General features: G+C 44.1%; 2 protein-coding genes across 2 annotated transcripts; both read left to right on the top strand.

Moving 5' to 3' along the window:
* Window positions 1-4,223: 4,223 nt before the first annotated feature.
* HPSE (heparanase) lies at window positions 4,224-32,033 on the top strand. Its single transcript, XM_044428487.1, has 12 exons — window positions 4,224-4,420; window positions 11,490-11,635; window positions 14,484-14,618; window positions 16,692-16,865; window positions 17,649-17,829; window positions 18,425-18,472; window positions 21,615-21,708; window positions 22,843-22,949; window positions 25,265-25,379; window positions 27,804-27,922; window positions 28,962-29,105; window positions 30,887-32,033. Exons 1-12 carry the CDS (start codon window positions 4,224-4,226, stop codon window positions 31,044-31,046), a joined length of 1,620 nt encoding a protein of 539 aa, XP_044284422.1. The 3' UTR covers window positions 31,047-32,033.
* Window positions 32,034-34,552: 2,519 nt separating this feature from the next.
* COQ2 (coenzyme Q2, polyprenyltransferase) lies at window positions 34,553-49,760 on the top strand. Its single transcript, XM_044429357.1, has 7 exons — window positions 34,553-34,849; window positions 39,188-39,354; window positions 40,503-40,624; window positions 42,856-42,941; window positions 46,021-46,154; window positions 48,906-49,094; window positions 49,444-49,760. Exons 1-7 carry the CDS (start codon window positions 34,591-34,593, stop codon window positions 49,591-49,593), a joined length of 1,107 nt encoding a protein of 368 aa, XP_044285292.1. The 5' UTR covers window positions 34,553-34,590; the 3' UTR covers window positions 49,594-49,760.
* The last annotated feature ends 11,188 nt before the right edge of the window (window positions 49,761-60,948 follow it).

Below are 60,948 nucleotides of genomic sequence, written 5' to 3'. Positions count from 1 at the left end.
CCCTAAAGCAGCAGATAAAACTAATTTCAACACAATTAACCAGCAAACTGAGGAGTTCTAAAAGAGCACCGTAGTCGTCAAGCAAAATGAAAAAAACAATAAACATTGTTATGTACTTCCTTGGTGGATTGTTGCCCCTTGAGTCATCCTCCTGCCTAACCAGCAATTACCAATAATTGAAAGAAGCATTGTGTAATTGTTTTATTTAGTTAGGTTTGTGATTGGTACCTTATGCAATTTGAGCCATCTCATGCCATGGGAACATAGTAGATTTTTATCTGACCGTTTTGAGACTGTCTTGAATGTTTGTTATGGTATCATAAACAGCGGAAGAGCTGTGATCCCAAACCTGAACCCAGTGGACAACCAGCTGCCTGTGGGAAGTCTGGAAGTAGGATCTGGGTGCAACAGGACCATTTCCACTCATATTCCCTGTGTATCCTGGTTTACAGATTCATGGCTTTTCTGAGATGTCTGAGACTCTGAATTGTCTGGGTGAAAAAAAAATTCAGAGTTTGAACCATGTGGGTTGCTACAGTAGGCAAACTGGGTCATAGAGAATTCTTAAGCAGAATTAGTCACAGAACTTTATTTTATCCCCACTTAAAAACCTTTTAAAATAGTTTTTTTTTAAAGAACCGCTTTGGCGTCCATTGACTACTAGCAAATACTTCATTGACATTGTCTTGGCTGCTTCTATTGTCATTTCATTGTTGCATTTTAAGAAGAAATCAAAGTGGTTCATCTGCCTCCTCTTCCATGCCTATTATATCTGCTCAGCTTCGAAGAATGTGGCAGGATTGGGTAGGCAATTATCCAAATGAAACCAACAAAGAACAATTTTCCTAGCATGTCATTCTTAATTTATTTTTATAGGAGCTGAATGGATTTTGGGTTTATAAAGCTCTCTTGAAAGAACATTCTGAAGTGACTGATCTAGGACTTTTCTACGAGGCATTTATTATGCTGTCAGGTTCTTCACTCACAAAAGTTTGTAGGGTCTCCATGTTTTGTAGCCATTTCACAGGGCCCTTTTTGTGTTAAGGTGTAATTTGTACCTGTTGTGGAATTGGCAGGAGGTTTAGAGTATTCAAAGCACCGAAATAATATTCAATTGATAATAAATGACAGAAAATCATTAACCCATGAGAGGGAATGAGCAATGAGAGGAAATCTTTTAAGACCTAATTAGTTTAGAAAGTTTGTAAACAAAACCAGCAGAGAGATAAGCACAGGCAACAGAGCTGCAATGCAAACTTACCTCCTTAAAACTATTCCCAGAGTGACAGAAACTTTATGAACTTTGTGGAAGGATCAGGGCTTAATATAAGCCAAACTTGAACTCTGGAGCCTGTTGTCCTTCCACCAGTTTCAGAGCACCATTTTTTCACTTATGTGAAAGAGTGTCTCTGTACTTCTGCAGAGGGCCCTTTGCTTTGAGATATCACAACTGACCCTCACAACTAAGTGGAATTAGTGGAATGAACTACCTAAAACAGAATGAAACAATTGCACCTCACTGTTCAAAAGAAAGAAAGAAAGAAAGAAAGAAAGAAAGAAAGAAAGAAAGAAAGAAAGAAAGAAAGAAAGAAAGAAAGAAAGAAAGAAAGCAAGCAAGCAAGCAAGCAAGCAAGCAAGCAAGCAAGCAAGCAAGCAAGCACAATGCATGTCTAAACTGGAAGGTTTCAGCTGCAGGTAGAGAAATAAAGTAATAATGTTTAGAATTCAGCACTCTGCTTTAGGCTTATACATGAGCTGGAATTAGGAGGAAGCAGTCAAATGACCACATTTGCTGACAACACCAAGTTATATTTAAACAAAAATAATTGAGTAAAACAAATATCGGTCCCTGGCAGTAACAATGGACTGAATGACAGCTAATAAACTGAGGCTCAATTCAGACAAGACCAAGATGTTAGGGGGTGGCTTTTCTGACTGGCTGGAAAAAGTTCAACCTGTTCTGGATGGGACTGCATTTCCTGCAAAGGCACAAATTTGCAACAGAGCAGTGACCCGGTTCTGTCACGTGAGGCTCAGGTGGCATCAATGTCATGGAGAGCCTTCTACCTGCTTTGGCTAGTGACTCAGCTGTCACTATCGACACAGGAATACCCTGGATTCAGTTACGTATGAGTTCATTATTTCTAGTTAGGCTACTGCAATGCATTCTGCATGGGACTGCCCTTGAAGACTGTCCAGAAGCTGCAGTTTGTGCAAAATGTGGCAGCCAGATTAATAACTGGGACCCAGATCCTGTAACACCAATTCTGGCCTGCTCACATTATCTGCCTGTATCCTTTTGAGCCCATTTCAAGGTGCCAGCTCTAATCTTTATAGCCTTTCACAGTTTGGGGCCATGCTACCTGAGTCTGTCCTGACCTGAACCTACCTGGACAGTGCAGTCAACACCTGAGGCCTTCCTTGAATGGTCTCCTCCAAGGGAGAGATTCTTCTTAGTGGTGGCCCCTGGTGTACACTGGTCTTGTCACCAAGACCTGCTTGATGCCAATTCTGTTACCTTTTCAATACCAGATTATCTCCACTCTTCTCCTATTGACTAGAAGGATGAGGTATTTGCCAGTTGTGTTCAACTGGTCTAGCTTGTACTGAAATTGGGTTAACTCTTTCTGTGTTTTTTTAATATTGAATATTGAAAAAATGAGCAAATATATTGAGTGTATATTGAAAAAATATTGATTTTTATTGTATGATCTGTATTTTTGTGAGTTGTCAACAGCCTATATAGCTTTGGCTATTGGACAATATGGAAGTAAGTGATCACAAGAAGGATATCTCGAAACCAAGAGAAGGGGCACCAACATAGCAAATGAAGTTCAATGTAAGTGAGGAATAAAGCAATGAATATTGGGGCAAAACTTCCCAAATTCAAGTATAAGCTGATGGGATTGGAACTAGCAGTGACCGACCAGAAAGGGTTCTTGAGGTTGTGGTGGAAGCTTGATGGAAATTTTGAACTTCTGTGAAAAAGGCAAACTCAATTTTAGGTTGAATTAAGAACAGAACTGAAAGTATAAACTGCTAAGATTATACTTGTCTTTTCATATGAATCCTGCCTACAGTTTTAGTCACTACACCTACAAAAAGATACTGCAGTGTTTGAAAAAAAAATGCAGAAAAGCAGTTCTAACAGGAAAGTTTGGCCTTGTTTAGCTTAGGAAAAAGGAAAGTAGAGAGATGATAAGAAGTATACTAAGTGATGTTTGGTGTGGAGAAAGTGGAGAGTGGGACATTTTCTCCCCCTCTCTTTATACAAGAACCCATGAAGATGATTGGTGGGGGATTCAGGATGGATAAAAGGAAAGACTTCACAGGAACATAGTTAAACCATGAAATTCCTTTCCACAGGAGAGAGGGACAGCCACCTATTTGGAGGGCTTTAAAGGGGGATTACGCAAATTAGGCTGTGCGTCTCAGATACTGGGCAGAAGGGTATTCTTTCACTCCTGTCCTGCTGAAAACCATACATTTGAAACAGAATAATAAAGTCAAACTCGTAAACAGGATAAAACCCAGCAGCAGTGCTTACATGTAAAAACACACTAAGGACACAATTCTATGCATATTTAGGCAGAAAAAAAGACCTACAGCTCGCTGCGTGTTCCAGCTGCCTGTTGTAAGCTGGTCTTGTCCCTAAGCTTGCATCAGATTGGTGCTCTAATGCCATTTTTACAACAGAAGTGCAAAAAAAGCCTGGCGAAATAGCTAGGACTTGCTTCCAAGACTGAAAAGACCAAAAAGGTTGGTGCCAGGTGAGCATCTCCGGGGAGATGATTCCTGGACGCAGGTGCCACCACCGAAAGGCCCCGTCCCTTGTAGCCGCCCGCCTGCTTTATTTGGCGGTGGGGACAGACCCCCCCCCCCCCGGGGGAAGATGCTAAGCCCCAAGCAGGTGCGGGAGGGTCCTTCGGGAGGCGGCCTTCCGTCCCTCCCGGCGGCGAGCGGCTGGGCGAGCAGCTCTCCCTCCGCGGCTCGCGCTCGCCCAGGTTCAAAGGCAGCCCCTGGGAGGAGCCGCGTGCCTGCGCGCCGCCCTCCCGGGCGACCAAAGCCGAGGGCGGCTCTTCGCCGCCCGCGGACGGGAGGCAGGGCAGAGCTGGGGACGATAAAGGCGCCCGCCCGCTGCCCCGCGCGCACAGGCGGCCGGGCGCGAGCGGGAGGCGCCCCGGAGCTCCGCAGCGCAGCGCAGGCGGGCGGGCGGGCGCGCGATGCTGCTGCCGGCGCTTCTCGTGGCGGCGCTGCTGCCGGCGCGCCCCCGTGCGGAGCAGCCTCCCGCGGCCGACGGGGCGGCGCTGAGCTTCCCGCCCCTGGCGGACCCGCCGGCGCGCGAGGTCAGCCCCTTCTTCCTCTCCGTCACCATCGATGCCAACCTGGCGACCAGTCCCCGGTTCATGGCCTTCCTGGGGTAGGTGCCGCTCGCTTGTATCTCCCGGCGTCGGGGGGGCCGCCGCGCCGGTGCCTTTAAGACGAGGCGGACGCTCAACCGGCAGAGCCTCCCCTCCGCCCCGTGCAACTCCAGCAATAAGCCGCACCATTCGAATGGCGACCTGCCGCGCCAGCTGGGAAAGGGGCAGAACCTCCCTCGGGGATGAGCGTGGAGGGGCAACAAGTTGCTGGCTTTGTCCTGCGTTTTTGACGGAGTACTTTAAACGTCGTTTTACTTCCTGCAGCTGAAAACTTTCCTCGTAGAAATGTGCTGTGCCCGTTTGCTCCATTTAAAGCAGTTCCAGTCTATTGTCGGCATTCGCGCAAAATTTGATTCCATTTAGGGCAGGTTGTGACATCTCAAAGGCAAAGTGCACTCTGCAGATGGTCAGAGAACATCGTACAGAAAGAAACATGATGCTCTGAAACTGGCCAGATGGGAAAGGGAAGGTCCCAGTTTTATTTTCTGGATTATATTAAGCCTGATCCGGCCACAATGGCCAAGAAAGTGTTGGCACTTTTTGGATAGTTTTCTGGTGATAAGATTGTATCACAACATTGTAGCCTGCTCTGCACCTCTGGTGTTGATTTACAAAATACATAAACCACGCTAGCTCTTCCCAGAATTCCTAACATTCATCAGTGATATTAAAAAAGAAAAAAAAAAAAACTCATGAGCTTGCACATTCTCCAAAGCCTGCAAAATCTATCCAGAAAGTATTGTGGAACTTTAAAAAGAAGGATGCTTTCCATGAACGTTGGTTGTTTTACCTTCATCTTTTCCTCTAAATATGCTTTCAGTGATGCCCACAAATGCCTCCTTAAAACTCGCCTTTCCCTTGGAACCTTTGAATTAATCCCGACTGTCTCCAAGGTGCATTCGGTGCTTCTGCATCAGCTCATCTCTTCTCTCTGCCTCTCCTCTCTTCCCTTTTGTCTTCCCCTCACTATCAAGTTTATACTGCAGGCTCCTTGCAGGCAAGAGACCTATCTTTTGTTTACTTATAACACTCCATAAAATACAATTTAGATGATTCCACCAATGATCACAGTAATCTTAAAATGATGGTTCTTTTTAATAAAGAGATCTGGATGAGAGAGTAGTGGGGATTTCCACTCTTCCAAGCACAGTTAAAGTAAGGCTAAAGAAAACTAAATTTATTTCCCTGCCTTCCCTGTCTACAAACAACAGGTCCAACAGACGATGCCCTCGCCCTTGCACTAGTTAGCAGGGTCTGCCTCTGGGACTGAAAAAGCCCAGGTGGGGGGAGATAACCCGCAGCACCCCTGGGAACCTGAACCTAATTGTGATTAGGGGCTGTGGCTCAGTGAGAGACCACCAGCTTTGCACACCTAACTGTCCTGGGTTCAGTCCTTAGCCTCCCTGAATTGGTCCAGAAGAATCCTGCAAAGGGATTGCTGCCAGTCCATGTCAGGGGTCTCCTTCAGGCTACAGCATGAACCTGTTAATTTTGTGTGAATTAAGATCATCTCATCTTTGGATAGCTATGTAAGGTCTCACTTTTGTGGGTGATTAATTATGTGGGGTATCTACAGTCCCCATTGAGGCAATCACCAAAATGCATGAGAAAGAGATGCTATTTCATTCATTAGCACGTTGTGAAAGCGTAGAAGGAAAAATACAGTGTTGCACTATAGTTCTCTCTGCAAAACCCAGTGGCAGACTAGGGGTGTTTTCTGATGGAGGGCTACCAGCGTTCGCGGTGAAAAGGTAGTGGAGTAGGAGGTTTGGAGGTCCAGGATTGGAGGGATAAGAAAATGACAAAGTGCAAAAAGCTGGAAACAGATGAGTGCTTCCGGATGAGGCTTTTATGGTGCAATTGCCCAGAATTTTATGGGCCCTCTTCCATCACCTTTCACACATAACCCTCCCGTGTTTTCCCACTGCTTCTTCTATCTTTTTCCTTAGCATAAGGAAAAACTATTATGGATAACAAGCAAGTGATTTTGAGTTTGCAGAAAACCCCCCTTTCTTTGAGCTACATATTTTTTTTTTTTTCAAAATGTTTTTCTTTTACCCCCCCCCCCCCCCCCCCGCTGTAGGATGACTGAGCAGGCATCCGCCAGATTAAGGGGACTGGCACTTCTACCCATCCGCCCAGCTAAGTATTTTGCTTCGCCATTTCCTGTGGTTGCCCCCTGGCGCTTTGGCTTGCCAGATAGGTCTCCCGGGAATCCCGCTTCCCATGCGGTCGGTCGAGTCAGCTGGCTGTACTTGCCAATACAGCCAGCCAGAACATCGCAACGGCAAGTGCATCCACATAGTGGTATTTCAGAAGAGGAACAAGAAGCAGATACTGCATGAGGAGGAGGATTCGGGATTCTTCGTGGCGTTTGCACTGGGCTCGTAGTGCGTTTGGCACGCACCTTCCATTTCAGGCCAAGCCGTGCTTTGGCACAGCGAGAGCCAGTGCGGTGCGGTGGACTGAGGCTCTGAAGATTTCGGCTCGAGCCTTCACTTGGCCATGTTGCTCACTGTGAGGGTTCGGGCCAGCCACAGACTCTCAGCCCAGCCTACCTCACAGGGCTGTTGTTGTGGGGATAAATTGAGAGGAAGGTGTAAACCTTCTTCAGTTTCCTGAAAGGAAAAAAAGGCAGAACGGTAATATAATAAATAATATGAGTCATGTTCTCTTGCCCCTCTTCTCTGTCCTGTTGTGAGCACTGTGTAATTAGAACCATCGGCTGTAATTGCCTTATAAAGTAGGACTGTAAAGCAGGGCTTGATCCTGACATGCAATCCTGAGTTGAAGGACATTTATTTATTTATTTAAAGCTTTTTTTATACCGTCCTATCATAAAAGTTCATTTCACATGCTAGCAAAGTGATGCTCAAAATCCTACAAGCTAGGCTTCAGCAGTATGTGGACCGAGAACTACCAGAAGTACAGGTAGGATTTCGAAGAGGGAGAGGAACTAGAGATCAAATTGCCGGCATACACTGTATCATGGAGAAAGCTAGGGAGTTCCAGAAAAACATCTACTTCTGCTTCATTGACTACGCTAAAGCCTTTGATTGTGTGGATCACAACAAATTGTGGCAAGTTCTTAAAGAGATGGGAGTACCTGACCATCTTATTTGTCTCTTGAGAAACCTATATGTGAGTCAAGAAGCAACAGTGAGAACTGGACATGGAACCACTGATTGGTTCAAAATTGAGAAAGCAGTTCGGCAAGGCTGTATACTGTCGCCCTGCCTATTTAACTTATATGCAGAGCACATCATGAAAAAGGCAGGGCTGGATGAATCACCAGTTGGAATTAAGATTGCTGGGAGAAATATCAACGGCCTCAGATATGCAGATGATACCACTCTCATGGCAAAAAGTGAAGAGGAAGTAAAGAGCCTCTTGATGCAGGTGAAGGAGGAGAGTGCAAAAGTTGGCTTGAAACTCAACATTAAGAAAACTAAGATCATGGCATCTGGTCCACTCACTTCCTGACAAATAGATGGGGAAGAAATGGAGGTAGTGACAGATTTTATTTTCCTGGGCTCCAAGATCACCGCAGACGGGGACTGCAACCAAGAAGTTAAAAGACGCTTGCTCCTGGGGAGGAAAGCTATAGCAAATCTAGACAGCATACTAAAAAGCAGAGACATCACCCTGCCAAAAAAAGTGCGTACAGTCAAGGCTATGGTTTTCCCAGTTGCAATGTATGGCTGTGAAAGCTGGACCATAAAGAAGGCTGAGCACCGAAGGATTGAGGCCTTTGAATTGTGGTGCTGGCGGAGACTCCTGCGAGTCCCTTGGACCGCAAGGCGATCAAACCGGTCAGTCCTAGAGGAGATCAACCCTGACTGCTCTTTAGAAGGCCAGATACTGAAGAAGAAACTCAAATACTTTGGCCACCTAATGAGAAGGAAGGACTCCCTGGAGAAGAGCCTGATGCTGGGAACAATTGGCAAAAGAAGAAGGGGACGGCAGAGGATGAGGTGGCTGGATGGAGTCACTGAAGCAGTTGGTGTGAGCTTGAGTGGACTCCAGGGGATGGTGGAGGACAGGAAGGTCTGGAGGAATGTTGTCCATGGGGTCGCGATGGGTCGGACACGACTTCGCGACTAACAACAACAATCACAAAAGTCTCAGGATGGTAATACAATGAAAAGCACAGCATCATAAATCCTCAGATAAAACCCAATTAAAACAACAATTAAGACTTAAAATGTTGGGAAAATAAAAAAGGTTTTGGCCTGGTTCCTAAAGGAATAAACTGTTGGTGCCGGGCACACCTCTCTGGCGAGCCCACTCCATAGCCAGGGTGCCACCACAGAGAAGGCCCTTCTCCAGGTAGCCATCTTATCTCCTTCAAGGAGGGCTCCTGAAGAAGGAAATTAGAAATCGTAAGTGGCTGGTTTGGCATTTCATTTGAACAAAGCCCTTTGACTCAGTTGAGATACCGCACCATGCCACAGTTAAGGAAGTAGCATCCACATTGATGAACCACAGTTTGCAGTCAGCCAGCAAAGCAGAACTGGAACCCTTGCTCCAAAGCGGGCTTGTGCTCTGAACTGGCAAACTAACTATGCCCAATGCTTGTCCTCAGAAGGCCACCGTACCTATTGAGTGGAATGCTGAGCTGACGCAAAATGCAAGTATGCAGTCTGTCTCTAAACCTCTATGCCTCTATGTTCAAAAACTCAAACCACGGTTTAAGCTATAAACTGTGGTTAATACAAACCATGTTTTGGTCTGATGTCTGAATGGAATCATTTTGGCTTGACTTTGCCAAAAGAAGGAGATTCTGAAAACAGACAAAGAGTTCTTCTGGAACCTTCTGATGACTGAATTTTGCTGGAAACAAGGGCATTGGTTAACTGGGTGGCATTTTAATAGCTTTAACCCTAAGCCAATAAAACAATGTAACATGGGCAATCCATCCCAGCCCTGGAATATCTTTGTTTGTCTCTAAATGCATACAGGGCCATCTTAGCCTGGGCCAAAAGGATGACAAAGTTGGTGCCAGGTGGACCTCAGTGAATCTCAGTGGTGAGATCGTTCCATAATTGGGGGCCACCACTGAGAAAGCCCTCCCTTGCTGACTTGCTTCAAACCTTCTTCAGAGCTGGCCCTTGGATGAAGGTGGCAGTGTAGATTGTAGAGTCTGGTAGATTGCTGCTGGGAGAGGTCTGCCATCAAGGATTATGGGCCCAACCTGTATACATTTCAATTATACTAAAATACATCTCTTGTCAACCTCCAGGTCCAGGTGCTAACTGTTCCTTCAAGGCACCTGCCTGCTTTCCCATCTCAGTATGGTTCCTTATCTTTAGGCCAGTCTTGGACTAAACAGTCCTCCAAATGCCGGAGGACTGGATGTAGGACACTTGGACACCCCTTCTTCACATACAGCAGACTGTAAGAAAAATATATTTGAAGGTATAATTCTGGTGGGGACCCTGCTTTGGATTAAATCCTCAGGGGAAGAGTTCTGTGCAATGTCTCATGTCAAGCTCAGCCAAAACCTGTAGAGGTACGTTGTTGGTAAAGAAGGCAACCGGAAAAGCCTATGCTGCAATTAGCCTGCACGTTGCACCATTTTATTTCTTAAACACACACATTATAAACCTGTTTGTCTCTGCCGTGTGTCAGCTGTGAAGAATCTAATGGGCTTTCAAGAGTAGCTGGCTTTACACAACCCACTTCCATGTGGCTTTTACGTTTTTGATGGTGCAAACTTCAGCACGCTTCGCTTTTTAAAATGACCTCCTTATTTGGAGTTAGAAATGTTTTGTGTAAACCCAGAAGGAACCCACGTCTCTCTTTGGAGCCCTTTGTCCGAACTCTTGCCCTGACCGCCAGAGTGGGCATGGCTTGCTTATTGCATATTAAAAGAAAAAGAGCAGGAAAACGAAAGGGAATCCTTGCAGCTCCACTGGGTTAGTGGAAGGAAATTCTCAGCCTGGATCTTTGGTTTCCAGTTACAGTAATGTTAACTCTACTTGCTTGATGAAATGCCCAGGACCAAAGTATGCAACGGCAACAAGAAGAATGTCGCAGGGGAGGTCTATGACTTGATTTTCAACCATATCATTCCTACTTTAAAGCAGCCACAGAGAGAAGGGATCTCTGGCTTTGACTGAAGCCCTGCTACTGCAGGAGGTACCCTTAACCTTTGCCCCTCCTTTAAACAGCACAGTAGAAAAGGAGCAAACAACGCTCCAATTAAAGCTTCTCTGTGGATTCTCCCTATTCTGCCCCAGGAATATGAATGAAGGAACCATAGAACTAGAGCAAACAACTGCTCTGTCCCCAACAGGTGCATCGATCCCCCTTTGGGTCTGTTCCAAAGATGAGGGGCCATGACTGACAAGGCCCTGCTATTGGTGCCTGTCAGTCTAACAACTCATCCTGGTGAGCTTGTAAGCCAGACTTCCAATGCTGACCTCAGAGCTCAGGAAGCCCCATATGGGTATGAACAGTCCCTCTGATCACCTGGTCCTAAACTGTTTAGGACAATAGTAAAATGAAGACCCCCTGAGGAATCTTGCACTGGTATGAGCCTTCCCAAGCTCTGAGGTTAGAGCTAGAAACCCTGTTAGAACAGCAGTAAAAGTTATTCTTTTGGCAGGCCCCAGCCTTATCAGTGGTAGCCCTGCCTCTCTGTAATGCTCTCTCCGTGGAAGTACATATGGCGTTTTTTCCTGCTGTTTTTTAAAAGAACCTTGAAACCATTTTTGTTCCAGTCTGCCTTGGATGTGCTTGGAAAACAATAACTAGCTTTTCTATTTTTAACACTGCTCTGTGGTTAATGCATTTACTGTGCTGAGAAGTTCTAGCTGCTGATGGTTGTAACTCTGAAATTGTTTTACAGCATTGCTGTGTTTTGAGGTTGCATATGGAAAAAGGCAATACAAAATGCTTATGTACATAAATAAATAAATGGAACTCACAGATTAAATAAATGGAACTCATAGATTATGCCATTTTGGGAATAGTGAGGATAAAAATGAATGAATTATAATTAATTCAAGTCAATTTCCTAGAAAGGTAGTTCTTTTCTTACATTTTTGGCATTCACACCCCCAGCTCTAAGAAACTGTCCACGTTAGCAAGAGGCTTATCCCCTGGTTATCTGAGATTTGGTGGCACCAAAACAGACTACTTCATCTTTGATCCTGAAAAGGAACCAACATGGGAGGAAAAGATTTTTCAGGATTTGCTAGCAAAACAAGGTAGGTTGAACCTGAAATTGCAAAACACACATACGCCTAGGTGCACTTCCCTAGAATTGAGTGTCAGACATGAACACTTCCCTAGAATTGAGTGGATCATGAACACTTATTTTTCCAAGAGAGATGAAATGGATATATTCTAAAGCAGAGACTCTGTGACACCTGCTTGAATTCCCTCTTTAAAATCTTGCTTCTCTTCAAAATGTCCTAATCAATGAGAGCAACAAGGATGAACCAAGGACTTGAACCAAAACCTTATGAAGAGAGATTGAAAGAACTGGGCATGTTTAACGCCAAGAAGAGAAGGCTGAGGGGTAGACAAGGTTAGTACTTGAGAGGCTGTCTCAAAGAGAAAGGCCAGGATCTCTTCTTGATTGTCCCAGAATGCAGGACATGGAATAACTGGCTCAAGTTACAGGAAGTCAGGTTCCAGCTAGATACCAGGAAAAGTTTCCTGACTGATACAGCAGTATAACAATGGAACACACCAGCTAGGGAGGTTGTGGGTCTCCCACACTGGAGGCATTCAAGATGCAGCTGGAAAGCCATCAGAGAGGGATGCTTGAACTGGGAGTCCTGCAGTGAGCAGCGGGTTGGACCTGATGGCCCTCTGGCCCCTTCCAACTTTGCTGTTCTATGATTCTATAATGCCCTACATTCATGGAACAACAAAACCATTTCTGCATCCACACACTTTTAAAATTTTCGCTTCCCGGTCTTTGATGTTCTGCTGCAGACTCTCCCGGGCACCAGTAGAGGAAAACCAGCCTCTGCCCTGCATCCTCAGTGAGTCGGCCTTCTGACCATCATTGTCACCTTCTGGCTCTCTTTCTTGTCCTTTCCATGCCTGGCAGGCAAAGAACCAGGAACAAGTTGCAGGGGCATCACATGCTCCTCTTCTTGCTCACCTTCTGGGTCAGAGAGAGAGGCAGGTGAGCAAGCAGATTGCACCAGCAAAGAGAAGAAGCAAGGATGGTGGCAGAGGGGGATTAATCGCCCCCTGCTAAGCTGCAGGCCTTGGCAAATGCCCCACCATGCCTTCCCTTGATACGAGCCCTGACCTTCCGGTCCCCCTGGTTCCTGGCATCTTCCTGTTGAGGCATTTTAGGAAGTTCTGGTCAGAGGAGTGGAGATGACTTTTCACAAGCAAACGTGAGTGGCAAGAAGACCTGCTCTCTAGAGAGTTGGCGGGCGGGGGGGCGGGGGATGCTGTTTTGGAATGCATTGGGATGCATTGATAGAAATATTACTTCCATATCTCAAGGAGTAATAGTTCCTCTATACTCAGTAGCCAGAACTCATCAGGAATACTGTGTCCAGTTCTGGGCACCAAGAGTTAAGAAAGATGCAGAAAAATTAGAAAGAATCCAAAGGAGGGCAACAAAAAGGATCTCAGGTTTGGAAACATTTCCCTATGAAGAGAGACTAGAAATCTAGGTACATTCAGCCTTGAGAAGAGAAGATGATAGCACTCTATAAGTACCGGAAAGGCTGTCACAAAGAGGAAGGACAAGATCTCTTTTCACTGATGCCAGAGTGCAGGACACGGAATTATCAATTCAAGTTGCAACAACCCAGATTCAGGCTGGACATCAGGAAAAACTTCCTCAGTGTCAGAACAATAGGACAGTGGAACCAGCTGCCTAGAGAGGTGGTGGGCTCTCCCACACTAGTGCAGGACACGGAATAATCAAGTCAAACTGTGTTGACCCAGATTCAGGCTAGATATCAGGAAAAGCTTCCTCACCATCAGAGCAATACAACAGTGGAGTCAGCTGCCTGGAGAGGTGGTGGGCTCTCCCATGCTAGAGACATTCAAGGTGAAACTGGACAGCCCTCTGAGTGGGATGGTGTGACTTGGTGTCCTGCAACAGCAGGGGTTGGACCCCAGGGCCTTCCTGGCCCCTTCCAGCTCTTCTGTTCCATAGCTCTATGAACAACAGATCGCCTAAAAGCAAACCCCCCTCTCCATGTGGAATGGTGTGACTGAATACTATTAATTTCCCCTACATTTAAGGGAAAAAAGAAGACTGTTCTAGAACTCCTGCTCAAGCTTCACAAAGAGAGTGTCAGCAGTCCTATTATACTAACTGTAAATGTCGGTTTTGTCCTGTTTGTCCCGGCACGAGAATTGCTGACAACTCTGCAGTCCTCACCTGGGGCTGCTCGGTTGATTCATTTGCAGGCTTATGTAGGCACTTTGCACATGATGAGCCAGTGTGGTGCAGTGGCGAAGAGCGCTGGACTGGCCTGGCCTCGGATGACCCGGGTTCGAGTCCCCACTCGGCCATGGAGCCCAGTGGGTGACTTTGGGCCAGTCACAGGCTCTCAGCCCAACCTACCTCACAGGGTTGTTGTGAGGATAAGATTGAGGGGAGGAAGGGAATGATGTCAGCGGCCTTGAGTTCCTTGAAAGGAAAAAAGGCAGGATAAAAATATAGCAAATAAACAAACAATAAAATAAGCCAAACCAATCAGTGTAAACACCAGGAAACCACTGAGTGATCCACAGTCAGGAGAAGGGAGTGTGGCTATTTGGGGAAACCTGGAGGGCTGACCGTGATGCTGAGGCCTGCACAGAAGTTCTCTACTCTTGCCCTTCCTCAACCTCTCATCGCCCCCACGGACAGACTGGCTTGTGATCATGGGAGCTGTAGTCCAGCACATCCAGAGGATGTCAGCTTGAAAGAGCCTCCAACGGCACAAAGGACAGTCCTGAGCAACGCAGCTGCATTTCACTACAAAGACCTTTAATTGGTCACGGTAACCCTGCCGCCTTCAAAGCATCCCTGAAATGTTGCCCTCCCTTTGGCCCCACTCTCCCCCCGCCCCTTCTTTCACGCTACAGATTCTGCAAACATCTGTGAATTTGCGTTTACTCCTTTGGATGTCCTGCAGCACTTGCAGTTCCTATGGCCCTACCAGGAGAGGCTCATTCTTTGGGAGGAGAACAAGCCGATTCACAAAAACTACACCATTACACGTAAGACATTTGTTATTGCTATTCTCAAATCAGATGGTCTGTCTTTGGCTGCTGCCTGGAATCTTTGGACTCGACTTGTTCCAGAACAGCGGTGATAGGTGACCAGTGGTCCTCCCATCATGCAGTATAACCCCAGTCCAAAGGGGGGGCCATTATGCACAGCCACTGTGTCATTCCCAAACCTGCAGTGGGCCCTCCAGGCATGACCCACCATGGTGGGAGTTGCTGCTTGCCCGTCTTTTCCAGGAAATACCGTGAGGGGTTGCCACTCTCCCACTTACTTGCTTGACAGGCAGTGCTTGTGCTGGAGTCACAAGGAGAGGATGATGGGACTGAGAGGTGAGGATGGAGTCTGTCGACTTTGCAGCACTGAGTGCCTGTTGGAGCCCACACACCTCTCCTAGGCACATACATTGCTGTAGCAACCGGCCTTGGTTTGCCTGGACTGCAACTATTCCATGGCATCAAGAAAAGAGAAGAAACCTATTCAGACCTTCTGGTTCCTGCCATATTAACCCCATTCCTGGAGCATCCCAGAGTATCTTAGGATGTGGGTAGGAACCTTCAAGCAATGTTTTGCTAGGATGCTCTAGGAGCGAGGCTTCTCCAGAGGAAACTTAGAACCTGTTCCTTGGAACGCATTTTCTCTCCTCCACTACCGCCATGCCACCGATCCCAGTTTTCCCAGTGGCAGCAAAGTGTTGCCTTGGGGGCTGCTGGACAAGGCATGTGGAGCTGCCCATGGTTCATCTGTTTGGAACACTTGATGTACAAAGGGTACTTTCGCCCATGCCTGTCCTGTCCTTTACGTGGGGACAAAAAAGTGAAAGAGCTCTTTGTGTGTCCAGTGCATTGCTGGGTGGGTTGTTCTGCAAAAAACTCACGGTGCTCCCAAAGATGCCTGGGTTCATCATGGGTTGTTCCCCTCCTCCTTCCCCGCAGCCCTCCCATGGGTATTGCAAGGGCCAGCAAAGCAGGCCAGACTTCTGCCTTCCTCCCACCACAACTGGATGAAAACTGCAGGTGATTTTACTCCTTCTGAAGGATCTTGCCTGCCAAGTTTCAAAGGAATAGGTTCTGGGGTTTCCAAAACAGGCTGTCCTGCTTTCCCTACATTCTTTATGGGAAACTGTTATGAAAAGGGCATGCTGCATAGATGTGACCCTACTTGAGAAACCTGTGGAAGGAGAGTGCAGCCATTTCTGCAGTTTATGGGGCAGGGGAAGGGTGGTTCATTTCCTCTTGCCCTGCCTGCTTTTTTGTGTAAAAATGGCATATAGGTTTTCTAGCTAGAGGGATCCCTAACTAGAACACTTGAACTAATTCAAAATGATAGGTGCCGGGGCTAGAAATTTGCAGATTAACACATTTGTGAAGCAGCTCTGGTTCTGTAGCACAGTAACAATGAGCACTTAAACCTCTTGGCCTTTTTGAGATATTGTCTGAGTTTTCACAAAGCAGTAACAAACAAATCCTGGCTTCTTAAATCACAGCACAAATGCTTTGTATGCTGATGCAGGCAGCCGATTTGCTCCCATCTTGCTTCTCCCACTTGCAAACCAGGGAGGCAGAGACAATTTATCATGATGTCTGAACCCAGGATGCTGGATTATTGGATTTTTAAAAGTCAGGATTCATAAGCAAACAACAAACCCAGTTTTAAAGCTGGCTTATGATCCTGGTATGTTTGGGAGCAGTAAACCATCGCTCTTGGTTCAGACATCACACTAAGCTGTTCTGCTTTGCTTGTTTACCTGTTCATGCAAGCAGAAGTGATAGGTTGTATTCAGGAAGGCACTACTAATTTGCATTGTGGTTTAATAAGCCTGGATTCCTGGCTTATTACATGCAAAAGTGGCCACCATTAAGAAATGTCTGTTCACCAGATTCTTGTACTTCCCGTTTTGCCTGTTTGCATGATATCAGTGCAAGACAAGCCTGCATGTTATCTGGCTTGTGGATTTTGGATGAGTTAAGTTAGCTTACATGATTGTGGAATAGGGGGAATAGTTTTCTAGCAGGTCAGTCCTGCCATAATACAAAATCTTGTTCTTATTTCCACCCTGTTCACAGGAAGCACACTGGATATTTTATACCACTTTGCCCACTGTGCTAATTTCCACCTGATCTTTGGACTCAACGCCTTGCTGCGAAAAGGAAATGGCCAATGGGACAGCTCAAATGCTCAGTTACTTTTGAATTATACTGACTCCCAGAATTACTTCATGTCCTGGGAACTTGGAAATGGTATGTGCTGAATGGGGGCATTTATTTATTTAATGTTTTTATATGCTGTCCCCTTGCTACACAGCCTCGGGACGGCTTACAGAAAGGCTCCCATGTGGAAGTGTGCAAATGCATACTTGGCTGGGGTAGGAAAGGACTGAGGAGAGCTGATCCTCTTTTTTTAAATTGCATGTCAATGCTGAAGATTCATGTCACATGCCAAAGCTACCAGGGTTTATGTACAGCCTGTCTTCTTTGTGATTTGATGTCACAAGGGCAAGGTTTCAGGGGATGGCTAGTCATTCTACACATAACTAGAAGCAGAAGCTGCTGCCTCATATTGAGTTGGAGTCTTGGTCTATCTAACCCAATATTGCAGGCACTGACTGGCAGCGGTCGCTCTAGAGGATTTCAGGCAGAGATAGAGGTGGATTCAATCTGCTGTTTGGGACTGCAGAAGCCACAACAATCAGGCTTCATAATGTACGATGTGAAACCCTTATCAAAATATTAAAAAATAAAATCCAAGATTTTCCTTTCCCCAGCCACCAAACCCTGATTTCCGTTTTTATAAGACAGCCTGACAAAAAATTAGGCAATGTACTTTTCTGAGCAATGCTTCGATGAAAATCTTGGCCTAGATAATGGAGTTCCACATGTTTTTCATTTGATCTAATAGCCATTTTGATATTTAACATTGTGTACTTGTAGTTAATTATTACCACTGTGCAAATTTTGAATAAATCACAAGTTACAATGCCTTGGGAGCCATCTAAGTATGTTTACTTAATCTGTTTTCTTTAGAACCCAACAGCTTCAGGCATAAGTCAGGCATCTTTGTCAATGGCTCCCAGTTAGGCCAGGATTTCTTGCACCTCCGTCGCCTTCTGGACAATTACACTCGCTACAGGAATTCCAAACTCGTTGGCCCCGACATAGGCCAGCCTCGGAAGAAACAGAAGCACATTCCACTGATGCTGAGGAGGTAAAAGGAAAATGTTTGCTTTTGTTGGCTTGATAAACCAACAAACAGAGACTTTGTTCCAGTGCAGATTTTACACTTAACCATAGTTACGAGTAGCTCTAATCATGGTTCGTTCCTTTAACCCTGGTTAAGATCCTGGTTTAGTTTGCCAGACCGTATAAGGCAGCCTTCTGCAACCTGGTACCCTGCAGACATTCTTCAATTCCCATCAGCTGCAGCCAACATGGCCAGTAGTCAGAAATATTGATTGTAGTCTAAAATATCTGGCAGTCACCTGGTTGTAAAAGGCTGACAGAAATAGATAGCAGGAAATGGATGTGCTTCCAGGCAAGGGTTTCATGGTACCATTTCCCTTAATTTTACAGGGGATCTGGACAATGACATCTTTCACTTGTAATTATCCATTTTCCCGCCATGTTCTGCTTTCACTTCTTCCATCTCTTTTCTTACCACAGAAAATATTTGCATAATTTGCAGGAAATCAGCAAAATTTCCTAATTCCCAGCAGTTTAGGAACAGCAAAGCATTTTCCCCTGTTTTAGGCTACTGAAATAATTAAAGTCATGGAACCACCTTTGCTATTGTTGTTCTGCAGCTTTCTGAAATCAGGAGGGAAAGCAATTGATTCCGTCACATGGCATCAGTAAGTATCAAGTTCGTGTCCAGCAACTTAATTATTTAAGCATGAAAACATGCGTAGTACGTAAAAACATCACGTGTGTCGCTCTGAGGGTCTCTAGCATTCTGACTGCAGCATCCGTAGACAACCAGGTGCCAATGGAGACTTCCAAACAAGGTCCAAAGGTGTTGGCCATCCTCTGTGGTTTCCTCCCAGCATCTGGGACTCAAGGACACCCTGCCTGGCCCACGGTGCTTCCATGAATTACAAAGTGCTGGAAGCATCCTCCATTCTCCTAAGTCAGTAGCCATCACTCCTGTTGGAACACACATCATTTTCGTGGTGAGTCCATAGCACCTTTTGGTCACACGCAACATCTTCTCTTCTGGGTCAAGTGCAGGCTGAAGAAACCATTTTCTCTTAGTTCTCACAAAGCCCGAGACTTCTTGGCACCAAACTTGAAATGTTGGTATGCTTGTTCATGGTGCACCAGCACTCCAGCCCTCAATTCCCACTGTCCTCTGGCCTGATGACAGAATAGGGGATTTGGCGGCAGCTGCCAAAGGCGCAGAAACCTAGTGCCCCCTGCCCTGCACCAGGCTGTTGGTCAGAGACCACCTGCCATTTCAATTCCTTAGAGCCCTCTGGAGTGGCCAGACCTGGCATCCGCCTCCAGCCCCCTCGTACAACTACCAGGACCATACAAGACCCATTGATTCAGACACCTATCCCGAACGCCTCATACTAGGAGCCTGGGATGTATAACCTCGCATTGTAAAAAATCCCATAATGCCATGGGGAGCCAGTCATGCACGGCAAGGAAGGATGACAAAAGAGGGCAGTGTCATGCATAACATTCGCTTGTGCTGATTGCTATGCCCAGGTGCACATTCAGAAATTATCAATATCTATTATCCAACAATTATCATTATTATTACATCTCACCAAAGTGTGGAAGACCCCGAACAGGTGAGCTGGGCTCCTTCCCGCTCAGTCTGCTGCCCAGGTGCTCACTGAGGTTGGGCAACGGCTCTTGGGTTATTCATAGTCAAACTTGAAGTGGACCTTCATATAAAAGACACATTCAAAGAGAGGATGGCTCTGTAAAGAAGGACATCTGAGCACCTTGTCATTCACTTAGTGCATCACTGAGTCTTCGAAGCAATAGCTCATAGCCAAGGGATCCTTGGCAAAATAATTCCTCATCCTGGGAGTGCTGGAAAGATTAAAGAGCAGTTCCAACCTCCGTCCAGAGCTCCATCCAGGAATCTTGGAACCCATCTCCATAGGAGGGAGGGCAGTTGGCCAAGGGCCCCTTTAACCTGGGACCTGGTCTGGGTTCTTGGGTGAGAGTTTGGTTTAGGGGCTGCAGGAAGCTGTACAGTCGCACTTGTGCTGCACAATCCAATGGCAGCCTGCAACAACGAGGCCTCACAGGGCTCTTCCAGTGAATGGGACTGCGACACGCAATTAAGTGCACCGTTGCAAGAATGGGCACTCGCATGCAATTTGTATGGCGGTGCTGGCAAAACTCCCCCAAATTGGTACTTCATGGTCCTCCTCTGTCCAATGATCTACTCATAGCTTTAAAGAATATTGCTTATTTTTTTTTCCTTTGTGTTCAAGACGCATTCCCAGAACACCGATATAAACTACCTGAAGCCTTGTACAAAGCTGTTCAAGGTATCCCCTCCTCAACATAGTCTGCTCCTTTTAAAAAAAGTAAGGTTTATGTTATTTTGTTTAAAGAAATAATAGAGCCAAGCCAAACCAAACCTAAGCATAAATCCAAAAGCCAGAAAGGTCAACAGACATTTCTAAACTTAAACAAAACATTGCTATTTTCACAGAATTTGCCATCACACATAAATTGCACAGGAATTAAGTCCTTCCCAAAAGGTCTGTACTAGTCTAAGAAATGCTGTACCAAAGTATTACTGTTTACCTAATATATAAACCAAAACCATTTGTCAATCGATGAATGTGGTTCTGTATGTCCATTAGAAACTTGCGCTTGTTCAGTTAGGGCAAATTACAGGGTTGTTCCCAGTGGATCAATGAACAAATGTGAGAAGAATGTTGCTTGTCAGTTGATGAGTCATTTTGTATTTTTGTATTTAATGGTAATTTATTATGTTCTATTGTATTTCAATGTAGTTTATTGTGTTGTAAGCCGCCCCGAGGTTTTGGCAAGGGGCGGCATAGAAATGTTATAATAATAATAATAATAATAATAATAATAATAATAATAATAATAATAATTTCTAAACAAGGTACCACCCCACACACACACACAGCTACATGGCCTGCCCTCCCACCTCTCATGACCAAGTCCTTGCAAGGCAAATTTCTGTGATGTTTGTTAAGGCAAGGATAACTTCAGGTTCAGAATTAAATGTAATAATTCTGCTTCTTATAATTCTGAACCATTAGGCCTTACATTTAAAATCAGTTTGATTTTCTTCAACTTTTTTACAGCTATGTTCCACATAATAAGTTAGGGCATAATCTGATGCATGTTTAGACAGAGAAAAACATTTGGACTCCCAGCATTCTCCACCCAGCTGTGCTACCTGGAGAATGCTGGGAGCTGTAGGACTTTTGTCTGTCTAAACATGCAAAGGCCTGCATCCTTAATGACCCAGTACGTTGCAATTTGCTGTGGAGTATAGACATTTGGTGGTGTAGTGGAGCCAGGGCTCACAGGAATGAGGCAATGGGACTTTTGCAATAGCAGGGACATCTGCCACCCCTTCAAATTTCCCAGTTCCCTTTAGATTTTCCCAGCAAAACATATTGTTCTCTGTTCAAATGCAAATCATATCGGGGAAGTTCAGTCTTGAATGGGCAACTCAGACTTTACAAAACAATTACACCTGCTCCTGGTAGAAATGAAATTGCTAAAGCTAGTGAGTTGATATAGATCAAAGTTTCTGCTGCCTGGACTTCCAGGTGCCTGGCATTTTGGACTCTCCCTGGGGGTCTAGGAGCCCAAAATTGACCACTACACCACTCTAAGCACCTGATGAATTAAATAAAAGACAGCCACAATTTTTCTTCCACTTGAACTACAGAGAAACATATAAAGAAAGGTGAAAAGAAAAACAGTTGTGGCATGAATTAAAATTACAGGTTACAGGCTTTCTACCTACACTTGTTTTGGCAGTTACTATTTAGATGGACGAAATGCTAGCAGGAAAGATTTCCTGAATCCGGATGTGCTGGACACCTTCATCACACTTGCAAAAGAAGAGCTCCAGGTAATGGGGGGATGGGTGGGTAGGGTGTAGAACAGTGCATAGAACAATCTTCCCCAAATGTTCACTCCAGATATTTTAGACTACAGCTCCTATAGTACCTGTCCACTGGCCATACAATTTAGAGCTGATGGGAACTGAAATCCAAAACATCTGGAGGGCAAGAAGTTGGAGAAGGCTATCCTAAAAGGTTTTCTGTCAGGTTATTTCAAGGAGAACTTGAAATTCATACAGACTAGTCTATATATCATCTGAAAGCCAGTGTGATGTAGTAGTTAAGAGTGCTGGACTGGGACTTCAGAGATCTTGGTTCTAATTTCCACTCAGCTATGAAATTCATAGTTTGGGCCAGTCACAGATTCTCAGCCTAAACTTCGTCACACGGTTATTGCTGTGAGGATAAATGGAGAGGAGACACTTGCCAGCCCCCCTGGGTTCCTTGCAAGAGGAAGGAACACAGGGTATAAATGTACTGCTACTATTATTATTAATCGTCATACATTACTCCACACTGGACACTCTACATTTGTACCATCGTGAAGAGCAATCCCACTGGCAAGTATCAGAGACAGAACCTTCTTCTCTGCCATACAGAATTCCCTTTCCAACAATATGTGGAGCTGGCCCTTGCAACTGCAGTGTTTGAAAAGCCTTTGGAAACCCAGTTGCAAATGGCTTTCAATATATGTACTTTATTGGCCGTTCATGTTGCTGCTTCACTGAGGTTTTATTGTGTGGCTAGGGAAGTGAGAACTTTTGAAAATACTAACTCCATTATAACTTAAGATATGGATGATTTTTGCATTTTAAAGTTTTATTATACATCATATGGCCATATGGTTTTTCCATTTTACCCTTGTATCATGTTCCCTGGCTTATGATTAGCTTGGAGATGGTGATGATGTTGCAGAAGATGCCTCTCACGCGTGCCCTGGGTGCACGAGCCCCAGAGCAGCCCCCTTGCGCGGCTACCACATAGCAAACGCGGTGTACATAGGCCCTTGGCACCTCCGCAGTCTCTCTGTCCAACCCCATCTGAAGTTCCCGAGGTGCCAGGGTTCATCTCCCAGGCCCGACTCCGCACACTGATTCGCCTCTTCTCTCTTCTCTTTGCTTCAATTTTGCAACTTCCTCTAGATTGTGGATGACACCGTACCGGGGAAGAAAGTGTGGCTGGGAGAAACAAGCTCAGCCTATTCGGGTGGCGTGCCTCACGTATCCAATTCGTATCTTGCTGGTTTTCTGTAAGTATTGCAAAATTAAGTCAGTGTATAACTCATAAAGAGATCAAACCAGTCAAGCTTAAAGGAAGTCCGCCTGACTACTGTTTAGAAGGCCAGATACTGAGGATGAAACTCAAATACTTTGGTCACCTAATGAGAAGGAAGGACTCACCAGAGAAGAGCCTAATGCTGGGAACAATAGATGGCAAAAGGAGAAGGGGACGGCAGAGGATGAGGTGGCTGGATGGAGTCACTGAGGCAGTTGGTGTGAGCTTGAGTGGACTCCGGGGGATGGTGGAGGACAGGAAGGCCTGGAGGAATGTTGTCCATGGGGTCGCGATGTGTTAGGCATGACTTTGCAACTAAACAAACAAATTGCTCATATATGTTTTAAGTCTAATGGGGGAGGTGAGTCCTGAAGGCTAGGGAATGTTCTATGGGAAAAAAAGAGTCTTCTCTGCATTTATGCATGCTTAAATGGAGCTATGGAGCTGCCAGGTGAGTGCCAATGACAGCCACCCCAAAGGGCCCAGGAGGCATTTGGGGCAGAGGGTACTGGCTCCCTGCCACCATTGCCAGGAGCCATTTTGGGCTCGCTGTGGTTGCTTTTTCACCCCCCCTCCCCCGAGGATTGTGGAAACTGGCTGTCAAGCAGCTTTCACAACCCCTGCTATGAGCAGTCCCTACAAAATGCCCCAGTGGCGTGTTGGAGCGACTCCCTGTGTGCCAAGAATACTTCTATTCATTTTTTTTAACGCAGGTGTATAAATGCACTCTTTTGCACTAGTGTACCTGTGGGCATTAGAAGCCATGGCTGGGCTACCAAGCAGGGGTGGAGGCTGCTGCTGTGAAATGGACATTTCCCAGAAGAGGGTTCAAATACATCCCCCTTCCTGCGTTTTCAGCCTGCAAGAAGCCGCGGGTCCCTTTAAAAAGTGCTGTTTGAGTGGGCACTGTCCCCCGAACCCTAGTTCCACTCAACCCCCCTCCCCTTTTTTAAATGTACTCAGACTTTTGACGGATAGCTGGCACAGCAATCAAAATTCCTTTGCTCATGGAAAAAGGGCTGAGGTGCACTTCTGTGCAGTCATGAGCGCCTAGAGCAGGGGCCCGCGGCTCCGGAGCCGCACGTGGCTCTTGAATCCCTGTGCTGCGGCTCCGTCGCCCAAAATACACCTCACAGCCTCCGATCTGTGACTGAGGCCCCGAGTTACAAAATACAGGTGATGATGAGGCATCCACTCAGAAAGGCTGCGCTAGCAGGTTAAGTAAATTGCGACATTTCGGGGAAAGACTGGAACAAGCTTCCTGCTGGCTTTCACGTTACAGGAAACCTGCTGAAAAGATTCTCTTTGTCCCAATGTAATCTCCTTCCTCTGCATGTTAAAAGCTGTGCTTGGACCTGTCACAGTTCACAGCACTTGACTGTTTATCTGCTAATCAGTCACTAACCACTCCTATATCTCCAGCAGGCTAGGGACCTGCACTGATTTACTGAGCTCCCCCCCCCCCCCCCGGTAGGCCAACCATGGATAAATCGAAGAAAAGTTTCTGAAGAAAACCAAACGTTTAATGGTATGTGGGTAGATTCATTTGCTTTTACTGCTGACGAACTTATGGGGTTTGCTGTTTAATGCATGCAGCCCTTTAGCACTGACTTTGACTCTTCAGGAAGCTGTTCTCCTATTCAAAATATATGAAAGGAGTCCTACTGGTTTATAATGTAATATTAAAAATAACAGTTTTTAGTGACTGAACAAGACAAATCATAATGAAGATATACATAGCATTAAGGTAAAAAATGATATATGCAGTGTTATCTTCATTTTAGATGTCAAAAGGGTTTTGCGGCTCCCGGTGTTTTCTTTTGCGTGGGAAATGGGTCCAAATGGCTCTTTGAGTGTTTACGGTTGCCGATCCCTGGCCTGGAGCCTCAAAACAAAGTGCAAAACATGCAGCTATGTGGAAGCTAAAGGGGGTGTGGGGGCAAGGGAGTGCAAGTCCCCACAAGCAGCCCCTTTGCAGAAAAGATTGCTTGCACCTTTGACTTCTTGATCCTGCCAAGAAATGAGAAGGCTGCTCTTCAAGGTGCTCTCTGCTCCTCTCAGTTACAGTTCTTGGGGAGCATTGTTACAACATTGGCAGTGAACAACCGGGAATTAACTTTTCTCTATGGAAAGCACATAAGGTGTAAAATGCATGGTATTTGTCACAGCTCTCATTTCTGTCACATGCCTAGGAGAAAATATCACATTGCTTTGGCCAAGAGGTATTTCTTTCCCCCATACGATAATTCTCTCAGACAGGCTGTGTTTCTCTCCTGTTTTATTTGGCAGGTGGCTGGACAAACTGGGACTGTCAGCCCAGCTGGGCATCGATGTGGTGATGAGGCAGGTTTTACTGGGAGCAGGAAGCTACCATCTGGTGGATTCCAACATCGATCCTCTGCCAGTATGTATGCAAGGTCATTTCCCCATCTGCCGTTTGTCCATTTAGCCCCGATATGTTGGACTACAGTTCCCATCAGCCTCAGCTAACATGACTAAGGGGCAGGCATTTGGGAAGTTGTAGTCCAAAGCATCTGGAGGATATCTGGATGCCTGTCTTCTGTTCTTGGAGTCTCCAACATGGTGACTGGGGATACTTTTTTAGGTGACAAAACAACCTTTCTGCCCCTCCGTATTTTATTTTATTTTATTTTATTTTATTTTATTTTATTTTATTTTATTTTATTTTATTTTATTCATTGACTGGGAGACTCACATATTGCAAAGTGAAATGGCAGCCTCCAGCACCATTTCCAAAGTTGCCTACGGTCTCACGTCTCTCAGTTTCAGAAGTGTGTCTTCTGTGAATTGTGAGTTAGCACAACGAAACGTGGGTTCAGAAGGGTGGTTTTACCTTTTGGAGCTCAGGGTCCACCTCAGCCGTTTTGTGAAAGGACAGCCCGACCAGCCATCCCACTGCCCTGTAGCAGCCATTTTGTGAGAGGGCCCATGACATTCTTTCAACAGTCCAAATGTGCTCAATGGCCAAAAGCGATTGGAGCTCCCTGCACTACTCTGCCTGGAAAGGCTTCTTCAGGCTCCCTGGCAGGTCTTTTGCATTACATGTTGCCTTCACTGGGGAAGCCAGCGGTTAAACCAGGCTCTCTGCATGCACAGTTTGTGTCCAGCTCTGAACTGTGCCTTCCACCCTTCACCTGCCCTTCTTTGAAAAGAAACTGAAAAACAAAGCCCATCCATTCTTTACTCAGTTGCACCACAAAAGCTGCACCATGTGCCTTGCATTAGCTAGATGATATCGTTCATCCTTGTCAAAATCCATAAAACTGTGGTTATGAGTCAAAAGAATGACTTCAGTGCAGAACTTATCGATTACTTGATGCTTGCAAAGTCATAACTGCTAAGCCTTATAGGGAAAGCAAGCAAAGAAAGAACTGGAATGGAAGAAGTTAGAAAGCTTTGCTGCGGGGGGGGGGGGGGGGGGTGAATTAGTGAGCGGGGCTTCCCACACTTCAGCAGGAACCCAGTGGCAAAGCAGCTTGGCACTTCCCTTCAGTCATAGCAAGCTGCTTGTCCAGCTGCCTTTTAGCTCTTGCCCCGAGGAGGAGCAGGAGGAGAAATAGTTTTCATACTGTTAAATGGTATTTTAATTATTTTAGCATCAAGTAATGGCTCTAAGGAGTCTTTAGTTGTTTTATTGCTTGAATTGATTGTTTTTCAAAAAATTTATAAATGGTCATGAAGTTTTTAACTAAAGATGGCATAGAAAAACTTTATAAACAAACAAAGAAACAAATAAAGGTGAGGAAGGGTGCATGCAGAAACGCTCATTTCTGATTCTCTAAAACAAATGGCAGTTCTCCACATTCTTTAATTGTAATGTATGCCCTTGGCAACAAGATATTAATCTCAAGGTTCTTCTAAAAACAACCACAAACTACATCCTGTAAGCCCGAGGTCTGTCCTCTGTTTAACGAGAACAGAAGGAAGCTGGCTTTTGTGCTTTTCCTGAGCATCTGTCCACAGAATAACTCTTTCTGTGGGTTATATATCAAGCTATTATTTAAGGACTGTCATCCAGTTCACAAGTCACTAAAACTGTGGTTTGTTACACTGACGGTGTTGGTTCTCACTCTCTGTTTTGCTCCTGCCGCTGACAGGAAGAGCAACAAGTCAGACTTGTATCTCAAGAGCAAATTACTGGGCTGCATCCTCCCTCCCTGAACAACCCACAATCCTGCGTTTGGATGTCACCAGTGCTCTTTTTGTCATAGAATGCACCGGAACAGAGTTCCAGCACCTTTTTTCGACAGATTTTCCAAGTTTTAAACTTTTGAAAATTTGATGTTGGTCCACATGGATTCGAATCGCCCTGTTGAGCGTAGCAGGTTGGCGGCAAAATCATTAAGACGGTGCATGCGGGCTGCTTGTGTGTTGAATCTGAGGCATGCGTACTTCATCCGCGCTGGGTGTGGTGGCGCTGCTCAGTTTGTGACTGGTCGTGTGGTCGCGCGCTGAGTGCTTACTGCGGGCAGCAACCGTTATGTTTCGTTCCACAACTGACGTGTGTGGGTGTGTGTACAGTGATTGACTAAGTGTGAAAGGTAAATAATGTCATGAGTTCCAGCACCTTTTTTCTTACAAAAAAAGCACTGGATGTCACAACAAGGAACCCAGGGACAGAGTGTTCTTAGGTTGCTTAGATCCGCAAATGTAGGCTACACCCTGAACAAACTCTGGATAGCTGTGACGTCAACACTGGGCCAATCGTTTATCAAGTATGTCGCATCCTTTCTTAAGATGGGGGTGCTGGTTTTTTTGTTTGTTTCACCATGCATTAAAACTGGGGCTTTTTTTTAATGCAATGCAGGATTATTGGCTCTCTCTGGTGTACAAGAAACTGGTGGGCACCAAAGTCCTACAAGTTAACATTACAGGTGAAGACCCAAGGAAGTTGCGAGTGTATCTGCATTGTACAAATGAGCACCAGTAAGTGCAAAGTCTAATAGGCTCTGAAGACATCAGGAAACTCAGGTGGTCCAGTCTGGAAATTTTACCCATGCCAAACGCTGCTAGGATTCTTCCAGCTAGCTGAGGCTTTATCCTGTAATCACACCACCCCATTCCCAAAACTGTACAGGAGGTCCAGATGTTGAATGTAGAAGCTTCCTTGTCTTCCCTCTGTACCTTCTATTTTCTTATCCCCAAAAAACTGTTAAGGAGGGAAAGATGGAAGAGTTGCGCAATGTCCTTTGCTTGGTAGAACACTTCTCCTGGAGTAGCACCTGAGGAGCATTGGCTCGTCTCAAGCCTTACACACATCAGAGGTGGAGAAAAGATGGCAAGAAGACACAGGAGGAACACAGCCACAACCCTGCCTTCTGCTTCTGCTTTTGCTTCTGCTCACATTTATCGATGCTGTTATGACACTGTATCTAAGAACCTGTCTCTCTCTCACTAGCAAGGAATTTGAGGTGGCTGGCAAGGTTCTCCTCCTCTCCGTTTTGTCCTCATAACAAACCTGTGGGGGAGTTTAGGCTGAGAGCCAGTGACTGGCCCATTGGGCTCCATGCCCAAGTGGGGACTCAAATCCAGAACTCCTGAGTCCCAGTCCTGCCCTCTTAACTGCTGTACTACATTGGCTATTCTATCATAGGGATGCTTGATCTGGTGCCTACTGTATGCATTGGACTACAACTCCATTCATCCCTGACCATTGCCTATGCTGGATAGGGATGGTGGGCGTTGTAATCTGGAGGCTAGCAGGTTGGAGAAGGCTGGCTGAGATGACAGAAGTTATCCAGAAAACTCTAGTGAATTTAGAGTCAAGTTTGACCTTCTCTCAAGTTTGGCCTGGACTGCAGCTCCATCAAGCTCAATGAAAACTGATCCAGTTCTTGGCTACGTACGCCAGCCCTGGCTTCCATTATACAGGATAAATTTCCCCAAGTTTCAATATAAAATACCTGCAGTATCGTTTGATTCTTATATATGATTGTCTTTATGAGCGGCATGTTTTCCCTTCCAGCCCAAAGTACAGAGATGGGGACCTCACCTTATTTGCCTTAAACCTCTGCAACAGCACAAAACATTTGCACTTGCCCCTTTCTTTATCCAAGAAGCAGGTGGATGAGTATCTCTTGCTCCCTCATGGAAATAACATACTTTCCAGGTAAGTGGTCCCGCTTGCCCTGTTATTCTAAACAGCACTTGCATGCATCTTTACAAGTAGGAAATTTTCGGAGGAGACTTTTCCTCTTTCTAAACTTGTTAAGGATCTAATTTAGAGATTACCAGAGCAGACTAATGTACCAGATTACAACTGTCCTTGTTCAGATGGGGGCATAGCTGAGCCACCTGTCAAAGTCAGTAGAAGACTGTCTATCCATCCATCCATCTATCTATCTCATTTTTATACCACCCAATAGCCACATGGCTCTCTGGGTGGTTTACAAAGTTAAAAATGTATAAACAAAGAAACAGAAAACACAATGAAACAAAGCAGCAGGTCACTACAGCAGCTACAACAACAACAAACAACTACTCAAGTTGGCAACAGGCACAGCAGCAATAGCTAATTAAAACAATTTTAAGACTAAAAGGTTAACTATTAAAATAGCTGGAGAATAAAAAGGGTTTCACTAGGCACCAAATCATGGGATGCAGGTGGCGCAGTGGTTTAAACCGCTGTGCTGCTGGGCTGGTTGATTGAAAGGTCGCTGGTTCAAATCCGCTCAACGGGGTGAGTTCCAGTTGCTCCATCCCAGCTCCTGCCAACCTTGCAGTTCGAAAGTGTGAAAATGCAAGTAGATAAAGAGGTACCACTACGGTGAGAAGGTAACAGCGTAACAGCGTTCTGTGCATTTTGGTGTTTAGTCATGCCAGCCACACGACCACGGAAACTGTCTGCAGACAAACACTGACTCCCTTGGCTAGGAAACGGAGATGAGCAGCGCCCCCTAGAGTCAGGCATGACTGGACTTAACATCAAGGGGAAACCGTTACCTTTACCTTAGGCACCAAAAAGAAAGAGTAGGTGCCAGGCATAACTCTTTGGGGAGCTTGTTCCAGAGATGGGGCACCACAACCAAAAAGGCCCTTCCCCTGGTCATCGCCCCGCTTACTTCCTCAGGAGGGGGCTCCCTGAGAAGGGTAGGTACATAACCTTTGTAAGCTGTCCTGAGGCAGTTTTCGCAAAGGATGGGATAAAAACATTTTAAACAAACAAAAAATCACAGAGGATAAGACAGACCCCTCAGGAACCTGATGCTGGAGAATCCACAGGATTGCGAAATACTTCTCAAGCCACCCCCTCTGGGGCTGGCCATCCAAGCAGGAACAGAGCCACGGCAAGGCAGCACTCCACGACTCTGCTCAGGCAGTTGTCCCAGAAGGATCCCACGGGTGATGGAACCAAAAGCCACTGAGAAAGCCAGGAGGCTCCACAGGGCTGCACCCGTCTCTCTCCCAACACCGGTCATCACTGGAACTGCTCCCAGGCAAATGTATATAGGATTGCGGTTGTAGTGTCCTTCCATAGGAAAGAAAATACATACCAGTGAGGAGGTAAAGGGTGAAAGGTGCACTCTGTAATCAATCATATATTTATTCCTGTTACTTAGTTTGCTCTCCTGCGATTCCATGTCCTGCATTTCACAGTCACTGTTTTATTGTCCTGTAGTATTAATGTCTGCTGCTTTATGTTCCCCATGACCAGCCTATGGTCTGCATTTGAGAAATGCTGGTTTTTAAAAACAGCGATACAACCCTGTTCAAGCGTATCTCATGATGCATTGCTCTATGGCGCTCTTCTCCAGTTTAGCGATGGGAAATGTTTTGGGCCTCCTGACAGTAGCCCATCAGATCCGGAGGGTGTCAGGTGGAAGGTGCGGTTCTACGATTCCCAATTTTTCATGCCAGATTTTGTGTCTCAAATGTCTTTTCCTCCTGTAGGTCTGTTCAGCTGAATGGTCACGTTCTCAAGATGCTGGACGATGAAACGCTGCCACCTCTTCAGGGGAGGCCTCTTCGTCCAGGAAGCAGGCTTGGGCTCCCAGCTTTCTCATATGGATTTTATGTCATACAAAATGCCAAATCGAGGGCGTGCCTGTAGTAAATCCATGCACTTCTCCACTATTGGCCTGAAAGTCAGAATCTTAGCAGGCACTGAGTCTTTCACATGCTCCAGCAACAAAGCAAGTCAGAAGCAAAGGGCCTTTCATTTACTCAGCATATTTTGTTCTGTTTTTTGAAAATTTATTCCAACTCTCTCTAGCCTGAAAGAATTACTTTAGCACTGTGTTTCACCCGTGGCTGTCCCAAAAACAAAAATACTGCTGCAGGAAGGATTCTGGTTAGCGGTACAATGAAGATGAAGTTAGGAAGCATCTGAGCCAATAAATGGGGCATTAGTTGATTATGAAAATACTAAGGAAAAATAAGCAGGCACTTGAGTCCATATTTAGAGATATCAGCGCAAAATGATCTAAGGGACAACAAATGTCCGTGCAAATTTCAGACACTACCGCAGAGCAGGAAATAAGAACTAATGATGGAAGCAGATGCTTTGTACTTCCTTTTACAGGAGGACGGTAATGTTTTGAGCTGCAGTCTAAGTCCCAGCTGCTCTAGTTTGCATGGCCAACGGAGGGGCTGTACTGGTTGTAACCTAAGCATCCAAAGGGTCACAATGCATCCCTGTTTCACAGGCCTGTTGGGAGGCCTGAGTTCAACTAGTCTCAGGTGTTCTTGCATTTTAAGGGACTCAGGTTCAGTCTCAGGTATCTCTGCAGAGGGCTGAGAAACAGCATGTTGCTGCCTGTTAATATAGATGAGTCTTCCCCAACCTGGTACTTGCCAGATGTGTTGGGACTGCAAATCCCATCATTCCCTCCCAGCATGGGCTGTACGGGTAATACTGGACTAGGTCTGGATAATACTTTGCCTAGGCACCTTCTAGTGTTCCTTATATTTTGGTACAAAACCTGCCCAAATGCAATCTTTGAAAACCTCGTTTTATTATGCTTTCATGCAGTTTTGTATGTTTTGTTATATGCATATTTTGAAATAAAGGAATTCACATGATTTTTGCTCTTGCAAATGTTCAGCATTTTATGTATTTATTTACTATATGATTCCGTAACTGAAATTCTCTGGGTGGTTTACAGTGATTCATAAAATACAATAAAGTACAGTGTAAAAGGCAAATGCAATTTAAAAAATCTTAACATTTTATTGCAGAAAATTAAGAACCAAATTTAAGCAATTTAAGGAAAAAAGCAAGTAAATTAAATTGTCATACAGTGCCCTTGGTATTAAGGGTACCATTCAATTAGCTTTCTATGAAGTAAACATCAGATATAAAGACCTTATGGCCAGATCCAGTCCTAGGTACACATTTAATGAACGAATGCTAATAAGAACATAAGAACTAGCCTGTTGGATCAGAGAAAACATCAATTTAGTAGAGAAATGTGTGCTCCAGCAGTGACCAGCCAGTTGCCTCTGCGTCCGCACAAGATTTCCCCTGTTCTCTCTTACCATCACAATCAAGTGTGCACGGTACATTATATCTGTACATGGAGGATCCATTCAGCTATGGTTTCTAAGAGAAGGACATGCAGAGGACTGGGTCTGCATAAAACCTGTCTTACAGCCAAGCTTGTAATGAAAATGTAAAACATACATTATCCACCACACACTATGGTCCTGCTCCACAGCATCAATATTCACTGCAACTCAGAGCCTGTGCAAAATCTGTACATGAGGAGTGTGTGGGTACAGGTGTACTTTTAGCTTTTGCTCAGCTGTATCCAGCCCCTCGCCACTCTCCCCTGAGGAAACTAGGCCTAAGAAGATGCCTCCAAGGCACCCTTGCTAGTTGGGTCAAGAGCTAGCTGGACCCAAGTGGCTGCTTAGCAAGAATCACCTGAGCCAGAGGTCAGGGAGGTGAAGTTTGATGCAGCAGCTTCTGCTGCCAGCCAGCTTCAGCTGGGCAGGGCACAGGAAATGTGGAAGCCTCCAAGTTGGAGGGCTTCTGAGTGACAAAGGTGCAATCAATAGGACTGAGCCCTGAGTGAAAGATCAGTTTGGAAACTTCACAACTTAAAACAAGGAAATTAATTTACTTCTAGGCTATGGAAAAGAAGGGTTATTTTTTTCAGCAGAGGGCAGTCAAGAGCTAGGAAAAAACACCCTGTTTCTCTCACCACCACACCTGCCTTGGCATTCATTGTTTGACAACTATTGTTTCACATGGAAAATAACCAGGAAATGCACAGTTATTATTTCTTGCCAAAACTAGTACCTTTGCTGAGGTAATATAATAGTTTATTGGTTGGTACAGCCATTAACAGAAATGGGTCTATGAGTTAAACTGAATTAAATTGAGCTCATAGATTTTGTGACCACACATGGAGCACTATCTGGATTATTTTCTAAACCTTCTAGAAGGAGCTTGGTACATATGCCCCTTGCCTTTTGGCATCAGGATGGACTGTTAAGGAGTGAGGATGCATTGCAGTTCTTGTGCACATTCTTCCTCTTTAGAAAGAGTAACACCTTGACTGGAAAATGTGAGCTATGATGCCAAAAAATGCATGTGTGTACACTATGAGCAACGATGGCTGTAGCATACCATCTTCAAGCCTCTGATAACCTGTTTCTTTTCACAGACATCAAATATTAATTTTCTTTTTATTGTGCCAGTATTTTAACAAAGCTGATGTCAGCATTTATTTATTTATCTATCTATCATATTTATATCCCACCTTTTTTTCTCAAGGAACTCAAAACAGCTTACATGAGTCTCCTCCTCCTCCTCTTAATCTTATCCTCACAACAACCTTGTGAGGTAGGCTGAGCGGAGAGTCTGTGAGTGGCCCAAAGTCATCCAGTTAGCTCCATGGCTGAGCAGGAACTAGAACCCAAATCATGAGTCCATGTCCTGCATCCTTAACCACAACATTGCACTGGCTCTCATGGCCTGAATATCTTTATACACCAAGACAGTGGCCATCAATATGTTATTGGACCCAACTCCCTCATCCCCACCCTGCATGGCCAATTGTTAAGAATGACAGGGCTTGCAGTCCAACATCTGGAGGGCCACATGTTCCCCACCCTTACGGTTAATTGAATAACCTAGAAGTAAGACAAAGATCCTTGTTGTTCTGCCTTTAAGCGACCAGGAAAATCTTTAATCTAGCCTTCCCTAACTTCGCGACTTCCAGTTTTATCGGACAATGCCCACTGTCCCCAACGAGTATGCCGAGCTTACTGGGGATTATGGGGACTGCAGTTCAATACATCTGAGGGACATCAATTTGTGGCACAATCCTGTGCATTTTCAGACGGAAAGAAGTCCTATATGGTGGCCCGAACTAAGAGATTCACAACAGCGGACTTACATTTAAGCTCCCGCTACAAACTGAATGCAGCTTTAGGCTATGATGGTGTCGCTCCCTACTTTCGTATCTCTATGTCAGAAACCTTAATGGGCTTTCGATGGTATGCCCGCGTGGAAGACAGCCTCCTAACTGCTGGAAGTGTAGAAAGGTGTGAGAGACTCTGCTTCAATTTTCTATATCTAAAATTTTCTATAGGACGTAGCGTCACGGTGACGTAGCCACAATTGGCGCACGCGCACCAGCTTCTCCATGGCTGCTGTGCGGTTTCTCTGCCGCCTAGCTAGGCCGGTGTACTTCAGACGCTCTCTTTCCGCCGGAGGAGGGTCGGTTCGATTCCTTGCGGGCCCGCTCTGCGCCTTGCCTACCCGCACCTGGAACCATGACCCGCCTCGTCCGTCGCGCCAAAGCACGCGGCCCGTGGGGACGCTCTCCGCGGCGGCCTTGGTTCGAGCTGCTCCCGGCCCTCTCCAGCCTTACCTGCGCCTCATGAGACTGGACAAGCCCATTGGTGAGCCTGCTTGTCTGTCAACGGTCATGGGGCGGGCAGAAGCATGGAGCTTCGTCCCCGTCCCTTTGCTTTTTCTCGTGGGCGGGGGGAATTGAGAGAGTGAGTGAGTGAGTGTTCTTAGCAGGCAGAACTGCTTGGTCCTCATGAACCCGCAAGTGGTGAACATGGGTGTTCCACCTCTGAAACAGGAGGTAATCTATAGCTACCAGTGGGTCCTAGTAGGCTGTTCAGTGGGTACTCGTCCTGATGGCTACAGGCAATCTCCAGTATAACTACATATTGCATTAGGGAATGGATAATATGAATACTTTATCAATAGATAAATTACAGTAGGTTATGGTTGCTGAACCTGCATGTTTACATTGGAGTATATTTAAGTATACCCTGAGTTAATTTATTCCTTTTTAAATAACACTTATTTACTATCCAATAGTCAAAGATCACTGGGCAATTTTTAAATGGTTAAGAGCCTAGAAATGCAATAGGATGGTAATACAGAATCATTTACATACAAACAGCTTTGCACGATCAAGAGTAAAAATTCTAGGACCTCTTAAAAATCTTACCATATGGTGTCAAATGCCTGATAGTAAACAAAAGGTTGAGAAGGAAGGACTCACTGGAGAAGACCCTGATTCTGGGAATGATTGACGGCAAAAGGAGAAGGGGACAGCAGAGGTTGAGGTGGCTAGATGGGGTCACTGGGGCAGTAGGTGAGGTTTTGGGTGGACTCCGGGGGATGGTGGAGGACAGCAGAGCCTGGAGGAATGTTGTCCATGGGGTCATGGTGGGTCAGGCGTGACTTTGCAACTGAACAACAACAACAAAGGAAAGCTTAACCTGGTGCCAGAAGGGTAACTAGCCCTCCGTCATTGGGAAGAGCATTCCATTATTGGGGGCCACCAGTGAGAAGGTTGGCCCACTTGTTGCCATACTCCAAACCTCCCTTGGAAGGGGCATTGGAAGGAGGGCTTCAAGTGAAGATCTTAGCATATGGGTAGGTTCACATTCCCCAGGAAACATAAATGGAATAGGTCTGTAAATCAGTATAAAATTCAGGGCTCATCTAGCTATTTCATTCTGCCAATCCTTGACAGACATATGGTTAGTTGGTTGGCTGAAAGATCCTGCCACTTTTCAAATTATACTGTTGATTTTAGTCGGGTTTCTGACTCCCTCCTTTGCTGTCCTCTCTGTCTGAGTAATCATCTTTGGGGAAAATAGCACAGCTGGGCTTCTTGTGGACAATTCATTTATTAATTTAGTGTTGATATACCAGATAATAGCTGAAACACCCTGGGCACTTAACAAAGCTATCTGTACTTCTTTTTAATTTAAAGAAAACACTGGAAGTTGTGCCTGACTCTTGATAGCTGGCTTCTCTGTGACTGGAATTGACGCCTGAATGGTGGTGTTAGTACTAGCTTAACATGCAGCTAGATGTGTGTACCAGGATGTATAGAATTGTGCCTGGCCCATAAATGTGCTAGGATAGGAAAGAGGATACAGATTGCATACACATTCACTGAATGCAAAGAAATGGGGTGCAATATAATCCCATTTCTCACTATGTTCGGAAGAATATGTGAATGCTGAATGCTGTAACAGTCTTTAGACAGAGATTTAAGGTTCCTACCCCATTGTTTTACTTACTGCTGTCGAACAGGGATTAAAGAATGCGTATGACTTTTCTGGTAAATCTAATTTCTGCTAGCTACATTCTGAACATACCCACCCACGTAAATGATGTTTATACCTGTGACTCTCTGGGGTGACGTGTATGTTGCATGCTTTTGACTCCAAAGAAGAGAACTTGACTTTGAAAGATAACTGGGATTGCCAAGGTTTTTTTCAGTTTGTCACTGTGCCTTTAAGAGAGGCTGTTAAAGCACAAAGCAAGACCGGACTGTTTTTGCAGGTCAGCTGGGACAGCCAACACTGGAAGGACTGAGTGGGGCGGGTAGAAACCATGATAAGGTAGAAACCATTTGATTGTCTGTCAGGTAACCAAGGGTTGCTTTTTGTGTTGTGTGTATGCAGCCAGTGTCAACAGTAGTGGGATAAATGGACCAAAGGGCTGAGTCAACACAGGGCAGTTTCCTAGGTTCCCCTCCTGATGCTTCTGCCCATGATGGTTTGAGTGTTATGGAACTTGCTTCCTAGGAACATAGATAGATCCAAGGAAGAGGTGCCAACTGTGGTCACAGCATTTTAGCAGGTATTTCATTGAAATGGTCAGAGCTCAAGAGATTATGCAACCTGCTGTCACTTCCAGTGTCAATGGGCCTTGATTAAACCCAGGGCTTTTTTTGTCATAGAATGCACCGGAATGACGTTTCGACACCTTTTTTTGACGGATTTTTCCAAGTGATTGTGAATTGCCCTGTTGGGCATAGCAGGTTGCGGCAAAAATCATTAACATAGTGCCTGTGGGCTGCTTGTGTGTCAGCGCTAATTGTCGGCACTGCTTGTGAGGGCGCTGCTCGGCTTGGGATGCTGCTCGGCTTGGGATTGGTCGTGTGGTCGCGCGCTGAGTGCTTACTGCCAGTGGCGACCATTATGTTTATGTGTATGTAGAGTGACTGGCTACATGCAAAAGGTAAATAAGTTCTTTATTTCAAAAAAAGTTGGTGAATTGAAAATCTTTTTTAGAGTAGAAGTGTGACCCCAAGACGTGAGTTCCGGCACCTTTTTTTTTTTTTTTTTTTACAAAAAAAGCACTGATTAAACCTATTCATTTAGGTGGGTTATGTTATTTTATTCATAAAATTATTCCTTCTGTTCATCAGTATGCAATTATTTCTGAAAGTGTTTAAGACATTAAATGAGTGTGTATATGTGTGGGTCAGTAACTGACGTAACTTTTGCAAACAAAGCACTTATTTCAAGGATATGTTATTAAGATAAAATGTTCAGCTTTCTGTGTAATTTTTCTGTTTGTATTGCTGTCTCATTTCCTGGTGTGCCACAGGGGTCTGCACTGTTTAATTCTTTCTTTGGCCTCCAGGGGGAGTGTTTTGCTGTCATGGGCAAAGTCAGAGCAGTGTCGTCCTAAGGCAATGATGGCGAACCTTTTAGAGACCCAGTGCCCAAACTGGAACCCAAAAGCCACTTATTTATCACAAAGTGCCAACACTGCAATAAAACCTGAAAACTGAGGTTTTAGTTTAGAAATAACACCTCACAGCCAGTCCAAGCAAATATATATATATCCTTGGAAGCGCACTGATGGGCCATGCAAAAGCTTGGACGAGTCGCAGCTTGTGACATCATTGCCTGACGCCACTACGCCTTTCCAAGCATGCGCATGGCCCCTCCATGCCCTGTTTTCCAACGTTTGGCTGCTGGGGCGATGCTGGGGAGACTTGACTCGCGTGCCCACTGTGGCATGACTGCCATGGGTTCACCACCACTGTCCTAATGTCATACATCCACCTTCCTTCCCCTTTCTGCTCATGTGAGATGAAACATATTTTCCCAGGTATTTGACACGCTAGTCAAAGAGAAAGGCAACATTGAGTAAAAAGAACCAAACAACCAGCTTCGGCTAATTCATCAGCTGCGTCCCTACCTGGAGTACGACTGCCTTGCAACAGTGACTCATGCGCTGGTGACTTCCCGTCTTGACTTCTGTAACGCGCTCTACGTGGGGCTACCCTTGAAGACGGTCCGGATACTTCAATTGGTTCAGAATAGAGCTGCCAGGCTGCTGACAGGGACTGGACGTTATGTTCACATGACTCCAGTTCTCCGTCAGCTTCACTGGCTCCCCATTGAAGTCCGGGCCCAATTCAAGGTGTTGGTAATGACCTATAAAGCCCTAAACGGCTTGGGTCCTGGTTACCTGAAGGAGCGCTTACATCCATATTTGCCCAGTCGCCCCCTGAGATCGGCGGGAGAGGCCCTTCTCCGGGAGCCCTCCGTGAGAGAAATTAGGAGGGTGGCTACTCGGAGAAGGGCTTTCTCAGCGGTGGCGCCTAAGTTATGGAATGCGCTCCCCAGAGAGGTCTGCCTGGCGCCGTCGTTATATGTTTTTCGGCGCCAGGCAAAGACCTTTTTATTTAAGCAACATTTTAAATGCTAACACAATTGAATTTTATCTGGCCAGGGCGGCTTATTTTATAATGTGTGTTTTAAATTATAATTATTTTATATGGATATTTTAACTTATTGTTTTATCTAGTGTTGTAAGCCGCCCCGAGGCTTCGGCGAATGGGGCGGCATAAAAATGTTTTAATAAATAAATAAACAAAAATAAGGAGGTCACATTGTGCATGAATACGGATTACCTCTGTTCTTCTCCTTCCCTAATTCCTTTTAAAAATGTATATTTTTTAGGGACGTGGCTGCTGTATTTGCCCTGCACTTGGAGCATCGCCCTGGCAGCGGAACCAGGCTGTTTGCCAGCCTGGGACATGCTGTTACTCTTCGGCACTGGCGCGATCCTGATGCGTGGAGCAGGCTGTACAATTAATGACATGTGGGATCAGGACTATGACAAAAAGGTAGAGAAAACTTGAAAACAACAGGCGGGCTCATAATATTCCCTCAGTAAGTAAATGACCTCTTTGTAAAGCAAGTCCCTTCCTCACCTCCACCCCCTCAAATGCTATGTGAGGGGGATAGCACTGCCATTGTCTACAGTGGGGCTTTTTACAGCTCTGTTATAATGGCGCCAATACAAAATGGCCGAGCCTCTTTTAAGACCCCCATATACTGTGGTTTAATAACCTTAAAGGAACAGAAAATGTCTATGATGGGAATAAAGGAACAGAAAACGTCTGTGATGCTGAAAGTCAAGAGTTATTTCTTTCTCAGTTCTCAGGTTCACCAGAGGTTTTAAACCAGATTATGGGAATCAGAGTTCAGTGGTTATGTTTTGAATTCTGAATTTAGCAAAAGTCAAAATTCTTTTTTTTTCCATGCTTTAAGTATCTGGCTGGAGCTTGCTGAGAGCTGTAAGGCTTTTTCCCATCTAAACTTGCACAGGATCGCTCCCTGAACTTCTCTTAATGTTGCATGTTCTGAGATACACTAGCAGCTGTGCTTATCAATTTGATGGGTGACAGGTCTCCTTGGAAAAGGCTCTTGTTCCTTGATGATTTTGGGCAGGTAATGATAAACTAACAAAGGCAATTGTCTTCCTGTCTTCTGGGATAACTCTCAGCATACCTACTGCCATTTTACAGGGCTCATATTGCATTGAAGCCATCAACTGTTATTCTTAACTGTGAAAACTTCATAAACAATAGTTTAAAGTTGGCTTGTTTCTCCTAACCCTTAGTTAAGACTAGTTGGTTTGTCCAGCTTTGGATATCACAGCACGCTGCCGTCAGACTGCAACAGAAACAAAAGATTCAGAACTCCTCACAGCTGGGGCTTGCAGGAGCTTATCCTCGTGATGCCTAATATGTAGTTTATGTACAAGCACAGTTGTTGTGTCCACCAGTCTTGGATCCCACTGAGCTTGTGTATGTATTCACCATGTGGAACAAGAGGTCGCCATGCAGCAGAAAGCCAAAATGATGAAATGATGTGCATAGACTGCAGAAAGGGGGAAAAAATTCTGGTTTATAAAGTCCGAAATCTCTGGCTTGTGAATGCTCAATGTTAACAATACAATATAGCGACTAAAATAATTCTCTGTCCTTAGGTTACAAGAACAGCAAGCCGTCCTCTAGCAGCTGGAGAGATTTCAAGATTTCAATCCTTGGTTTTTCTTGGAGGACAGCTTAGCTTGGCTTTATGTGTCTTATTATGTTTAAATAATTACAGGTAAGTTAAACATGAACTTTTGATTGCTTAGGCAGTTTTTCGGTTTTGATGCTTACTTGGAGTCATTTGCTTACAGGAGTTATTCTTGTGGAGGGATAAATATTAAACATTTAAATAAAACTAGATTTCTAAAGAAAATGTTTTCCTTGGGCCCTGTGTAGATTTATACTAGGGAAAGCAAGATTTTAAAATCAGGCTAGAATTAAGGGGAAAGAACATTGTCTACTGAACCATGTCACTGAAGAGGAAAATGGTTGTTACCTTCATCAGTTCACCATCTTTTAGATAGGAACAATTGTAGTGATAATAGGTTAGGGGTAACACAAATACAGTTGTTGTTGTTGTTGCTATGTGCTTGTCATGTTGTCTTTGATGAATGGCAACCCTATTGATGAATACCCTCACCTTGGCAGCCGTATTTAGCTCTTGTAAACTCAGAGCTGTGGTTTCCTTTATGGAATTGATTCATCTCATAGCTTTTGACTTTCCCTAGCATCGTAAATGCAACACACTGGCTTTTTTAAATTATTTTTAAATGTATCAATATTTCATATACCAATGAAGAGGTCATTCATTGTGTAGTCACACCAGTATCCATCAAACAAAAAGGGTGTTGACAGATTTGGGAAAACCCCAAGATTGTCAAAAATACAACAACAATCTTCAGAATGAAAGCCCTCTGGGGGAAAGGGTAGAAATCTAAAAAGTGATTAATGAGTGTGCTCAGTGGCCTCAGAATACTGTGTCTTGGAGGGGCGAAATGTAAGGAGGGGAGTATCGTGTAATAACGTATCCTGTAAAATGGACTTAGCTGCCTGGCTGAAATCCTGAGCAAAAGCATCCCACATTGCAGCATCATGTTGCAGGGGTCACTTGCATTACGCTTAAATTGTATTAAACAGCATGTTAGCACATTTGTAGTAAACCTGTCCTCTGTGTGTGTGTGTGTGTGTGTGTGTGTGTGTGTGGGTGGGTGGCGGGGGCAGGGGTTCTTTCATTCTGCCCTTATAATAACTCCGTAGTGTACGCTCAGCTGCAAATGAGTGATTGTTGCAAGGCAACCCCATAAAAAAGACTCTTAGACAGCAGAGCATGAGAGATCAAATGGGGTGCCAGTGCCAGTGTGTCTTACATCCCTGCAGTTCCAAGTGGCCCCATTCATTTGCCCCATTCAGCCACCTTCTTAGGGTTATTTGTTGGCTTTGGGACTGTCGGGGAACTGCAGTACCTACAGTTGTAAGAGGAGCCAAGGTGGGGAGCCAAGAAAAGTGGGGAAGTTAATACTTCCCTGCCCTGGCTGGGAAAGTGTCAGAAATGTGGAGGATGTGAAGAACTGTCTGTTCAGCACTTGAAATTGAGAATTGCATTGCTTAAGGGGAAGAGGTTGTTGCTACCTCCTTCCTGGGACACCTTCTGCTTTTATTGCCTTTACTGATTATTTTCAGCTGATGACTAGGGAACTGCCCAAATTAGCCTGTGTGCAATCTCACTTTCTGAATTCCCATCTGTGATACTAATTATACTTTGATAGCTGAAACTTACAAGGCCATCAACCAGGCAAGACTGCATAGTTAGTAGAGCCATAAGTATGTACTTGTGTTTCTAATGCTGTTGGTCTTTCAGTGGTGCACAACTAAGCAGTTTTCTAATTTCTAAGCAGAAATTAAAAATGACCCCAATTGCAAGTTTTGAGGCTCTAGAGGAAAACAAGTGGTGAATGAAAATGAGATGGCAATTAGAGTGGAGGGAGGGAGGAAAGATATATTCTGCTGTGAAGCAACCTTGGTTATCAAGTGTAGGACTAATGGGGAAAACTACTCCTCGATTTTCTGTTGGGTACACTATGGGTTTTTCTAGGAACAGCCAACTGATCATGGCTTACTGGCAGGGTAACTTAGCATGAAGCACAAACACAACTATCATCTGCCCAAGTTTTCTGGGCAGACTAGAGCAGTACAAAATAATTATGTTGAAGCAACATGCTTGCACTCCAATTTTTACATTTTTACTTAAAACTGTAAGGCTAAGACCTTTTTATTCCAACAATATTTTAATAACTTTCAACATTAGCTATATAGGTTTTAATCTGCAGCCAGGGTGGATCTGGATTTTATTTGCATTATGTTTTATTTTATTCCTCTTATTTATGTAAGCCATCCTGAGGCTATGCGAAAGGACGGCATACAAATACTTCAAACAAACAAACAAACTTATTTTTCCTTCTCTCACAGTATCATTTTAGGAGCCTCCTCTTTATTGCTCGTAGTGACTTATCCACTTATGAAGAGAATAACATACTGGCCACAGCTTTTCCTGGGTGAGCTCTGGAGTGTCTTTTTCATTTATATGGGTTGTTCATACTGGTTTAACTCTGTATTAGATTGCAAGTAGATTGTTCAGAGAGTCTTGTGCTTTGCGACAATTGAATAGACTTATTCTGAGGAATAAGTCTATTCATTTCCTCCATTGTAGCATCACAATTACTGTTTTGTTCTTTGAGCACCAGCTCTGTAGAGGATGTTTTCCTGCTTTTGGAGTCCTAGGGGTTTGACTCCTAAAGCCATTCACCTTTTTAATCAGTTGTTTTTAGCAAACTCTGCCAGTGGGCAATACTTGAACTTCAGCAGCCAAAGGAATTGATGGTACCTTTCTGCATGGTTCAATGTCATACACTCCCCGCAGCCATGGCCTCCTGAATGGCCTTATTCATGTATTCAGTTTCCAATATTTATATCCTGCTTTTTAACATAGTTCTCAGAGTAGCTTAGCAAATAAGAATGCCAAAATACAAAACCAAAGCACGTTAAACAGCCTGGGAAAATAACCTTGCTCAATGCTGAGACCTTCTCATAGGAGGCACCAGTTGAGCTTCTGAGAAGAGGATTCACCAGTTGAGGTGCCACCACTGAGAAGGCTGTTTCATCAGTGAACAGCTCACTACACTTTACCAGGTGGGAACATACTGAGAGGAGCCACAGAACACAGTCTTCAGGCCTGAATAGGAACATGTAGAGATAATTTTTGTGGGGAAGCTATAATATTCTACATTTAACATTGGTTAGCTGAATTGAAATTAGTGAGGTAAGCAGTATGGTAATTTTGTGGTAAGAGCTACTTAATTCACTGCAAACAATGCAGTTGTGATCTGAATTAATGCCACTTTAATTAATGTTGAACTGGTTCTTAATGATGAATTGCTTATTTTAATTACAGTTGAGCTATTTGTTGCACAGCATTGTTGTGCAGGGGGGGGGAGTGGAGAACTGCTGTTCAAGGAGCAAACGCTTGGAGTTTTTCTGATCTTGGCATGTGAGGTTGTTCCTCAAGGCTGTTAACTGGGTTTCTCACCAACGGATGTTCATTGTATGGCCGTTCAGAAGAGAGTCTTTTCACTGGTGGTACCCTGGCTTTGGAACACTCCCCCCTGAGAGGCTTGCCTGGCTGCAGCAAAAGGCTTTTTTAAAAACTGGCCTGTTTTATTTTGATTTTAATGCTGCATTTGCTGTTTCTTAACTTATTTTTGTTCTTCCTTTTATGATATTTTAAACTTATTGTATTGAAACCAGCCCAGATACTCCGCTTGAGGGATGGGGTGCAAACCTTAGTGAATAATGTCTTAAGATTTGCACCCCAGTGAATATAACAATGTCTGCCTTGTTATATTCACTCTGAAAAATTATTTTGTAGCAACTAAATACAAATAATTTAGTTGCTACAAAACAGTGTAATGTAATACTTTGAGTCTGAGGCTTAGCCAGCTAATGTTTTCCATTAAAAAAGATGTCTTAAGGCGACAGTCCTGGGCATACCTACATGAGAGTCAGTCCCACGGAAGTCACTGAGGTGTACTTTTGTGTAGACTTGTATAGGATTGCACTGTAAGTTTTGTGTTTGGTAATAGAGGCCACTAATAAGAATTTGCTGTTCCGGGGTTAACAAAGACAGAAGGGAACTTTTCAAATCTATCCATTATTTAGACATATTCCCCACCCCCCTGCCCATTAGTATTTCTGTATTGATTATATTTATATCCTGCCTCTTTTCCTTTCAAGGAACTCAAAGTAGCTTACACAATTCTCCTCTTCCTCCTCTCAGTCTTATCCTCACAACAACAACCTTGTGAGGTAGGTTGGGCTGAGGGTCTGTCAGTCACCCAGTAATCTCCATGGCTGAGTGGGGACTAGAACCCAAGTCTCTTGAGTCCCATTTCCACACTCTTAACCGCTACACCGCACCTTGCTTTTATATTTGTCGATATCTTTGACAAACCCTGTGGTTGATCGGATACAAGGAAAAGCAGCCCTCCTCCACTTCTTAAAACATGGAAGAGTGTCGGCTAGATGCATGCAGCTTTTACACCAGAGGGCTTATGGTAATGAGTAATACTCTATTTGCCTCTTGAGACACAGCCATTAAAAGTAAGTGAGCTCTACCCTCCTTAGCATCCAGTCACCGTATCATGAATGGAGCAAATGGAAGGCTTGCAGTTTACTTTCTGGAGTAAATACAGATGAGCTCAGGAATGGGAGTGGCAGAAGCTGAGCAATGCTTCCTTCATCTGGGAATGGCCTTCCTCATTACATAGCCCTGATTCAGGTTCCTAAAATGCAGCGAGACAAATTGTGATGTCCTTCCTCAAAGGCTCAGTGAGACTACTGTGGCAATCTTCTGTATTAATGAACTGGAGTCCCTTTCTTTACTGCCTGACCAGTATATTCTGAACCAGAATGTGGAAAACTTTTTATAGCATTTTGAATAAAAATCATCTGTGCCCTCTGACATTTCTGTTTATTTCCTTGCCTGTGAATCTGATCTCATAAAGAAGAAATCCTGTGACCCTAAACATGTTGACATATTTGTAAGAGCATGCCCCCTTTCCATCCAGTTTATGTTCTACCCCATCTCTTGGCGTACAGTTCTCCTGACCCTGCCCTACTGGCTGTGCTGTCTAGGGCTGGTGGGAGTTGTAGGCCAAAACACCTGGAGGAACATCAGTTGCCCACTGCTCTCCTTGATCACAAGGGAGGCTACTGGGCACGGTCTCCTTTCTCACATTATGTACTAGTGAGACTCATACTTTATGGCTCATTGACTCTCTTTGGGCTGGAACGATGGTGTATAGGAACTGCTGAGGCCAATCATGCTACAATTGACCAGCATTGCTAAGTTGACAGAACTTGATTGTTCTTTTGTGCTCCAGACTAACACACCTGCTCTTCCAGTACACCAATAGTAGTCCTTTTATTGACTGCCAAAACAGTCAATAAAACATTTTGAAGTAGAAATCATGTCTGAGTAACTTACAGGTCACTTTGAATGTCATTGTAACATCTTTCTGGGGAAGAATTCCAAAAAGATAAAAACCATTGTGTTTTTGTTACCGTAATCTTTTTTAGGTCTTACCTTCAACTGGGGAGCCTTACTTGGGTGGTCGGCTGTCCAAGGCTCTTGCAACTGGTCTGTTTGTTTACCCCTGTACTTCTCAGGGGTTTTATGGACATTGATGTATGACACGATCTATGCTCATCAGGTATATAAATTCCTAATACTGCATTCCTTATTCTTAATTTATTCCTTATTAAGGAATAATAATTGCATAAATAATGAGGCCTGTGAAATTAGGATCTGATGCTGGAGGCGCAGGAGTTGATTAATTATACTGCTCAGAATTGGATTTATACTACCTTGATATTTGTGTACGTTCCTACTTGGATGAGCAGAACCTTGCCACCGTTATCCATGTGCTGGTAACCTCTCGCTTGGATTACTGTAATATGCTCTACGTGCAGCTGCCTTTGAAGACAATCTGGACAGTACAACTAATACAGAGCAGGGCAATGTGGCTGCTTACAAGGACGAGCCATTGAAAGCACATTATGCCAGTCCTCTGCCAGCTGCATTGGCTCCCTGTTCCAGGCCAGGCCAAATTCAGAGCGTTGCCATTTACATATAAGGCCCTAAACAGTTTGGAACTAGGGTATTTGAGGGAACGCTTCTCTCCTCACATGCTTACCTGCCCACTTAGATTGTCTTCTAAAAGTCCTCTTCCGAATATCCCGCTCCAGTTAGATTAAAGGGGAAAAGCTAGGAAAGGGACATTCTTCGTAGTGGCACTGAGACTTTGGAACTTACTCCCCATGGTCATATGGCTGGCGCCTGTCTTGCTTTCTTTCAGGCACCAGGTAAAATCCTTTCTGTTTTGACAGGCGTTTGGTTAATGTTTGGCTTGTTGCTGATTTTTTATTTGATTGGTTTAGTTTTTAATTATTTTGCTGTAATTGGTCTGTATTTTGGGTATGATTATCTTTTATCGCTTGTATAACATTTTATTAATTTTATTGCTTTTATCTGTTTTACTGATTGTACTTTTATATGCTGGTTAGCATTTTGTAAGCTGCCCAGAGAACCCTTGGGTTATGGGGTAGCACAAAAGTAACATGAAATAAATAAATAAAATGTGGTAAGTTTTAGCTAAGTTTTAGCTAAGTTAGACAGTGGACTTTAAACCATGCACTTGTTTCAAGTGCTTTTATTCATTTTATTGTACTTTGTTTTCATTTTTATACTTTGCTGATTATTGTGACCTGCCCTAAATGCTCTGCTTTGACAAAGAAGCAGATAAACCACAAATAATATGCATGTGCTTGGAATCCCTGCATATGAATTCCCTTACTTTTTCTTGATAATGTGAGGCTTCATGGATGGCGACAAACCTGTTTTTCACTACAGATTGGGGAAAATATTTCAGGAACCCCATAAACAGTTCCAGGTAATCATAAGTAATAATATACACTAAGCCCTGAAAGCATTTCATCTTTAGCCACCTTGTTTATAACCTTGTAAAACTCAATTTTTAGTGCTATATGATAAATGGAAGGCTAAAATTGAAGGACATCTGCTTGCCAGTAAAACCACTGATCACCCACATTCAGTCATCATTCTAAATCACAGTTAACTTGGTACAAACCTTGTTACTGTTGTTATGTAATGTCAAGTTTTCTCCAACTTAGGGTGACCCTATGTATGAAAACCCTCCAGAATATCCTATCCACAACAGCCCTGCTCAAATCTCCTAAATTCAAGGCTGTGACTTCCTTTACGGAGTCATATTTGGTGTCCAAACCTTAACCCATAGTTAATTTTAGCTGTAATTTGTTTAATCAAGCCAGTTTTACCCCCCATGGGTTGGAATTGGCTTGTTGGACTTGACTTGTACCCTCACTGATGGGGTCTTCACCACCTCCCATAGAAGCCTATTTCATATCCTAGGGGTCCTAACCATCCTGACACCCAACCTGAAACCAGGTTCCTTGAACTTTGTCCCATTGGAACATGTCCTGCCCTCCACTGCATGGAAGAACATGTGGCCCTCTTCCACATGACATCCCCTCACATATCTACAAGTTGAGATCCCCTTAAAATGTCCTCTTCTCAAGGCTGAAAAGACCCAGTTTCCTCAATCTCTCTTCATATGTCATCTCTCCTAACCTGGCGACCATTCTTGTGACCCTGCGCTGAACTGATTCTAACCTAGCTATGTCTCTCCTATAATGTGGAGCCCAGAACTGGACACAGTACTCCAGTTGTGGGTGTACCAGAGTCATGTGGAGCAGTATCAACACCTCCCTAGATGTGGAAGCCACACTGCTGGCTCATGTTCAGTCTGCTGTCAACAAGTCCCCCAAGATCCCTTTCACAAGTGCTGCTCCCCAGCCACTTGTCCCCATCCTGTACCTGTGACACCTATTCCTGTGTCCCAAGGGCAAGACCTTGCACTTCTCCACATGGAATGCCATCCTGTTGTCCCCCACCCACTTCCAGAGCCTATCCAGATCCTTCTGGACATGGATCACCTGCCCCTCAGGTGTGGCCACTGCCCCCACTTTGGTATCATTTGCAAATTTAGTCAGACTTGCTGAAGGTCTTTCATTCTTTTGACCTGCTCATTGCCTTTCAGGAGTTGCTTTATTCTCTCTCAAATTCAACATGTGTTGGAAAGATACATTAGTTTTCATATCAGCTTTCTTTGCTTTTTAGCTAGCATGGTGTTTTGGTGGCTTCTCCCCCAGCTGTTTCCTCCTCCTCTTCCTTTTTTTTTTTTTTTGGCAAAAATGTCCGGGTGCCCTTGTTAAGGCCGACAACACTGCCTTATCCCACAGCAGAAGAGTGTAAGGGTGCAATAGATTCACCATAGATTTCATAGATTCCCTCTCTGTGTGAATCTATGAAACATGCCTGCAGTTGGGAATTTTATTAACAGCTTTGGAACCTTTCACTATAGGATAAAAGAGATGATCTCACCATAGGTGTGAAATCAACGGCACTCCGGTTCAGTGAAAACACCAAGCCGTGGCTCAGTGGTTTCAGCGCCCTGATGCTTTTGGGACTTACTGTGACAGGAATAAATTGTGATCAGACGTTCCCATATTATGCAGCTGTGACTTCCGCAGGAATCCACATGGCTCAACAGGTTAGATGTTTGCCTAATGTATTTATGTGGAAGCTTGAAATAGGTGGGATGCTTTACCAGTTTGTCATAATTCTTAACCCTGTTTTACCGCTGTACTCTAATGAGACACCTGGGTTCATGTTTATTGTCTCAACAGAGAGAGGGGGAGATTGGGACAGGAGAGAGAAGGGTGCATTTGATCAAGAACAGCAGAATTGGAGGACAGAAGGTTAATCTATAGCATGTAAAACAAAATAGGTGACTAAATGGCAGTCCAGGGAAAAATAAAAGATATATTCTAGGAAGAGATGGTTTTGACTTGACATTGAGTTAAGAGTAATAATAGATACCCTTTTATCTCTCTTCCCAGATATACACTTTGGACATAAATAATTCTGAAGATTGCTGGAAAAAGTTTTCTTCAAACCGTACAGTAGGACTCTTGCTTTTTATAGGGATTGTACTCGGAAACTTATGGAAACAGAAAAATGCAGAAAAAAAACCTTTAGATATTAGCTAATGCAGAAGAAGTTTATACTGTTTTACAGGTAGGGAATAGGCAGAAGTAAAAAGAAAAAGCCGGAACAATTTCAGTCAATATTTTCCTTATGTTTAAATGTTGGTTGACATGACCATATTGTAAAAGATGATATATATTTGTTATGAATAAACCTTGAATCGCTCCAAGTTCTTGACTGAGATCTTCCTTCTAAAATGTACTGGAGAGTAATGTGTACAGGTCAACACCCTAATCTTAACATTGTACAATTTCAATATATGTGTCACAATTGTGCGTATATCATGAAAAATAACTATTGCAAGAGTGTGACTCATGATGTAGTTTCAGGAAAATAATTATATTGTGATGCGTTCAAAACTGAAACTTTAAAACATAAAAGCAATTATTGTCAAGGTGACTTTTGTTCTTGGTGTTCTTATTTGTACACCACCCATGTGCCTGGCTGCATGCATCAGTCTTCATACATGTAGCAGAGAATGGAGTTTGAGCTAGCGAATTCTCAAAACATAAGGAGAGATGTGAAGAAGTTTCACAGTAGACTCCAAGCAGAAGTACCACTGCTACAACAAGAAGTGTTCTGGACTGTGGTGACTACTCATTATGTACAAACCAAATAAGTGGAAGCTCTCCTTAAAAGTGTGGCTTGCTGGCTACTTACTTGGGTGAAGGAAGGAGAAAAGTGGCAACAAAAGGCCTGGATGGGGCTGCAAGGACATATCCTTGCCTACCCATTTTCAGGTTGCGATTATCCACACCAGCTACGTGATGATTTACAGAAAGGTGACGATCACCTTTATCTCCTCTGTTGCAGCCAAAGAATTCTCAAAACATGAGCAGACAACTGTGCAGGAGGTTCAGTACTTGGCTCAGATATTCAAAATGGCAGTCATGCAGCCAAGCCAGTGCCAGAGCCAGTTGCAGTCGATGGGGATTCAAGTGCAGCCGAATGCACTCAATGAGGCTGTTCAAAGCCTGCTCCTCTTAAAGAGGTTGCTCTGAGCTTTGTCTTCCAGGTGGAGAAAGTACTTTAACCTGATGTATGACCACCTGCTGTGATAATACATTCAGGCTTCCTCTTTGGACGTTGATCTTTGTTAAAAAGAGAGACAGCACGAAGGAAAGCTAGACTGAGTGGGATGGTGTAAATCCATGTCCTGCAGTAATGGCCCCTTGCCACTCTGCTCTTCTGTGACTCTGTGATACTGTTCCAAGCTGCCCATCCCAACCCTTGCACAATTGTTCTTGGAAATATTTTTTAGGTAGGGTGCGGCTGAGCAGTATTTCATAGCATACCAACAAGGTCACTTCTGTAGCATTCATTTCATTGATGCTTGCATCGTTTCCTGATGCAATGTGATTCAGTTGTTTCACTGCTGACGCTAAATGGGCAGGTTCGCTGTCTCTAAAAATACCTGATACTGGGTGCATTCACACGTCACGCAAAGCCACCCTGTGAATAACGTACAGTCAGCAGCTTGTTCGTGGAACGCCCAACAGATGACTTGGGCCGGCTGCGGTGGCCTGTCTCCCTCCCCTTCTCGCTGGCTCAGGCACACATCCTAATGCCCTTCCTGGCAATATTCCTTGGCACTCCTACCTCCTCCAATCTCTGCTCCTTTTCGTTTGCTGCCATTTTGTTGTGTAGGGTAGGAGCTCAAAAACATTCAGTTAGAAGACTGTGCTACCATCTCTCTCCTTTCTGCTGTAGCTGGAGACGTAGGAAAGCGTTGAGAATACCAAGAGTGTCAGTTGAATACCAAATACTGAGAGGACTACTCACGAAAGGGCAGCTATTTTGCCCACACCCGCTTTTGGTGCACTCGCTTCTTTGGCTCCCTCCACTGCCACCTCCATCTTTCTGACTCCTGTGCCGGTTCCTTTGCTTCCCTTGCTGTTATTTCCCATCCACCCCCAGTCTGCCACAACTGTGTGCAGTTGCCGCAGTTTTTGCCACTCTATCCCCGTGACTCTCTAGCCATTCCCAGCAACCTACCATAAAATCGCACTGCTGATTTCAGCCAACACAAGAATCCCTCACGGCTGGAACAACCCATGATTTTTCAGGGTGGCTTGTTTGTGAAAAATAATGGACCTGTTTCAAGCTAGTACAACATGGCAACCCACCGTGACTGATCACCCATGCTGAATTGTACTGTGCAAACCAAGTATCTCAGTTTGATATACTCACATATGGTTGTTTGTTTATTTGATATTGAAAGAACGAAAGCAAACATTTACAGGCAGAAACTGTTCTAACAGTTCTCTTTATGACTGCCTATTTGCATTCATTTCTTGTGGAATATTCCATCTGAGACATCAGTGATGAACCTACAAATGTGGACAGTTTATGATTTCACAATGTTTTGGCCAACTTTTCCCCTATACACAGAGACACAGACACACCCCAACCCCAGTGGTAGGCGCAGTGCAGTGATGTGATGTCAGTCACAGAGCAAAATCCTTTTTAAAAGAAACAATGGATTTGATCCAAAGTTCTCTTAAGGCACAGTTCTATGCAAGCTTGGTTAAAAAGCCACCCCCACCATACTTCAGCCAGCATAATTCGTGGGCCTTGCCTTGTTTACACCTGCACAGGGCTCTTTCTTTAGTTCATGACAGGAGAGCAGTGTTTTGGCCCAACCCAGATACCTCAATTTAAATGCAACCTTTTGAACCAAAACACAAAATACCATATTTCCATTTATAAAACTGTGGAACTTTCGAGTTATGACATTTCTTATATTTAAGATGTTTTCATAAAGATTTTGAAGCTAGTGTCATTTTCACTGGAACATAATCCTTCTGAAGCATTAAAAGAGGTGGCACTAGGCACTCTGACCAAGCTCTAGTAAGCATTTCTACCCGCATCAAAAGATGCAAACAGCTCTTCGGTAATGCCTGTAGGGGTATCACTTCCCTATCAGTGTGCAAAGCCGCTCCTCATATGGTTTTGCCTCACTGCACTGAAGCATTTGCCTTTAAAGCGTTTGATGATAATTACCCAACACTTATTTTGCAGCAGAGGATCAAATAATTCCCCATCCAGCAATGGAATGCAACTGATGGTTTATATGGAATTGTTTTTTTTTATGGGTAAAAACTTCAGACTTCGGTAAGATGTATTTGAAACATTTGATAAAGCCTAACCTACTTCACAGGGTTGTTGTGAGGTTAAAATGAGGGCTGTGTATGCAGAGTTAAGGTCCTTCCAACAGGAGAAAGGCGGGATGGATGGATATGCAAATAGGAGGAAAAAGTCACTATATTATACAAGCTGGGATAGACGGGATTATATTTACACGGTATTAAACATTTTTTTCTCCTTCCATGACCACATTTTCTGCAGATGGATTTGTGTATGTGCATTCTGGTTTTTCATAGCAGTATGTGCATTTGTTAGAGGGATCTAATATGTGAGATACCATTGGGAAAAATACTGGTATTGGATGTTAAAAATATGTGATTTCTTGGTTAGATTTTTGCTATTGCTGCAAAACTTTTCGAAAGTGAAATGCATTACTTCTCTTCACCCGTCTATGCATTTCCCATACAATTTTCCATTTCCTCTCATTACAAGAGCAGTTCGGAAAAATTTTCCCTAATCCTTGGTGCACCAAACCTCTCATGGGATCGCAGTGGCGATTTTCACTTACCCTGGGCTATTTTGGTTAATTGGGGTACAAAGACCTGTAGCCCTTCGCCCCAGTCCCATCAGATTGATCCATGTAGAGAAATCAGCACACAGATCTGGCCATTGCAGAAAGAGGAACTCAGAACTTCGGAATGGGGAGTATACATACTGAATCTTCTACAGACTATTTCGCAGCCTGCTTTCCCTCACTGGAGATGTACATGCAGTATCCAGTCCTACAGTCGTCACTTGGAGATGCTCTGGAGTGGACTTCCTGAATCAAGATGGGGTTTGGAATAGATTACTTATACAAGCTGCCTTCCAGTGCTATGGTTCTCCTTATTGGAAGAAAAGAGCTCCAAAAGCGCTTGCTTTACCCCTCACAATACCAATGGATCACCTCTGGCGGGAATAAAGCTTGACACGATACCAGGAACACAATCATTGTGCTGCAAGAGAAAGTCAATCCCCGAGAGTCCATGGCCATCCAGAAACAGGAATTTAAGCTTTCTTAAATTGGGGTGCTGCCAAGGCTGTCCCCCTTTCCCTCCTTCATAGCAGTCCTAGACAATGGCTTCCTAACTCAAACCTGGATTAATGGGTTAATGCAAGTTAAGGCTGGCTTAAAAGTAGAAAAGAAACAAACTGTTGGTTAGTGATTGATTCAAACTGAATATGCCTCATCTCTTCCAAACTCAAATTGTTAATGCCCTGCCTTCAAGGTGAAATTTTGTTTAAGAGACGATCACTTGGTGCATCTGATACTTTTCAGCTGGTCTGCTGTCTTTACTTGATGCTGGATCCTGAGGTTAGTGATGACTGACCTGCCTTTCCCCTCCTCAGCAGGTTCACTTGCCCTTCCTACAGTGTCTGAAGCTGGCTGATGTCCAGCTACCACCTGGCTTATCACTGAAAGCACTTGCCTTTGCTTCTGAGTTGTGGATTTCAGCCCTTCTTCCTTCTATGACTCAGAATCTGTTCCCATATCCTTTGAAGGCTGTTTTGCAAGAGCAGTGGACCCAAACTCCTACAGATGTCATAATGATGACATAGCTGCATTAGGATAATCCTTGATCTAACCTCAACAGTGCACTCACTAGATACCTTTGAAAGGATCCTTTTGATGGTGACAGTTTGTTGAAGCTAAATTGTTAGTCATCAGCTCTTGCTGATACATAAATACAGATGGCTCCCACTTCAGGACCTGGTACCTCAACTTCAGAGTGTCTCAGGTTCAGGTGCTGAGAAACCCCTTCTTTGCCTGAGACACAGAAATACAGCTGTTATTGCTGCTGCTGTGGTTGTTGTAATAATCACAATTGTAATTATTATTGTAATAATATTTAGAATCGAGATGGATGTGGATGTGGAGTGTATGGATGTATAGCAAAAACCAAAAATACAGGTGCACCAGTATATTGTTCCCAATGCATTTCAAGGGGAAATACAGTTGCACAATGGAATAAAGCTATTAAGCTACAGTATGATTATTACTCATCTAAGCAAATTAAATGTTCAATCACAGGCACAGTCCTGTGCATATTTAGATGGAAAAACGCCCTACTGCTCCCAGCAATCCCCAGCCATTGTGCTATGAAGTCAATTTTTAAAGAACTCAAGGCTTCTTCACTTGCTTCTGAACTTTTTACAGACCAACCCTATTGTAGAGGTTGGAATGCTCTGGGGGCTTGGAGCAGAGATGGGGCATCTGAGCCTGGAGCTTTTCCTGTGACCCCAGAGAGAGATTTGTGATTCCTGGAGTGCCATACCAGGGAACTTGGATTTCACTGTCAAGGATCTATTCGGAAGATATACATAGTTGTTTGTGGGTGCATGGGATTTCTTGGGGTCCGCTCCTCTCATCTTCAGCCCTGCCCTTATCCTTCAGTCGTACATAAACACCCAAACAACCACTTTCCTCCAAAGGATATGGACCTCACCTTTAAAAAGTGTCTGCATCCATCCCTGTGGTAGGTAATACTTGGTTTGGTGGACAAATAATCCAATCCGGTAAAAAGCATCCGATGTTCTGAGCCTAAGGATGATTAAACTAAGCTACCTAATGCACAATAAATGCTATAAGAGTGCTATGTTGATGTTATGTTATTATATGTTGTTCTAGGTTCACACTATCCATTGACACCCTAGTTCTTAGGTGGTCTCTTTTCCCCTTTATTTGGGCCCTTAGTTATTTTCTTCACTCCATTTCTTCATTATTTTTCTTTTATGGGAAATGAAACCTTTCCTAATCAATTTCCATACCCAATTATTATTAGATTAAATAATAGATTAGCCATCCAAATTTAATTATTGATTTATCCAGTTTAGCTCATCCCAGATTGAATTTTCACAATAGCAGACATGCAGGTTAAACACCTCTTAATATAGCAACGTAGTAATACTGGTGGGTGTCAACTTTACATTTCCTGAGTTGAGCAATGGGAGCAGCCTCAGTATCTAATTGAATTCTATGTCATACAAGGCTAATTACTATTTTCACACATTATCTACTTAAGATCAATTCTTGCAACCAACAATTAGCTTCCCTGAATATAAATACCCACTGCCATTCCCAGAAAATGCCAGTACTGCTTTGATGTGATGCTAACTTTCCCTGTATAAGAGACGTGCCGAGTAAATTTCATCGAGAAAAAGAGAGTTCCTTTGAAGATAATTCGGCGAAGTGGTATGTGAACCGGGCTTTCCTTTCTTTGATTAATCTGAGATGCCTAAAATCTCTGAACTGATTTGTGTTATTCGGGGATGTTTGATGTTCATATCAGATAACTGAGGGGTGGGAGGAGATATGGGGGCAATCCAACAGAAGTTAGTCACAACTAAGAACCAAATCCCATGCCTGTTTTGAATTAATTTATTATGTTTGTTTGCATGTTTAAATCCTTTTTATATCAGCTTGGGGGCAAAAGATTTCATGGCATTTGCCAAAAGCTGCAGATTTACTTGAAAGTAAGCTCTTTTGTTCAGTGGGACTTATTGATTTATTTAATATATTTGTTATCACTTTCCATTAAGTAAAACATCTCTAAGCAGTTGCTCTTAAGTAAATATGTACTGGTTTTCAACCATATGTTCCATAAATGAATGGAGCCTAAATTATTTACAGCTTAATCCCAGACAATTAGCCACAATTAGCCATGTTTCCTGAATTATGCACATACATTTCTCTCATACATGTAGAAGAAGAACTGTGCACCAAATCCTGAAAATGAGAGGAATTATCTTATATGTGCCCTTAGTTTGCTACCTTATGCTGTCTGTGTATTAAATGTATCATGGAGTGTTTGTGTAATTAGCATAATTCAGTGTATTATGGAGTGTATTACGCTGCTATGAAGCCCGGGGAGATACATTTGAGTACCCCACTTACTAACACATGTACCCATTAGAAAATTTGACAGAAGGCTAGGCTAAATTATGTCAGTGGCAAATTTGAGCAGTTTTAGACTGGAGTTGATCGTGTTAAAATGTGGCATAAGCCATTTATATCCTCCATGAAGGATATTAGGAGGGTGAGTACCCGGAGGAGGGCTATCTCTGCGGCGGTGCCCCTCTTATGGAATGCGCTCCCCAGAGAGGTCCACCTGGCACTGTCATTATTTGTTTTTCAGCGCCAGGCCAAGACCTTTGTATTTAAACAATATTTTAATAATTGTTAATTTTATTTATGGGTTTTAATCATTATGCTAGGATGTTTCCAGTTTTTATATGTATTTGTACAGTTATGTATTTACTTGTTGGAAGTGGCCCCTAGGCTTATGTGAAGGGGGCGGCATACATGAATTCCAAATAAATAAATAAATTTAGACAAAGGCATTAAGATGGCGGCATAAGACCATTGCGTTTAAAATCTTAAATCGTGGCAAGCCAACACTGCTGCTTTGGGAACGCTCCTGCGCATTCTCCTGAGTGGGGCCCTGGACATCTGCCCCAAAGTCTTGCCCAAGTCTTGCCCTAGTGCTGCATATCCTGGAACTGAGCTGTGGCATTTGAACAGCTGCTGGGGCACAGCCTGGCCCAGGTCGAGCTCAGCTTTAAATAATAGTCAAATGAGGTTTCAGAAGAGCTTACAAAAACACCAGGAACAAATTGCATTTTCTGTTAGTTGCTCTTCATTTCCAGACACCTGCAATGGAGGGTGTGCTAGACCTAAACTCTTTTTGGTTGCCTTGTTGTCATTGCTATGGGCCATCAAGTCATCTCTGACTTACGACAACCCTATCTATGCAAGCCAGAATGTCCTATCCATGACAGCCCTGCTCCACTCTTCCCAAGTCAATCCATCTCCGATTTGGTCTTCCTTTTCTCTTTCTTCCTTCAACTTTTCCCAGAATAATGGTCTTCTCCAGGGAGTCTGGCCTTCTCATGGGGGCACCCGTGTAGCTTCCAGAAACCAGCCATTAGCAGAACTGACTGTTCCACAATTGTGCTGTCACAACACACACATATCTCCAGACCAGTCTTTATTTTGGAACTGCAACTCCAGCAGCCCCAGCCAGCAAAGCTGATGGTGAGGGATTATGGGAATTCTAGTCCAATGACACATGGGGATCTGCCAGTTGCTATTGACCCTAAAATGCAGGGGCAGCAAGACCAAAGAGTAATTCTGTGTGATTTCCTGCTCCACACGCCCATCCTTGCACCATGGCTGATTCTTCAGTGTCTTATGTTTTCACGCTATGTCTGTAAACATCCTTAGTCATTTATGATATTTTGACATCATGGAGTGGGTGGAGAAGCACAATTTCAATTTTTTACCTCAGTCACCAGGATGTCTTTAGCCAATCTCTGTCTCACACACGTCTGTTACCGAGGATAAGCAAAATGCTAAAAGTAATAGGCTTATTTATATATTGTATTTTTAAAGCACTCAGTAGACAAAATTATCTAGATGATACACAATACCTTAAAAACACACAGTACAAACATTAAAAATAAAAACAGCTCAAAATAAAACCAAACCAGCAGCAAAGAATAAGACCATTATAACCTCATATAACCAAGTTAAAACCAGAGCAAAAAGCACCAAAAGCCATTCTTAAAATGCCTGCTAGAAATTTTTAAAAGGCCTAAATGCCTGGCACCAAAAGGACCGTGATGCACAGGTTCAGGTTCAGTATGGCATGACAGTGATGACCTAAACCATGAAGTGTTTTTGAGCAGCAGAGAAGAAATGGTTGGCTGGCACTCTGCGTGGCGTTCAGGCACACAGAACAGCTTCATGCCACCGATCTGTGACCTGGGAAGGGTTCGGCTTCGAAAGATTTGGTTACCAAATCCGACTTGGAGTTTCTGTGACATTTCAGCAGTGCTGCATGTGTTGATAGTGCTGTAAAAGGAACGGAAAGCTAGCTGCTTGGTGGAAGGAAAAGCGGAAAAAGGGAACATAACACATTCATGGATGATGCATTCTGGACACATGAGTGATGTGTCCCCCGGATCTGCAATGCCACCAGAGAGCTAGAAGTTGTCGCTTTTCTCCAGTCACCTCCTGTAATGAGGGGAAGAAAACTCTCGGGAAGGATGGCCCCAGACATGTTGCTCCAGAAAGTGAAGGGAGACATCATGTCTACTCCTCTTCCACAAAGGAAACCAGCCAAAACTTCTTTCTGCATTGTAATGGAACAGCATCCTCGCTGCAGCCGAGGGCAACAGGCAAACTTAAGCCAGGTCATGGACAGGTCCAGTTTGGTCTCCTCCAGGCCCCTTGGCATTTGGTGTCTGAAGTAGCTGCCTCTCCCTGGAGCAGCCTTGCACCCTGGGATTTCTGATGTGTCCTTGTTCCAGAGAGCTAGCATGATCAACACATACAGAGTCATATATCTAATTGCTCGATGGTTTAGCACAATACAACCTGTTGCCAAGGTAGATTATGATACACCAACAGAAGGCAACATCCAGTGACACATGACAGACTGGGTGACTGAATGCTTCTGACTCACAAACTTCTATTCTACGCATGCCTGGCACCTGGCCCTTGAGCTAAACAACTCCAGATTAATCTAGGATCCTCCCCAGTGCTCGACGCCTGGGAGAATAGGATACGAGAAACATAAACACATTCCAATGTATAACTGAAGACTCAACATAAATCAGCATACTTGATAATGGCACCATGAGAAGAGATGGGACATGTCACCCAACTCCTTGCCATGCAATAATCTTCTGCATGTTTCCAGTGCAGTAGTTTGATGAAATTCCAGTCCTTTTAGCCAGAAAGCAAAAGACCATATGGTCCAACATCTTGCTCTCCATAATGATCCAAAGAGATGCTTAAGATAAACTGCATTTTTACCCCAATGACAAGTTCACAAATTGTGCCTGCACAAGATTCCATTTAGCCATCATGACTAGTAGCCATAAATGGATTCTGCCTCACATGAACAACTTTCTTCTATCTGTGCAGAACCTTCCACAAACCCATTCCCTTGGTGACCCACAGTTCTAGGATTACAGCAAAGGGAGAAAAAGTTATACTTTTTCCATACCATCTATAAAGCTTTATCATGTCCATCTTTAATCATCCTAAAACTGAAGAGTCCCAAATATTTTATCTTTTCCTCATAGGAAAAGTGTGCCAACATGTCATCATTTGGGTTACGTCTTCCTGCCCTTTTTGAGGTGGTCTGACCAGATGGCTAGACACTATTCTAAATGTGACAGTGCTGCAGATATATAAAAGCCCAGGACAGTGTAGATATATAAAAACTTATGACAATAAATCCCAGCATGTTATTTGCCTCCCCAAAAACCCAATCATCACACACCAACTTAATGTTTTAATTGAAATATATGCACAATGCTGAGATCCTGGTTTGTCCTAGTTAGTCACCATCTAACCTAGTTACACCACATCAACATGTATGAAATCTGCCACACCCCAATATGCATCACTTTACGTTGACCTCATTTGCCATTCTTTTTCCCATCCCTCCCAATTTAGAGAGTTCCTCTTGGAATTCTTTCCAGGATACTTGGGTTTCCACCATCCTTAACATTGCCTCTCATAAGCTGACTTCTCAGTGGTCAACCCTGAATCCAGATAATGTATGCAGAAGCTAAACATAGACTGCTTCCCGTATGGATCCTTAGGAAACCCCACAACTCTTGGGCTCTTCTATTTACCTCCCTCCTAGCAGGCTTCCAGATAAAGCTTCTGTTCTGCAGTCATCCTGTTTCAACCTAAGTGCGGGATCTAGGCATTATCATGTTCCAAAAATTTAGCTGTGTCTTCTCACCATTTCTCCCATCATTTTTCATATCAGAAAAAATGGATATGGAGGAAAATGCTGGCAGAAAGGAGGATCACAATCTATTTTGGTTTGTAGTGCTTGGAGCTCTCCATCTAGAGGCACCCATCCCATTTCCTGTTATATAAGCAGTTACCAGTTGGGAGAAGAGGCATCCTCTAATTCTCTTAAGACTGCTGAGCTTAGCAGGAGCACTTGGTGAAAGAAGCATTACAAAACTCTTCTCCAAACGTACACAGTGCTTTCCATTGAGCATACATTATCATTTACACAGATTGCAACAACAAAACCACACAATAATAAATACTAATGGGCAATAAAGCTACTCAGTCTGCAGTACATGGCGGACCTTAGCCGGTTGTGTCACACTGCGGGAGAGGCGTCTGTGAAGAGATGGATCTCGGCACCTTCAGAGGGCCAGCAGATACTGACTGGTTGGCTGGAGGATCAGGCAGA

Source organism: Varanus komodoensis, unplaced genomic scaffold (genome assembly GCF_004798865.1).
Source record: "Varanus komodoensis strain SLA01 unplaced genomic scaffold, ASM479886v1 scaffold2, whole genome shotgun sequence".
Lineage (NCBI taxonomy): Eukaryota > Metazoa > Chordata > Lepidosauria > Squamata > Varanidae > Varanus > Varanus komodoensis.
This window is presented reverse-complemented; position numbering and strand designations above follow the sequence as displayed.

What these genes read in the sequence shown, in the direction of transcription:
- COQ2 (XM_044429357.1), top strand. Translation starts at nt 34,591, where the DNA reads ATGGCTGCTGTGCGGTTTCTCTGCCGCCTAGCTAGGCCGGTGTACTTC. An exon ending in ACACGATCTATGCTCATCAG is followed by an intron (nt 46,155 to 48,905) that starts GTATATAAATTC and finishes CTTTCACTATAG; the next exon opens with GATAAAAGAGATGATCTCAC. An exon ending in GAATCCACATGGCTCAACAG is followed by an intron (nt 49,095 to 49,443) that starts GTTAGATGTTTG and finishes CTCTCTTCCCAG; the next exon opens with ATATACACTTTGGACATAAA.
- HPSE (XM_044428487.1), top strand. Translation starts at nt 4,224, where the DNA reads ATGCTGCTGCCGGCGCTTCTCGTGGCGGCGCTGCTGCCGGCGCGCCCC. An exon ending in CATTGTACAAATGAGCACCA is followed by an intron (nt 27,923 to 28,961) that starts GTAAGTGCAAAG and finishes TTTCCCTTCCAG; the next exon opens with CCCAAAGTACAGAGATGGGG. An exon ending in GGAAATAACATACTTTCCAG is followed by an intron (nt 29,106 to 30,886) that starts GTAAGTGGTCCC and finishes TTCCTCCTGTAG; the next exon opens with GTCTGTTCAGCTGAATGGTC.